This window comes from Diplotaxodon limnothrissa, linkage group LG10, assembly GCF_057381915.1.
Source record: "Diplotaxodon limnothrissa isolate DT_005_m linkage group LG10, D_limnothrissa_male_GT1.1, whole genome shotgun sequence".
In the NCBI taxonomy this organism is placed as follows: domain Eukaryota; kingdom Metazoa; phylum Chordata; class Actinopteri; order Cichliformes; family Cichlidae; genus Diplotaxodon; species Diplotaxodon limnothrissa.
The window spans coordinates 35,351,204-35,423,292 of NC_140605.1; the positions used below are offsets into that span (position 1 = coordinate 35,351,204).

General features: G+C 45.0%; 4 protein-coding genes across 4 annotated transcripts in view; 3 read left to right on the forward strand and 1 right to left on the reverse strand.

Annotated features, from left to right (window-relative positions):
* Nucleotides 1–4,899: 4,899 nt before the first annotated feature.
* On the reverse strand, nt 4,900–5,850 carry LOC146624850 (odorant receptor 131-2-like). Its single transcript, XM_085363483.1, has one exon. The coding sequence runs from the start codon at nt 5,848–5,850 to the stop codon at nt 4,900–4,902; it is 951 nt and encodes a 316-aa protein (XP_085219609.1).
* Nucleotides 5,851–23,884: 18,034 nt separating this feature from the next.
* Nucleotides 23,885–24,868, forward strand: LOC146624851 (odorant receptor 131-2-like). The gene has a single exon (XM_085363484.1). It carries the CDS (start codon nt 23,885–23,887, stop codon nt 24,866–24,868), a length of 984 nt encoding a protein of 327 aa, XP_085219610.1.
* Nucleotides 24,869–36,879: 12,011 nt separating this feature from the next.
* Nucleotides 36,880–37,863, forward strand: LOC146624852 (odorant receptor 131-2-like). Its single transcript, XM_085363485.1, has one exon. It carries the CDS (start codon nt 36,880–36,882, stop codon nt 37,861–37,863), a length of 984 nt encoding a protein of 327 aa, XP_085219611.1.
* Nucleotides 37,864–68,420: 30,557 nt separating this feature from the next.
* Nucleotides 68,421–72,089, forward strand: part of LOC146624853 (odorant receptor 131-2-like) — a 13,009-nt gene continuing 9,340 nt past the window's right edge. The window contains exon 1 of the mRNA XM_085363486.1: nt 68,421–68,571. Within this exon, the coding sequence (XP_085219612.1) occupies nt 68,421–68,571 (151 nt within the window). The remainder of the gene's footprint in view (nt 68,572–72,089) is intronic.

A 72,089-nucleotide genomic window follows, 5' to 3' on the forward strand; every position in this document is an offset into this window, starting at 1 on the left:
AGCAAACAACAAAGAGCAACATAATAAAAAAGCAGCACCATCACAATAAACTAGCTAGCAGTAGATATCAGTAGATACTAAATAATAAACGATATTGTGCAGCACGCAAGATAGACAGCGCACAGTGTGCTTTGAGGCAGCAGCCAAGAAAGCTGTAGTCCGCGTCTGTGAATACCCGTGCATACCTGTGTGGATCAGCATGCTTGCATTCCAAAGGTTTCTCCATGTAATGATCTGCTAGGGAGTGTGGGGAGCCATCGCCGGGTCTCTCAGGGTATGAAGCAGGTATGGAGGAGATCCAGGCCCCAGATATCCTGCTGAGTAACATTACAGACACTGAGATTCATCCTATAGCTGTCAGCGATCATGCTCCTGTGCCTTTAACACTAATAAAGATGAATAATACTACACCAAGAAAAAACTGGAGATTTAATACATCGCTGCTCAAAGACGAAGAGTTTATCAAATACTTTAAAAAAAGAATGGACTCTATATTTAGGCTTTAATGACATTGCTGGAACATCAGCATCTGTCCTCTGGGAAGCAGGGAAAGCCATGATGAGAGGTAAAATAATTTGTTTCTCATCACATAACAAGAAAGAAGAAAACAAAAAAATTCAGAAACTAGAGAAAAACATCAAATCCTTAGAAAAAGTGTGTCACACCAAGATCAAGAAATATTAAACAAAATACGCAAGACAAAACTAGAATTAAATGAAATTATTAATAAAAAGACTAAATTCTTAGTACAAAGACTTCGCCTGCAAAATTATGAACATGGTAACAAATCCGGACAATTTCTTGCAAACCAGCTAAAAATCAATAAAGACAAAACAACTATATGTGCTGTTAAAGATTTATCTGGGAATACAATATATGATCCTAAAAAAATAAACAAAATTTTTAGGGATTTCTATGAAACTTTATATACACCACAAATAAACCCATCTAAAAACGAAATTGATCAATTTCTCGATAACATAACTCTTCCAAAATTATTAGACACCCAAGCAATGGCACTGGATTCGCCACTGACGCCAGGTGAACTCCAGGAAGCTCTGATAAGTATGCTCAATAATAAGGCTCCAGGTCCAGACGGCTTTCCTGCAGAATTTTACAAAGAATTCTGGACGATTCTGGCACCAGTTTTTCACAGAATGTTGGCGGAAATCAAAGAAATTGGCAGACTACCACCAAATATGAACTCTGCAAATATCAGTATCTTACAAAAACCAGGCAAAGACCCTCTATTTCCTTCAAGCTATCGTCCAATATCCCTTATAAATGTAGACCTTAAAATAATCTGCAAAGCTCTCTCAAAGAGATTAGAGAAAATAACCCCCCTCTTAATTCATCCTGACCAAACTGGTTTTATAAAAGGTCGGCACTCATCAACAAACACACACAGATTACTTAATTTAATAGACTACTCATGCAGTAAAAACACTGAAACCATAATATTATCTCTAGATGCAGAAAAAGCATTTGACAGAGTAAACTGGAAATTTCTATTTGCAACTTTACATAAATTTGGTTTTGGACCCTCTTTCATAAACTGGTTAAAAATATTATATAACTCCCCAACAGCTTGTGTCAGAACAAATGACCAAACATCCTCCAGCTTCTCTCTTCTGAGGGGCACCAGACAGGGATGCCCACTCTCCCCTTCACTGTTTGCAATTTTTATTGAGCCACTAGCAGCAGAAATTAGACAGGCTACAGCAATTAAGGGCATAAAATGTAAGAATATAGAACAGAAAATCAGCCTTTATGCAGATGATGTGTTACTTTTTCTCCAAAACTCACAAACCAATATCTCTGGGGTAATTGCATTGATAAATTCCTTCTCAGATTATTCAATTAACTGGTCGAAATCAACAGTTCTTCCGATTAATTGCTCCTTCCATAATTCTTCTCCTTCCCCACTGCAATGTGGAAATATAAAATATTTAGGTATTAATGTCTCTCCTAAACTTTCAGAATTAACTAAATTAAACCACATCCCACTAGAGATGAACTGAAGCCTGTTGGCTAAAAAATAGTGATTAAAGTTAGGCAGATCTAATCCTCCTTTATCCTTGGTCCTTTGTAGTGTTTTTAAGCTGATACGTGGGGGTTTATCTTTCCAAAGGAATTTAGAAATATACGAGTCTAGAGATCGGAACCAATCTTGTGATGGCTTATTTGGGATCATTGAAAATAAATAGTTTATTTTTGGCAAGACCATCATTTTTATAGTGGCGACCCTTCCCATGAGTGATATGGGTAAAGATTTCCATCTAGCCAGGTCGCCTTCTACTGTATTTAGTCAGCCACCGATTGTACAAGTTCCCCCACTTAAAATGATGACAGAGGTCAGTAATTTGCACCAGAGGTACACTTCAACTGTGAGAGACAGAATGTGAAAAAATAATCCATGAATTCACATGGTAGGATTTGTAAAGAATTTATTCGTAAATTAGGGTGGAAAATAAGTATTTGGTCACCTCAAACAAGGAAAATCTCTGGCTCTCACAGACCTGTAACGTCTTCTGTAAGAAGCTTTTCTGTCCCCCACTCGTTACCTGTATGAATGGCACCTGTTTGAACTCATCATCTGTATAAAAGACACCTGTCCACAGCCTCAAACAGTCAGACTCCAAACTCCGCCATGGCCAAGACCAAAGAGCTTTCGAAGGACACCAGGAAAAGTATTGTAGACCTGCACCAGACTGGGAAGAGTGAATCTACAATAGGCAAGCAGCTTGGTGTGAAAAAATCAACTGTGGGAGCAATCATCAGAAAATGGAAGACATACAAGACCACTGATAATCTCCCTCGATCTGGGGCTCCACGCAAGATCTCATCCCGTGGGGTCAAAATGATCATGAGAACGGTGAGCAAAGATCCCAGAACCACACGGGGGGACCTGGTGAATGACCTGCAGAGAGCTGGGACCAAAGTAACAAAGGTCACCATCAGTAACACACTACAACGGCAGGGAATCAAATCCCGCAGTGCCAGACGTGTTCCGCTGCTGAAGCCAGTGCATGTCCAGGCCCGTCTGAAGTTTGCCAGAGAGCACATGGATGATACAGCAGAGGATTGGGAGAATGTCATGTGGTCAGATGAAACCAAAGTAGAACTTTTTGGTATAAACTCAACTCGTCGTGTTTGGAGGAAGAAGAATACTGAGTTGCATCCCAAGAACACCATACCTACTGTGAAGCATGGGGGTGGAAACATCATGCTATGGGGCTGTTTTTCTGCCAAGGGGACAGGACGACTGATCCGTGTTAAGGACAGAATGAATGGGGCCATGTATTGTGAGATTTTGAGCCAAAACCTCCTTCCATCAGTGAGAACTTTGAAGATGAAACGAGGCTGGGTCTTCCAACATGACAATGATCCAAAACACACCGCCCGGGCAACAAAGGAGTGGCTCCGTAAGAAGCATTTGAAAGTACCATACCTGCTTGATACCATAGAGGACAGGGCTGTGGCTCCCCACACTCCCTAGCAGATCTTTACATGGAGAAACCTTTGGAATGCAAGCATGCTGATCCACACAGGTGTACACATGGGTATTCACAGACGCGGACTACAGCTTTCTTGGCTGCTGCCTCAAAGCACATTGTGCGCTGTCTATCTTGCGTGTTGCACAATATCGTTTATTATTTAGTAACTATTGATATCTATGGCTAGCTAGTTTATTGTGATGGTGCTTTTTTTTTTCTATTATTATGTTGCTCTTTGTTGTTTGCTGTCTCCTCTGTTTGTTTGTTTTTCTCCATACAGGTGACCCAGGAGTTTTGTTTTTTGTTTTTTTTTTTTTTTTTTTTTTTTTTTTTGTTTGTTTTTCTCTCTTCCCCCCCTTCTCACCGTCTCTTCTCCCCTTTGGTTTTCTTTCTTTCTCTCCCCCTCTTTCTTTCATTCTTTCCCCCTGTCCTATCCCACAGTTATGTCTGTCCCGTTTGTAGCAACTGAAAATAAATTAAATTCATAATTATAATAAAGGTCAATCAAATGGACCAATATGGCAAGGCCATGATGATCCACTTGGTAAAATAAATCCGCTTGACATCTTTCTTGGCCTCAAGACAACAATTCTGATGGCTATAGATCCAAACGGAACAAAAAGAAAACAGAAAAAAAAAAGAAGCATTTGAAAGTCCTGGAGTGGCCTAGCCAGTCTCCAGACCTCAACCCCATAGAAAATCTGTGGCGGGAGTTGAAAGTCCGTGTTGCTCGGCAACAGCCCCAAAACATCACTGCTCTCGAGAAGATCTGCATGGAGGAATGGGCCAAAATACCAGCTACTGTGTGTGCAAACCTGGTAAAGACCTATAGTAAACGTTTGACCTCTGTTATTGCCAACAAAGGTTATGTTACAAAGTATTGGGTTGTATTTTTGTTATTGACCAAATACTTATTTTCCCCCCTGATTTACGAATAAATTCTTTACAAATCCTACCATGTGGATTCATGGATTTTTTTTTTCACATTCTGTCTCTCACAGTTGAAGTGTACCTCTGGTGCAAATTACTGACCTCTGTCATCATTTTAGGTGGGGGAACTTGCACAATCGGTGGCTGACTAAATACTTTTTTGCCCCACTGTATATGCATGTATATATGGTGCTATTCTTAGTTGTGTATTGTCTGTCTTTTTTTACTGTTTGTTTATAATGGAGCACTGTAATGATAAAGAATTTCCCCTAGGGATCAATAAAGTATTCTGATTCGGTAAGCGCCTCAAGCAGACTTGGAAAATGTGGTAAAAAATGGCTACAGCTATCTATGCTTCGTTGAACAATAATACCTATCGGTCATTTGTTGTTTGAAAAAATGAAAACTGTTGCTTTAAATCACGAGACTAAAATATGCAGACCAACAAAGGCCTCCATGCAAACTAAACATGTCATCCCTTGTCTTCTGCCACTGGGCATTTCAATCGACAGCACAGATGATATATGAGGACAGGTCTGATAGTCTGATCTCTTAGTCCATAAATGAGAGAAGTCAGACACCTGGGTACGATAATAAAGAGAAGATAAAAAACATTCTGAATGCGAACAAGTACTATCCTTGTAACAATCATTAAAAGAGGCACGAGTAATGGGTAGTAAATAGTTGAGGAGAGGCTGAGGAACAGCTGCATCAGATTCAAGAGCAGTGTGTTACGAGCTTTAAAGGCCAAGGCTTTGTCTGTGGAGGCTGACCTGGCTGCTACAATCACACCAATGTAAGAGAAAATGACTGCCACACCAGCAGCCACAACCACAATACAAGTGAAAGCTTTGTCAAAACGATCAGACTTTGTCCCGAGCAGAATAGCGATGTCACCACAAAAGCCTTTCACCTCTAAATCACCCAACTCTTCAAATAGTGATAAAAACAACAGAGTGCGAATAATAATGTTTAAAAAACTGATGGCCCAAATCACAGTGATAGCTGCCCCTGTGTTTCTGATGGTGATGATGGTTGCATGTCTCAGTGGGTAGCACACAGCAACATATCTCTCAAGAGGCGTCACAACCAGCGTGAGAGGAGATATCACAGATGTGAGATGAGTGAAGTTGACAAGAAAAGTACATACAGGATATGACACTGTTATTCTAAGAACTGCAAGAAGAAAATGAATCTGACTCTGTGCCAGCTGCACAGTGTCCGCAAAAAGCAGGTTATACAGAAGAATATAACGGCAGGTCTCACGAAACACAGGTTTACTCCTCAGAGTGAACAACATGATGCCATTGATGAAAAGAAACACACAGGTCGGAAGTGTTGTCAGAGTAGAAATCATGACTCGTTCTGCTAACCCTGGAGACTGGACTGTGATGTTAGTGAGAGTCTGTGATGTGCTTGTCATTGAAGAGAAAATGTAAGACCTGAAATATTAAGCTGTTAAAATCACTGAAATACAAAAGTATAATGCCCAATATTTACAAGAAACACAAAACAAAATGCAAGTACAGTAAACAAGTACTATCCTTGTAACAATCATTAAAAGAGGCACGAGTAATGGGTAGTAAATAGTTGAGAAGAGGCTGAGGAACAGCTGCATCAGATTCAAGAGCAGTGTGTTACGAGCTTTAAAGGCCAAGGCTTTGTCTGTGGAGGCTGACCTGGCAGCTACAATCACACCAATGTAAGAGAAAATGACTGCAGAATGCAAGTACAGTAAATCTGTGCAGTGTTAGCATCCTATTGTTAGTATTTGTTGTGATGTGGGCAGAGCTGTTCTGCAGTGTTTTCTTGAATTCACTTACAATTTATAATGTTTGTCCTTGAAGCCTCTTCACAAGATGCAACACGTCAGCAAATTTACCAGCTCATTAAGCGCTGATGTAATCCTTCTTCTCACATGTAGTGTAAGGTAATAATGCATACGGCTTTAAATTTTTGTTAGGGTGGTTCTGAATTACCTAACTACCACTTTTCAAAACCCCAGATCCTAAAATTTTGGAGTTAATTGCTGATAAGTTTGGTTGTTTGTGGTGATTTGATGTTTGCTGTGTATTGTGTTTGGGAGGCCACATTGTTTAGGAAGATTAAGTGGAGGCAGTCATATTTAACAGTCATGTTTTTCTATAAAATTCTGTTTGTAAGTTTATTGGAGCTAGTATTGATGAGCTGTGTTGTGTAAACTTTGGAGAGCATGAGCAGGCTTGATTATTGAATATGCTTAAGCTACATGAAAAGTGGCTGCGCAGAAGACGGCGGCGACTCACAGACGAGGCAGGACCAGACGAGGCAGGACCAGACGGAGGCGCCTCGGACCCTCCAGCAGAGACGAGGAACAGCTGGAGTGGTTCTCCTGAACCCCCATATACAGGGTGTGAAGCAGCCAGAGACGTAGTACACACAGGGTCTAGGACAACTGGCTGAAAAGCATGGAACACAGAGTTAAACTGACATGACTGGGGGACAGAAAAGTTAACCTGTGCAACCAGCTCTGCAGTGCTCAAACCAAATTCTTTTGCCAGTTTATGTATAGCAGACAAAACCTTGTTGCTCCTAACTTTAGCAGGCATCAAATGCACAGTTTGAAAGAGTCCACGAGGAAAAACAGAAACAGTTTCTGAACAGACAGACTCTGGGCTTGTACTCTTCAACCCATGCATGGTTATGGAAGCTGGAGTCTTAACACAGGCAGCCTCAGCATATACTGGCTGGGGGGCTGCACCATCCACAGGTACAGCAACATCAACAATACTCTCCAGTGGTGTGAGCTGAACAACTTTAATAGGATCTGACTGGGAAATTAAACAGTTCATGGGAACAGGATGCTAGCAGGCTTGGACCCAGGAGCTACATAGTCCACAGATGTAAAAACATGAAAGTCACTTCGAAAATCAGAAGTGATAATTTCGCTAGCTTGTTGGTCAGCTTCACACACACCAAAATCATAGACATCTGTATAGTGCTCAGAAACATTTAGGTCACAGAAAACACTGGGTTCAGCGACAATATCCTGACTCACGCTGTCTAGCTCGGAAATGCAATGTTTCTGAATATTCCCGTTTGACATGGAAACAAAACTGTCCTTAGAAGGAAAGCACAGTATCTGCCAGCAGGGAAATACTAACTGGCTCAGTGTTAACTGGCTCAAGCAAAACGCTAGGTGTATACTAGTGATGGGTCCAACACTGACACACCAACGCATGTATCAAGCTTCTGGCAGTCCTGAATTTTATAATAAAGGACTGTCAACCCCTTAGTATTGTGGAGAGAAACATTCCAAGACCAGAGGATCCTTTCACGTACTGGGGGAATAGGAAGACATCTTATCCAAACCTTTTCCACCTGGCTTTACAGCTTTTGTGTTCCCCAGCTTCATCTGTGCCTCTGAGTTCTCCAAAGCTGGGGAAATGGTGTAAAAAAAAAAACGCAGTAGACCTAATGCAAAAACATTGAATAAACTTATTTTTCTGAATAGAAATTTATAAACTCTAAATCAATTACATTTAAATGGGTAATATTATATTCACAATACATTTCACTTAATGTCATTCACAATATTTGCAGATATAAAAGATATAAAATGATTCCATAGAAAGTACAATACCTTACAGTGTACAAGTATGACCAGGTCATTGAATCCGTGTCTGTTGTGAGTCTCAAGTAAGTTGCCTGCAATGATATTTAAGGTCCAGCAGGTGTCAGTATGGAGCAAAACAGCAAAACGGTGTCGACAAAGTATCGGTACAGTTTGGGGAATGTTTTGGGAATGTTTCCTAATCTTGGTGGGACGCGTAGGCTTCTTCTAGTGATTCGATGTTTTTTCTAATTCCTGAATATTTTTGTTTTCTTCTTTCTTTTTATGTGATGAGAAAGAAATTATTTTACCTCTCATCACAGCTTTCCCTGCTTCCCATAGAACAGAAGCTGATGTTTCGGGAGTGTCATTATAGTCCAAATATGAAGTCCACTCTTTTTTAAAATATTTAATAAAGTCTTCATCTTTAAGTAGTGATATATTAAATCTCCAGTTTTTTCTTGGCGTAGTATTATTCTTGTGCATTAGTGTTAAAGATACAGGAGCATGATCGCTGACAGCTATAGGGTGAATCTCAGTGTCTGAAATGTCGCTCAGCAGTGAGCTGCTGACCAGAAAATAATTCAGACGAGAGTAGAAGTGATGAACATGTGAGAAAAAAGTATATTCCTTACTGGTGGGGTGAAGGGAGCGCCATGCATTGCAAAGGCCAAAGTCGCTCATATACTGTTTGATTATATTTGTGGACTGCCAATTGCGCTGAGTTCCCGCTGTATTGAGCCTATCCATGTCTTCATTTAGTCCAAGGTTGAGGTCGCCGCCAAGAATGAGTGTGCCATCTAAGTGTTCAGAGAGTGCACTGAAAAAACCGTGAAAGAATGAGGGATCATCAACATCTGGACCATATACACTTGCAATACATAGCTTTTTATCAAGTATAGATAGTTTAATGATTAAGAATCTGCCCTCTGGATCTATAACTTTATCGAGTACTGTGAAATTAATATTTTTATGTATTAAAATTGCTACTCCCCTTTGTCTAGAATTATAACAAGCTGAGAACACATTAGGAAACTCAGGTGTTTTAAGTTCATTCGAACCTCTAAGAGGTCTGTGGGTCTCTTGTAAAAGGACAACATCTGCCTGTAGTTATTTGAGTTGGTTAAATATTTTTAACCTCTTTTCTCTGGAGCCAGCTCCATTTATATTCCATGTAACAAACCTTAGTGCGCCCATAGATGTGTGTGTATAACTAGGGGTGTACGCTGTGTGTGTCGCTTATACAGGTGGAGAGAATACATCACTTGTTTGTGAATAAAGAGAAGGAGAGAGAGAGAAACAGACTGTGAGAGAGTGTTCCAGGGAAAAGCAATACAAAAAACACGAGACTAGACAAGGACATAAGAGGCTAAGCGCTAAGGGAGAGGAGGAGAGGAGAAAAGTGCGACCGCCTTCGTCAAGAGCAAGAGCAGAAAAAAAAAACAAAAAAACTTTGGAATTTTAAGAGGCTGAATTAAACACTTAGAACATATATTGGAGGGAACAGAATTTATCCCATTTGACATACTAGTTGCACAATATGGGATCAACAAGAAAAGGTTTTTAGAATATCAACAAATTAAATCCATAATAAAAAAGAAATTTAACCTCAGTCAAGTTGAATTACAAACACCACCAAGTGCGGCACATTTTCTTACTCTTAAATCCCCCTTAAATCCCTTCCTTCCCTCCCCATCTCCAGCTGCCTCCCTCTTCCCGCTCCACCACAACCACCCACACATGCAGGGCCTTGGAGTAGGGGTATGTCACCAGGGTGCAGAAGAGGCTACCCCCCCCCCTCTGTCCCCTTCTGGCTGCCTCTGCCTCAATTTTATCCCACAACTTAGACATTCACATTACTCACACTCTCATTACACATACATATAGGATCTTGGGGGTGGGCACGATACACGGAGTCCAAAGTACCATCAGGGTGTACACCCCACCCCTGGCATCGTTGCCCACCTCTCAATTTTAAATACACGTAGACATTGAGGGCTAGCAGGAGGGACCATGCGCTTACCTGCTGCTCTCTGGCAGGTAGCTCCATGCCCTCCTGGGTTTTAAATGCACCTTAGAACACATATGCATCAACACTACAATGAGCGGGTGGAGGGAGGTTCGGAGTCTTCTCTCACCCCCGTTCTCTGCGACCTGCTGGAGCAGGGGGGCTAGGACTAGGAGGAGGAGTTGGCCGTCCGACTGCGGTCTGGAGTGTGGAGCCTTCCTGCTGCTGCGGAGTCGGGGCGGTCTGCCTCCCCCCACCGCAGGGAAAAGGGAAACACCACCTGGGTCTGGGTGCAGTTCCCCCCTCCAGGGGCGGGGGCACCTAGACCCGGTTTGTAGAGTACGCTTGGGGAGTGTGATCGTGTGTACAACGTCTCTTTATGTCTGTCTCCACGTTGGTTGAGTGTGGAGTAAGTGCATATGAGAGCATGAGGGTGGGAATGGATGTTTGTATCTGTGTGTGCCTGTATGTCTGTGTCTATATGTCAGGTTGGGTGTCAGGCGCCACCTCTCTGGGGACATCTCAGGCCCTCCAAGGTTTGGAGGCCTATCTCCCCCTACCACCACTTCCCCTGCCAGTGGCGGACCCCCTCAGACATCGGTGCGTTGGTGGTTCTTTGTGTCCGGGGATGGGCGTCCAGGTACACACCGGCTCACTCCTTGGCGGCCGCTTATCGGGGCCTGGAGCCTGGGGCTCGCTCGGGCCACTTCGGAGGGGGGGTGCCCCCGGCCTCTCGGCCTGGGGCTCGGTCATTCAGGCGCAGCTGGCTGCCGGCGGAGCTCACGGGCGCGTCACTGCAACTCCCCCTGGCTTCTGCTCCGCGGCTGCTGAGTGAGCCCTCATCTGGGACTCTCCTCAGCTCTTTCCGGGACAGTGGCGCAGCTGCCCCTCTGTTGGTCTTCCTTGGTCTCTTGTGTTCTGGGGGCCTCTGGATGTCTGGAGTTTTGATCTCCTCCACACCTGCTTCACGCCCTGGAGGACGGGGCTGTGGCCCCCCCACACCCTCTAGCAGATTATTACATGAAGGAACCTTTTAAAAAAACAAAAAACAAGCGCGTCCATGCTCACAGGTGTACACACGGGTGATCACACCCACAAACTACACCCTTTTTGGCTCCTACCTCAAAGCACACTGTGTTCTGTTGATCTTATGTGCTGCACAATAATGTTTAACATTTAGTATTTACTGTCATATTCCCATATATCATTGTGATGTTGTTTATTCTATTACTCTTGTTCTCTTCTGCTTGCTTTCTTTTTTCTTTCTCAGCAGGTGATCCAGGTGATTGATATATGCATTTTTTTTTCTCTGCCCGTTCTGTTGGTTTTTGGTTTTTGCCCTTCTCCCCCGTCCCTCTTCTCAGCTGTTTCTCTTTCCCTCTTTCTTTCTCCCCTTCTTTCCCCCAGTCAAGTCTGTCCCGTATTCAGTAAGTGAAAATAAAATAAACAATAAAAGGTGAATCAAATGGACCATTACGGCAAGGCTGGGATGGTCAGTTTGGTAAAGTAAATCCGTTGGGCATCTTTCTTTGCCTTTAGACAACAATTCTGATGGCAAAAGAGCCAAACGGGACAGGCCAAAAAAAAAAAAAAAAAAAAAAAAAAAAAAATCCCCCAAATTATTATCTAAAATATACAGAACACTTTCTAAATTAGATGAATCAATATCCCTTCCTATTGCAAAGTGGGAAGCAGATTTATCAGTCAGTTTAGACCAAAACTTCTGGTCTCAGATTTGCTTAAAAACTTTTAAATTGATTAAAAATCCCAGTCTGCAATTAATACAATACAAAATATTACATAGAGTGCACTATACAGGTCATCGGCTGTTCAAGATGGGCTTTACATCTTCCAACAACTGCTCACACTGTCAAAGCAATACACCAGACAATTACATTCACGCTCTTTGGTTCTGTCCACCAGTGCAGAAGTTTTGGCACGAGATATGTGAAGACTTATCAAAGTGTCTGAAATGTAACGTTCCAACTTCCCCCTTAGTGTGTTTGTTGGGCAGCTTAGATAATGTCACTTCAGAAAAGAAAATAGCCCATATGGTTTTCACTGCCCTATGCATAGCCAAGAAAACAGTCCTCATGAACTGGAAAAATAAAAATAATCTTAATTCTAACCAATATAGAAATTATCTATTAGATTACATTAGTCTCGATACAGCCTCTGCCACCACATCAGATCAATTGCTCTGGGCTCCTTTGATCGGCTCCATCACCTAGTGGGGGTGGGGGGTCATAGTTTGGTCCCGCCTTCAATGTTGTGATTGGTGTGGGGGCAGGGACAAGCTTAGGGCGTCGGGGGGTTCCCCGGAGGCATCTTCCTTGGGGGGCTCAACCCGGGGTAGCGGTCATGTCCGGTTGGGGGCTCTTTTCTGACTATTTCCTCGTGGCTGCGTGCAGCGGGGCTAGGGGAGGGTCTGTGATGATGGACGTGGGTTACTGACCTGGTAGCCTGTCTGCCCCTGGGTGGGTCCGGGATGGGCGTGAGGGTCTGGGGGCGCTCCATCTCTGGGCCGGGGCCCTGGCTGGGCCTCGGGGCCTTGGGTCCTGGTTTGTGTGTTGCCGGGGTTGTGGGCGGGTGGGTGCATGGGGGCCCATCCCTGGCGCAGGGTGCCACCGGTGCGTCGAGCCGCCTGTGGGGCTCTTCAACCGGTGGGGGAGATTGTCACACCTTGCAGGAGCTTTCCTCCCCTCAGGAACTCTCTGCAGGAGGGGGAGATACAGGAGAGGTGGAGGAAGATCTCAGCCTGGGTGTCTATTGTCTCATGTAGTCTGGAAGACGAGTGGATGGTGGGGTGGGTGCAGTTTTCTCTGTGGTGGGGTTGGGTGGACTGTCCCGGGCTCTGTGGGGCCGGGGGGCGCTGCTGCGCTGGGCCCCGGTCTGGATGGGCCTGGGCCCCCTTTTCCCTGGCGGGTCGCGGAGTATGGGAGTGCCTACTGGGGTCAGCGGGGGAGCTGGCCCCAGGGAGGGGTCACCTGCCCCTCCCTTCCTTCCCTCCCCATCTCCAGCTGCCTCCCTCCTCCCACTCCACCACAACCACCCACACATGCAGGGCCTTGGAGTAAGGGTATGTCACCAGGGTGCAGAGGAGGCTACCCCCCCCCCCCCCCCCCTGTCCCCTTCTGGCTGCCTCTGCCTCAATTTTATCCCACAACTTAGACATTCACATTACTCACACTCTCATTACACATACATATAGGATCTTGGGGGTGGGCACAATACACGGAGTCCAAGTTACCATCAGGGTGTACACTTCACCCCTGGCATCGTTGCCCACCTCTCAATTTTAAATACACGTAGACATTGAGGGCTAACAGGAGGGACCATGCGCTTACCTGCTGCTCTCTGGCAGGTAGCTCCATGCCCTCCTGGGTTTTAATTGCACCTTAGAACACACATACATCAACACTACTATGAGCGGGTGGAGGGAGGTTTGGAGTCTTCTCCCACCCCCATTCTCTGCGGCCTGCTGGAGCGGGGGGGCTAGGAGGAGTTGGCCGTCCGGCTGCGGTCTGGGGTGTGGGGCCTCCCTGCTGCTGCGGAGTCGGGGCGGTCTGCCTCTCCCCACCGCAGGGAAAAGGGTAACACCACCTGGGTCTGGGTGCGGTTGCCCCCTCCAGGGGCGGAGGTACCTAGACCCGGTTTGTAGAGTACGCTTGGGGAGTGTGATCGTGTATACAGCGTCTCTTTATGTCTGTCTCCACGTTGGTTGAGTGTGAAGTGCACATGAGAGCATGAGGGTGGGAATGGATGTTTGTGTCTGTGTGTGCCTGTATGTCTGTGTCTATATGTCAGGTTGGGTATCAGACACCACCTCTCTGGGGACACCTCAGGCCCTCCAAGGTTTGGAGGCCTATCTCCACCCACCACCACTTCCCCTGCCAGTGGCGGACTCCCTCAGGTGTCGGTGCGTTGGTGGTTCTTTGTGTCTGGGGGTGGGCGTCCGGGTACACACCGGCTCACTCCTTCGCAGCCGCTTATTGGGGCTCGCTCGGGCCATTTCGGAGGTGGGGTGCCCCAGGCCGAGAGGCCGGGGGCTCGGTCACTCAGGCACAGCTGGCTGCCGGCGGAGCTCGCGGGCGCGTCACTGCAACTCCCCCTGGCTTCTGCTCCGCGGCTGCTGAATGAGCCCTCATCTGGGACTCTCCTCAGCTCTTTCTGGGACAGTGGCGCGGCTGCCCCTCTGTTGGTCTTCCTTGGTCTCTTGTGTTCTGGGGGCCTCTGGATGTCTGGAGTTTTGATCTCCTCCATACCTGCTTGATACCATAAAGGACGGGGCTGTGGCTCCCCACACTCCCTAGCAGATCTTTACATGGAGAAACCTTTGGAATGCAAGCATGCTGATCCACACAGGTGTACACATATTCACAGACGCGGACTACAGCTTTCTTGGCTGCTGCCTCAAAGCACACTGTGCACTGTCTATCTTGAGTGTTGCACAATATCGTTTATTATTTAGTAACTATTGATATCTATGGCTAGCTAGTTTATTGTGATGGTGCTTTTTTTTTTCTATTATTATGTTGCTCTTTGTTGTTTGCTGTCTCCTCTGTTTTTTTTTTCTCCATACAGGTGACCCAGGAGTTTTTTTTTGTTTTTTGTTTTTTCTCTCTTCCCCCCCTTCTCACCGTCTCTTCTCCCCTTTGGTTTTCTTTCATTCTTTCCCCCTGTCCTATCCCACAGTTTTGTCTGTCCCGTTTGCAACTGAAAATAAAATAAATTCATAATTATAAAAAAAAAAGAAAAAAAAAAGAAGGGTTTAAAGAAGGGCGGACAAAAAACACAGAGTGGAAGAGAGCCAGAGATGAATAATAACTAATGATTAAATGCAGAGGGGTGTGTAAATACATGAGTGAAGAAGAAACGATCATGGGAAGCCTCATGCAGCCTAGGCTTATTAAAAAGAAAAGAAGAAAGAAAAAAGAAAAGGAAAAAAAAAAAAGAAAAAAAAAAGAGGCTGAAGCATGTCGTGAGAAACCTGAAGCTTATCTTTTTCCCACCTTCTCTCAGCACGCCAACACACGCGACGTAGAGCGCGCGTAGTGTCGTTAAGCCAACACCAAGAGTAGGTTCTGGGGCGCTTCATCTTAATGGGGGCAACAGTATCAAGGATAGAAGAAAATAACGATAACAAGGTATTAGCACAGTCATCAACTGAGCGCAAAGAACAACAGTCGGGAGTGACAGATGCAGAATCCAAGAAAGACATAGAGAAGTTTGACATCGCTTCAACATTAATTACACGTAGCGGGCGAAAGGGAGCCACAGGATGTAGTTCATTAGTGCATAAGCCAGTATCAAAAATAACTGGGCAATGATCCGAGATCCCAGCAGCACTTATATCCTTGATACAAATGTCCAGACCACATGAGAAAACCAAGTCCAAAGTATGTCCTTTAACATGGGTTGGGTCATTAACCCACTGAGCCAGGTTAAAAGAGTCCGTTAAGGCAAGGAAGTCTTTAGCAAATGGGTCATCCTTACAGCAAGTGTGTATGTTAAAATCAACAACAATGAGAACACAACCATACTTAAAAAGAACGGCGTGAGAGAGAGGGAGGGGGGGTGAAACGAGACAGAGAACCGCTCTCGGTGTAAGCCAGGCCCAGTCGCTTGGCGGCTGCCTCGCATCTCTCTTTTTCCCCATCTCCTTTCTGTCATACACCGGTGGCTAGCTGCCCTCTGTTGTAGCTCCGCCGTAGCCACCACCTAACAACTGAGTTACTTTTTCCACATCGAACAGCATCTGGACAATCCACCACCTTTCACTGTTTTTACCGTTACTAAAATGAATAAATGAATCACCAGCCCATATAAATGAAAAATAAATCCAGCACCCAACCAAGAGTCATCACGAAAGACTAGGGGGTGAAATGAGAGCGTGAGCCGGCCTGGGTGTCAGCCAGCCCGGCCTGGGCGTCAGACAAGTGTGTATGTGATCATACACAGGCTACCCAGCTAGCGCTGCATGGCAGCTAGCTGGGTAGCGCGGCTTTGGGGCAAGTTACACGCAAGTTACATACAAGTTAAGCGCCGAAATTTAGGCGGAAGATGAAGAATAATAATAAGAATAATAAATCCGAGGAATAGTAATAAGTGTGCCTCTTGGCATAGGCACACTTAACAAGCACAAACAAGTACGAATGGAGAAAACTTTAGTCTTCACTGCTTTTCCTGAAGACTTTCCCTACATCTTAAAGATCTGAACTTGTTAACAATAATAAATAATTTGAAGTAAATAAATAAATGTTAAAGATCTTAATTTATAATACAGTTTGCAAAAAAATGAAAAGCTTGGATACTTACAGTATATTTTATTATTAAGTAATGTATAGCAGCGGTCCCCAACCCTCGGGCCTCAGACCGGTACCGGTCCGCGAGTCGTTTGGTACCGGGGCGCGAGAGTTGAGGCTCAGGTGTGAAATGTATAGTTTTCAGGGTTTTTATCGGTTTTCAGCGTTATAACTCAATGGGGATGTGGCGCACAACACTAGAGGCCCATAGCACAAGTCACCATCAAGTGCGGGATCTACCAAGGAGATGCTCTGTCCCCACTGCTGTTCTGCATAGGCCTGAACACCCTCAGTGAGATCATTAACAAGACTGGCTACGGATACCGACTATGGAACGGAGCAGTTGTCAGCCACCTCCTGTACATGGATGACATCAAGCTGTATGCCAAGAGTGAACGAGACATCGATTCACTGATCCACACTACCAGGCTATACAGCAAGGACATTGACAATCCAGCACATAACAGCAGGGTGCAAGATGCTAGCAGGCAAGGCATACATGGAACGCCATAACCAAGTGGCCGGCATAGTGTACAGGAACATCTGTGCCAAGTATAACCTGGAAGTCCCGAGGTCAAAATGGGAGATGCCCCCAAGGGTGGTGGAGAATGACCGAGCTAAGATCCTGTGGGACTTCCAGATACAGACGGACAAAATGGTGGTGGCTAACCAACCGGACATAGTGGTGGTAGACAAACAGAAGAAGACGGCCGTAGTGATCGATGTAGCGGTTCCGAATGACAGCAATATCAGGAAGAAGGAACACGAGAAGCTGGAGAAATACCAAGGGCTCAGAGAAGAGCTCGAGAGGATGTGGAGGGTGAAGGTAACGGTGGTCCCCGTGGTAATCGGAGCACTAGGTGCGGTGACTCCCAAGCTAGGCGAGTGGCTCCAGCAGATCCCGGGAACAACATCGGAGATCTCTGTCCAGAAGAGCGCAGTCCTGGGAACAGCTAAGATACTGCGCAGGACCCTCAAGCTCCCAGGCCTCTGGTAGAGGACCCGAGCTTGAAGGATAAACCGCCCGCAGGGGCGTGCTGGGTGTTTTTATATGTATATGTATATGTGTGTGCGTATATATGTGTGTGTGTGTGTGTGTGTGTGTGTGTGTGTGTGTGTGTGTGTGTGTGTGTGTGTGTTAATAATGTCTGTTTAAACACTTTCCTGTGATTATTTCTATGTTGGCTTGAAAATTAGTTTCTCCCTCTGTTGGTATTGCAGCTTACTGTAGCTTCCACATGTGTTTACTTTTCATGTTTTGTAGAGGTAAAGCATGAAATGGACATGGTGGACAGGCGTGTCAATTACATGCTTTGTCATGATATCTGGTTGCATATCAGCTCAAGTGTGTGAATGAAGTTGTTAATTAATGATAGTACCCTTGAGTTAACTTACAACACAAAGACACCCCCACCCCCCACCAAAAACACAGAAGTCTCCCAATCATCATGTCCACAGATGATCCTGTCACTTGAAAAAATTCAAAACAAAAGTGACGAAAAGGAAAGTGTAAGTTTTAATATGTGCATGGATCCAAACCGAAAACTGCACGTCATATGTTACAATGTGTGTCACAGTGCTTGACAGTGTTGTGTTTTTAGTCTTTTTTGGCTGTGGGTGGCTTTACTTTTTTGGTATTAATGATAAATAGACAATGGCAAAGACGCAAGAGTTGGTTGTACCTTTACATTTTTTAACTGTAGAAAATATATTAGAAGAAAAATATAAATCAGTTTTTGTCTGTATCCATTAGTTTTTCCTCTCTTGGATTTCATCATCAACATCAGCATTTTCTTTTTTTTACTGTGTCTTTGCTCCTGTTTTCTTAATTAACCACTGCCATTTTCCTAATGTGCTAAGTCTAAATGTTGTTGTTGTGGCATTGTTGTTTTTCAGTGGCTGAAACCACTCAGAGGTACCACAGAGAGAAAGCTCCCATCTAACAAAGTCTCCTGATAACTCATTTAATTACATTAAATATTCAGAACCTAACTAATTAATGCTTTTAGTAAATATTGACATGATTAATGAATCCCATGGGTATTGATTAGCAGTCTTCGTGGGGAGCAGATGATGTGCATCCCAGCAGAGACAAATTATGGGAAAGTTAACAAGAAGTCAAAGGCAAATCGAGAAAAGTTCACTTCAGTGTCCTTAATGGATCCCATGGGCGTTGATTTACTAGTGCGTCAAATCTGAGTGATCCAACTAGTTGACTACTACTGGGCCTTTTAAGTATGCTCAATAGAAAAAACTCATAAACAGTTACATTGAAATTTGAAACCGTATAAAAACAAGAGGAAAACCCTTATTCTCAGATTTATTTGACAGGTAAACTGCACAACTACTTATATCTCATATTAGATATATAAAAATAGCTCCATGCTGAAGTATATTAACATGTAACAGCTAACATCTGAGAGATTTGGTGCATATGTGTTGATTATTTGTTGAACAGTGCCAACCAAAAATGCTTCAATACACTCTAAAAAGTAATTCACCAGGCCTTTTACCTTCACTTGATTAAATCCATGGCTACAACATAAAAATTCTAAGTTGCAAACTTTCTTTTTTGGGGTTGTGTTGAATTAATAATGTTGGTAATTACATTAAATTCATTTTATATGTAATTTCAAATTAAATCCCAATGTCAGTGGGCTCAAAATAAAATTCAAGTTGTAATTACTTAAAGAAATTGAATAGATAATGTATTTTATTTCCACTGTAACTTCTGATTTCAAGTTCCCACTTCACTAACCCAGGCAAATTCACATATGGTGCGTTGCATGGTGGACTTGCAAGCTTTTGTAAAAGACATTTCGAGGTAAATAACATTTCATTTACAATAACAATTCTAACAAAGCAAAGCATTTGTGCTAGTCACTTGTACTGGATGATGTGATGCTCATTTTGCACTACCACATGTAGCTAATGCTAGCCATTCTAAACTTTAGCACAGGAGAGGATAAGACTTATAAAGTTTAAGGAGCTTGCAAAGAAAAGCGTCTGGACTTCTTTAAGTTGCTTGAAGACGTTTCACCTCTCATCCGAGAAGCTTCTTCAGTTCTAAGGTCAAATGGTGGAGAGTCCCAGATATAAACCTAGTGGGAGTGACCCCCCACAGAGGGACAGAGGGACCCCCTGATGATCCTCTAATCGCCTAAGACAAGGTGTGAAACTGGGTGTGGGTCCCAATCAGCCAGAGTTTCAGGTGAGCTCATTGTGAAACCTGGCCCCACCTTATCATGCGAATTCCTGAGGTCAGATGGTCCAGGATGTGAGTGGGCATTAACGCGTCTGGGGAGGGATCTCAAAACTGGATTATAGATGGCAGAGAGTTGGTGTCATAAGCCCCGCCTCTGTTCAAAGATGGTCGCTCACAGTGGACATAGATGGCTTCTTTCACTCCTCTTTCAAACCATCTGTCCTCTCTGTCCAAAATGTGAACATTGGCATCCTCGAAAGAGTGTCCTTTATCCTTAAGTTGCAGATGGACTGCTGAGTCTTGTCCTGTGGAGGTGGCTCTTCTGTGTTCCTGTGGGAACATCTGTGCCGAGTATAACCTGGAAGTCCCGAGGTCAAAATGGGAGATGCCCCCAAGGGTGGTGGAGAATGACCGAGCTAAGATCCTGTGGGACTTCCAGATACAGACGGACAAAATGGTGGTGGCTAACCAACCGGACATAGTGGTGGTAGACAAACAGAAGAAGACGGCCGTAGTGATCGATGTAGCGGTTCCGAATGACAGCAACATCAGGAAGAAGGAACACGAGAAGAGAAATACCAAGGGCTCAGAGAAGAGCTCGAGAGGATGTGGAGGGTGAAGGTAACGGTGGTCCCCGTGGTAATCGGAGCACTAGGTGCGGTGACTCCCAAGCTAGGCGAGTGGCTCCAGCAGATCCCGGGAATAACATCGGAGATCTCTGTCCAGAAGAGCGCAGTCCTGGGAACAGCTAAGATACTGCGCAGGACCCTCAAGCTCCCAGCCCTCTGGTAGAGGACCCGAGCTTGAAGGATAAACCGCCCGCAGGGGTGTGCTGGGTGTTTTTTTTGTTTTTTTTAATATAAATTTTCAGTAACACTGGTGCAGCATAAAGAAACAAACAAACCAACAGAGACACACAAGAGGGAAAAAAAGAAGGCCACATATATGGGGAGAGTTCCAGAAAGGAACGGGGAAAAAGAATAGGGTAAATATGGCATATATGAGAGCATATGTGTGTGTGTGTGTGTGTGTGTATATATAAACAAACACCCAGCACGCCCCTGCGGGCGGTTTATCCTTCAAGCTCGGGTCCTCTACCAGAGGCCTGGGAGCTTGAGGGTCCTGCGCAGTATCTTAGCTGTTCCCAGGACTGCGCTCTTCTGGACAGAGATCTCCGATGTTGTTCCTGGGATCTGCTGGAGCCACTCGCCTAGCTTGGGAGTCACCGCACCTAGTGCTCCGATTACCACGGGGACCACCGTTACCTTCACCCTCCACATCCTCTCGAGCTCTTCTCTGAGCCCTTGGTATTTCTCCAGCTTCTCGTGTTCCTTCTTCCTGATATTGCTGTCATTCGGAACCGCTACGTCGATCACTACGGCCGTCTTCTTCTGTTTGTCTACCACCACTATGTCCGGTTGGTTAGCCACCACCATTTTGTCCGTCTGTATCTGGAAGTCCCACAGGATCTTAGCTCGGTCATTCTCCACCACCCTTGGGGGCATCTCCCATTTTGACCTCGGGACTTCCAGGTTATACTCGGCACAGATGTTCCTGTACACTATGCCGGCCACTTGGTTATGGCGTTCCATGTATGCCTTGCCATGCCATGTATGTATCTTGCACCCTGCTGTTATGTGCTGGATTGTCTCTGGGGCATCTTTACACAGCCTGCACCTGGGGTCTTGCCTGGTGTGATAGACCCCAGCCTCTATGGATCTTGTGCTCAGAGCTTGTTCTTGTGCTGCCATGATTAGTGCCTCTGTGCTGTCTTTCAGTCCAGCTTTGTCCAGCCACTGGTAGGATTTCTGGATATCAGCCACCTCCTCTATCTGCCGGTGGTACATACCGTGCAGGGGCCTGTCCTTCCATGATGGTTCCTCATCTCCCTCCTCTTTCTTGGGTTTCTGCTGCCTGAGGTATTCACTGAGCACTCGGTCAGTTGGGGCCATCTTCCCAATGTATTCTTGGATGTTTGTTGTCTCATCCTGGACTGTGGTGCTGACACTCACCAGTCCCCGGCCCCCTTCCTTCCGCTTAGCGTACAGCCTCAGGGTGCTGGACTTGGGGTGAAACCCTCCATGCATGGTAAGGAGCTTTCTTGTCTTTATGTCAGTGGCTTCTATCTCCTCCTTTGGCCAGCCTATTACCCCAGCAGGGTACCTGATCACGGGCAGGGCGTACGTGTTGATGGCCCGGATCTTGTTCTTACCATTCAGCTGACTCCTCTGGACTTGCCTGACCCTCTGCAGGTACTTGGTGGTTGCAGCCTTTCTAGCGGCCTCTTCATGGTTCCCATTTGCCTGCGGGATCCCCAGGTACTTGTAACTGTCCTCTATGTCTGCAATGTTGCCTTCTGGTAGTTCAATCCCCTCAGTTCTGACTACCTTCCCTCTCTTTGTTACCATCCGACTACACTTCTCCAGTCCGAACGACATTCCAATGTCATTGCTGTATAGCCTGGTAGTGTGGATCAGTGAATCGATGTCTCGTTCACTCTTGGCATACAGCTTGATGTCATCCATGTACAGGAGGTGGCTGACAACTGCTCCGTTCCGTAGTCGGTATCCGTAGCCAGTCTTGTTAATGATCTCACTGAGGGGGTTCAGGCCTATGCAGAACAGCAGTGGGGACAGAGCATCTCCTTGGTAGATCACGCACTTGATGGTGACTTGTGCTATAGGCTTGGAGTTGGCCTCTAGTGTTGTACGCCACATCCCCATTGAGTTCCTGATGAAGGCTCTTAGGGTCCCATTGATCTTGTACAATTCTAGGCATTCCAGTATCCAGCTGTGGGGCATTGAGTCATAGGCCTTCTTGTAATCAATCCAGGCAGTGCACAGGTTGGTCAGTCTGGTCTTGCAGTCTCGGCTGACTGTTCTGTCTACCAGTAGCTGGTGTTTTGCGCCTCTGGTATTCTTGCCAATCCCTTTCTGTGCCCCACTCATGTATTGACCCATGTGCCTGTTCATCTTAACCGATATGATGCCTGACAGGAGCTTCCATGTAGTACTGAGGCAGGTTATTGGTCGGTAGTTGGAGGGGACCGGTCCCTTCTTGGGGTCCTTGGGGATCAGGACCGTCCGACCTTCGGTTAGCCATTCCGGGTGTCTCTCGTTAACTAGCAGCTGGTTCATTTGTGCTGCCAGACGCTCGTGGAGTGCAGTCAGCTTCTTTAGCCAGTAGGCGTGAACCATGTCGGGCCCTGGTGCTGTCCAACTCTTCATACTGGAGACCCTTTCTTGGATATCTGCCACTGTGATGGTTACTGGACCCTGTTCAGGGAGGTCGCTGTGGTCTGCCCTCAGATCCACTAGCCACTGAGCATTGCCGTTATGGGTTACGTCCTTCTCCCATATGCTCTTCCAGTATTGCTCCGTCTCCAGCCTGGGTGGTGCTGTTCTCTTATTGTTCCCTTGCCACTGAGAGTACACCTTTGCTGGTTCTGTGGAGAACAGCTGGTTTATTCTCCTGCCTTCTATCTCTCTGGTGTACCTCCTCAAGCGGCTGGCCAAGGCTGTGAGCCTTTGCTTGGCAGTTTCCAAGGCCTCAGGTATGGACAGCTTGCTGTATTTCTTATGCACCTTCTTTGTCGCACCTTTCTGCAACTCCGTTAGTTGGCTAACCTCCCTCCGTGCTACTTTGATCTTGCCCTCTAGCCTCCTTCTCCATGGAGGGTACTGCCCCTTGTGGCTGTTCAACTTGTAGCCAAGCATCTCACTGATCACTGCTGCCGTATTGTATATCAGCTTGTTAGTGTCGGTAATCGTGGTTGTAGGTATCGTCCGTAGTGCTGCATTAACATCATCTAGCAGACCTTCTGAGGGTACTTCACGTAATCTTGGTAACCGGCTACGGGGGATCCAGGTTTCAAGCTTGGCCATGATCCTATTTTTCAGGTCAGTTCCTCTCGCACTCAACGATCCTTCTCCTATCGCACTTGGCTATGTACCCAATCTCGGGTGGGGGTGAAGAAAATGCTTTAAACAATATGGAATCAACTTAACAGGCTATTAATATATTACTACTATACTATAATCTTCACGTCATCATGTCCCTGGCGCGAGGAGGGGGGTTGTAAGGAAACTGGAAAAAAATAATGCAGACATGTGATAGTCACATGAAAAGGTGTGACTACAGAGCGTATATACACAATGTGTGGGTAAGAAAATCTTGCTGTCCAGTGCCGTTTAGCTGAAAGCAGCCACAGCCCTCTAACCTATTAATTTCCTGCAGGAGGAGGATGACCTGAAAAGAGCTCTGTGGATCTTTCTGTTTTAAATGTTGGAATACTTTTTTGTGTTTTATTTCCACTGAAGATGTTAAAAACTGAATTTCTTTATTGAAATGTTACTTGCAAATCTGTCTCTGACCAATGTTACTGCTAACCAGCAGTATCAAGGGGTTTTGGAAAGAGTTTTATTTTCCACTCTGACTACACTGCCATGTTGTTTATTTCTCTGCATTAATGGAATCATGCTTTTTACTTTAAGGAGCAAAGCTTTGTTCTGTGAGACGTCGCGATACATTCTCCTGTATAACCTTCTGTTTGCAGACACAGTACAGATGGCACTGAGTCAGTTATTGTATATTATTGCCGCTTGTAGGATAACACTAACATATCCTGTATGTGGTTTTCTCACCATGCTTGCCAATCTTACAACTGTGGTCTCTCCTGTCACGCTGGTGGTGATGTCTCTGGAGAGATATGTTGCTGTGTGCTACCCACTGAGGCATGCTAGCATCATCACTATCACCAACACAGGTGTGGCCATCATTGTGATCTGGGCCATCGGTTCACTAAATATCTTGACTCGAGTTCTTCTGCTGTTAGAGTTTCCTTTTGGAGCCCTTGATAGTCTGCAGATGAAAGACTTTTGCTCTAAAATAGCAATGTCTGGTGGGTCTATGTCTGATGATTACGACAAAGCCTTCACATGTGCTCTGTTTATTTCAGCAAGTGTGGCAATCACATGCTCTTATATCGGTGTTATAGTAGCAGCCAGGTCGGCCTCCACAGATAAAGCTTCAGCCCGTAAGGCTTGTAACACACTGCTGCTACATCTGGTGCAGCTGGGTCTCAGTCTTTCTTCAACCATTTGTAACCCACTACTCACAGCACTTGCAAGAGTTTTAACAAGGATAGTGTTTGTGCGCATCCAGATTGTTTTTTATGTTTGTATTTTCCTTTTCCCCAGATGTCTGAGTTCACTGATTTATGGTATCAGAGATCAAAGCATCAGACCTGTGTTCATATATTATCTTTGCTGTCGACTGAAATACTCAGTCATACAGCCAAGACTGAAGGCTGCGATCGAAGTAGAGTGTTAGTCAGAGTATACACCACGCTTACAAGCATACAAACCTCAAAGTACCGTACTGCAATTCTGGATAACTCCTGTTTCTGACTTGACTTTTGAATTTTTATTTAAAACCATACCGTTGTCAAATGACACACGTGAGGAATTGTTTGCTGCAGTTTACTAAAGGAACATAATTCTTTATAATTCTCTCAAATGATTACATGCTTTGGTAAAACAGGAAAGAGCGTCACATTTGTGTAACCCCGTAATCTGTGTACAGCCACTCTATCTCAAGCACTGCTCAGGCAAAGAAATTGCAGCAATTTTTAATTAGATGTAATTGGCCTACATCTGTCCTACTTCTAAACCTGCAGTTTAGCCTTGGAATTACTGCAGGTGTCCTAGAGGGTTTTCTTTCAGTTCCAAGTTCTGCAAATAAATTCAGCACTTTGGAAAACTAAAGGTGCTTTGTGTTGGTAAAGTTGTTCTCTGCTATCAGTCTTAAATAATTTGGTGAATTTTCAATCAACAAAACGTCTTAAATAGTTTGATCACAGACTTTTTGTATATAGTATGGTATTCACCCCATTACATAAATCGCCTTGAGGTGACTTTTGTGACTTTGTGATATATATATAGCTGTACTTTGCTTATTTACAGCTGCCAAAATGGCATAGATTATAGCGGCAACATGAGAGCATACCTTAAATAACCCAGCCTTACAGGTCTGCAGTTGAAAGCTTTTATTCAGGCAGCAGTGTGAGGTGAAGGATTCTCTGCAAGATACATGTAGATGTCACCAAACAGGGGCTGTGGGACAGTTGCTGGGGGAGAATATGGATCACGAGTCCCCAAAATGTGTAGTTTCTCCTTGTATCGTAGCTTTTTTTCCATGAACAGATGATCTGAGTGGTCTTGATTTGGGACAGGTGAGATTTTTATTCTACTGGACAGTCCATGTGTGAGTCAGTCATGTGACTGAAAACTATGGATTCAAAATTGAAAAACAAAACAAAAACAAAAAAACAATGAGAGAAAGGTTGCTGCCATTGGATGAGGTGGGAAATTAAGTTATAATGTGCTAACTTTGCTTAACATATGTTCACATTAAATAATGATGCTTTGTCAATGCATGAGATGACTGTTGCTGTGGTTTGGTGCTATATAAAAAAAACTTTATTTAGGGCTGGGCGATATGGCCTAAAATCAATATCACGATAAATAGAGCAGTTAACCTCGATAACGATAAATGGACGATAACCCCCCCAAGTGCCAAAAAAAACAAACTTTTTTTTTATTTTTTTTCATTTGATGGGGCTGTGGCAGGCAGCATAATTCCTCCAGTTATTTTGATAATATTATTCCCCCTAGACCTATTCATTGCAATTATATTATTACCACTTTAAAGGACTGTAAAATGTCACTGAAAATAAATGAAGACAATAGTAGTAAGTACTTTTAGTGGTTAAGATTTATTAACTGAACAAAATAAAAAGTGTAGGATACAATATGTAACCATGCTCTCTAAAAAATGTATATCCCTTGTAAACAAAATAGTTTAATAATAAATATGTTTCACATTGGCTATTCAGAAAGTAAACAATGATTGTGCAAATGTAATGCCATCATGGACAAAGGCCTATCTCTGCTAAGGCCTTGAGGTACTAGAACTTGTAAACAAATAATGTCACAAACACAAATGTCAATTGAACACAGAAAAAACTATAATAAATACTAAGCACTGCCATGTGACTCGTGAAAACTATAAACTCTTAAACAAAAACTTGTGCTGCAGGTGGTGGAAGAGGTTGGTTGTGTTACCTTGACTTGACGCAACAGTCTTTTTGCAGAGTTTACATTTAACAATTTTTTGATCAATATCATCCTTGTTGAATCCAAAATGTTGCCAAACGATTGATGATGCATTTTTTTTGTTAACAAGCGTCTCCTCTTCCTCCTCCACCATCTCTACCTCCGTCGCTGCTGCTTCAACATTTAAATCGTCCTCCATTTGTTCACCCGTGTCTCGTCTTGTTATGCTGGGCTCACACTGTGCGATTTTTGGCCCATTTTGAGCCGATTTTTGAGTCGTGCGACCGTTTTGGCGATCGGCCCGATTTTGGCCTTCATCTGCGTCATGCATCGTATAGTATACGTGGGGTAACGAGAAGCGATTGACACCTCACGACGAGCTCCCGATCATCAATCGCTTGGTCGCGAGGATTCACGACCGTCGTGAGGGTGTCACCGCAGTTTGTCACACTGCGCACGCGCAAACACAAATGTCAGCGAAAAAGACGGAGCAGCACGACAGTGCAGCGTGTGATCTGGACACAAGCGACGGAGGCACAACTTGTAGAACTTTGGAAAGCTCATCCGAGCCTTTTCGATGTGGCCTCACAAAATTATCACGACCACAACAACCGTGAAAATAGTTGGATTTACATGCTGCTCAATCACAGCTGACTGATCATGTTTTTCATTAGCAATTTAGCAAAGTTGATGGTGGTGGTGTGTCTGTGTGAGTGAAAGACAGAGAGGGAGCGAGCGACAGAATTTCTGTTATAACCTTCATTTTATGGACGCACAGTGTGACTCAGGTCGCATCAGAGCATCGGGCCGTATAGTGTGAGACCTGCATCGTGACCTATGAACTTCTAACCCCTGCGAGTCAACCATGCAGTTTGAGCAGGAGCTGAATAACGTGACTGAAAAAATCGCACAGTGTCTGCCCAGCTTAACAGGTAGTAGAGTCATGTGACTCCACCCCGTCAAGTCTGTAACGTAGCACAGCGTCTTAAAGGGACATGAACATCGCCAACCTGCACATGCCTTTTCTTTTTTTAAAATACCGAATTTACCGACATGGGCAAAATGACGTCGATGAGAGTCATAAATTTCGGTAACGATAAATTTTTGATATATCGCCCAGCCCTAACTTTATTACATTTACAACATTACAATAATGTTACCTATTAGATTTCAATAATGTATCCACCATCTGAGTTACAGCACAGTCCTTTTCTAAAGTTTTCTACAGTTTCCATATCTTCTCTCTCTGCTTATATAAGCTTATATTATGAAATATGTGATGAATAGGACAGAAAATAGAAATTATGATACTCATTACATGAGTTTTAAAACAATCATTTGTCATTCTTATTTCTTTTTAAGTTCTCCCTGTTACCAAAGAACTTGCTCAAAGGGGGTCATACAGCTGTTGGTCTCTTTACGTTTTCTTTTCTTTTTTCTTTTCTTTTCTTTTTGCCTGTCCCGTTTGGCTCTTTTGCCATCAGAATTGTTGTCTAAAGGCAAAGAAAGATGCCCACTTTACCAAACTGACCATCCCAGCCTTGCCGTAATGGTCTATTTGATTCACCTTTTATTGTTTATTTTATTTTCATTTGCTGAACACGGGACAGACTTGACTGGGGGAAAGAAGGGGAGAAAGAAAGAGGGAAAGAAAAACAGCTGAGAAGAGGGACGGGGGAGAAGGGCAAAAGACATAAACCAACAGAACGGGCAGGAAAAAAAATGCATATATCAATCACCTGGATCACCTGTTGAGAAAGAAAAAAGAAAACAAGCAGAAGAGAACGAGAGTAATAGAATAAACAACATCACAATATAACAGTAAATACTAAATATTAAACATTATTGTGCAGCACATAAGATCGACAGAACACAGTGTGCTTTGAGGTAGGAGCCAAAAAGGGTGTAGTTTGTGGGTGTGATCACCCGTGTGCACACCTGTGAGCATGGATGCGCTTGTTTTTTTAAAAGGTTCCTTCATGTAATGATCTGCTAGAGGGTGTGGGGGGGCCACAGCCCCGTCCTCCAGGGCATGAAGCAGGTGTGGAGGAGATCAAAACTCCAGACATCCAGAGGCCCCCAGAACACAAGAGACCAAGGAAGACCAACAGAGGGGCAGCCACGCCACTGTCCCAGAAAGAGCTGAGGAGAGTCCCGTCTTTTTACGTTTTCACTGTATCATTGTCAGGCCTTTACCTTACAATATGAATTGCCTTGAGCCAACTGTTGTTGTCATTTGGTACTGCCTAAATAAAACTGAGTGGGGGTGTCCAATCCCAGGCCTCGAGAGCTACAATTCTGCAGCTTTAAGATGCATCCCTACTCCAACACAGCTGAATCAAATTATCTCTTCAGCATGCCATCAAGTTTGGCAAAGGCCTGATAACAAGCCATTCATTTGATTCAGGTGAGTTGGAACAAGGATACATCTAAAAGCTGCAGGAAGGTAGCTCTTGAGGACTGGGATTGGACAACCCTGTCCTATAGAAACTCATTCCCATCACAAAGTACACACTCTACTCTTTTTCAAATGAGAACCATGGCCTCAGACCCAGAGGTGCCAATTCCTATTCCAGCTGCTTTACATTGGCTTAAAATTGCCCTAGATAAAACTGGAGGTCATGCTTAAGAAAGTCAACAACCCCTGCAAAAAGCAGAGACAAAATCCTGAGGTCGCAAAGCTAAACACCATTTACCCCTGGGCCAGATTCTAGACAAGGAAATAATTAACAGAATGACAATCACAATGGGACAGCACTGGCAGATACCCACCAGGAATGAATCTGACTTATTGCCAGCAATGCAAACTAAGGTCTCATTGTGGTTCTCTAGGGAGGTAATAACCTAAAACAGCTTTAATACCCAATATTTCCAAAAGACACGCCAAAGGATCCCCTGAGGGATGCAGTAAAATGCTTTCTCTGAATCTAAAAAACTCAGAGAGAAACTCTCTGGTCTCAGCATCTAGACCCAAGACAAAAACCGCATTGTTCCTCCTGAATCTAAGTTTGACAAACAAACAGTGGTGTGGTGGCAATTTTTCACACCAGCCTAATAAGCAACCAAAGACCCAGACAGACTTTTTTCCTCTTTCTCTCTCTCTCTCTCTCCTGCATTGCTCCACCTGGGTGGAGCACACTGCAGGCTCGCGCCTTTGGCCCATGCACCTAAAACTAATCATGTATCTGTGACTCATCATCCTGTTTTCCCACCCACTACTTCAGGCAGGGGCTCTGAGCTTCTCGTTGCTGGACTGTTGAGTAAAACATGTTAGAGTAAATCCTGGTGTTACGTTCCTCTGCAGCCCCTAATCTCTTCAGTGGGTTCAGCTATTGCAAATTGACCACACCTAGTCGGGTGTGCATAAAAGGATACCTGAGGCAGGCTTTTAGGGAGACTCACTAGCCCTTGCTTTACCAGCCATTTTAACCAACTTGCAATGAATTTTAAGATTAAAATCTCTTCTCACCTAAATTCTGGTGTTCGTCTCCTTATTTATGATGAGGCTTTCGAGCCCGGTGGCAATATAAGTGGGGACTCGTCCAGGATCATTTGGATATTTTTGTGAAGACTGAATATCAGTTTTTGTTTTACTTTTAAGTGGGTGAGTGATGGTGTTCACTGTAATTGGGCAAACTCCCTTTTGTCATGAACCGAAGTTCAGTACACAAGCTGGACCCAGAAGCAGAGACAACACGCACAGGAGTACGAAAAATAAACTTTATTTCAACTAAAGGTGTCCCGGAAGGGTCAAAGGAAAACACGCGAGAAACTAGAAAAACCAAGGGACCGGGGGATGAGTTACGCAGGAAGGCAGTAATCGGGACTGTGGGAGGAGTCAAAGCGGGGCCGTGGGAGCCGGAGGGAGGGGTGAGGGTCCGCGGGGGAGCTCCAGGAAAGTAGAGGTGATTGGTACCGGAGGCAATCCAAGCTCCAGACGGGCAGGTGGCTCAAAAACACGCCGAGCTGTTACCACTGTGAGACGACTAACGGACTGGCGTGGAGCAGCTGGCTGGGCTGGATCAAATAGTCCACCTGATAATCGCCTGAGATGGGATGCAGAGCGCATTGGGCTTGATATTCCGTGACCCTGGACGGTAGGAGAGAGTGAAGTTAAAGCGAGTGAAGAATAGAGACCAGCGGGCTTGGCGTGGATTTAACCTTTTGGCAGTTCTGAGGTACATTAGATTTTTATGGTCTGTCCATATGAGGAAAGGCTCTCCAGCCCCCTCCAGCCAGTGGCGCCATTCTTCTAAGGCAAGCTTAATAGCCAGGAGCTCCCTGTCGCCAATGTCGTAGTTCCTCTCCGTGGGGGTGAGTCGGCGCGAGAAGTAGGCGCATGGTCAGAGTTTACCTTGAGGCCCGGATCGCTGGGAGAGAACTGCTCCAGCTCCAGCATCAGACGCATCAATCTCTACGATAAACTGCTTAGAAGTGTCAGGATGGGTTAGAACGGGTGCGGATGTGAATAATTGCTTTAATTTAACGAAGGCTGCGTGGGCCTCTGGGGGCCAGGTGAAAGGTACCTTAGATGAGGTGAGCTGGGTGAGAGGCGTGGCCACTTGGCTGTAGTTCCGAACGAAGCGGCGATAAAAATTTGCGAACCCGAGGAAGCTTTGGAACTTCTTCCGTGACTCCGGGACCGGCCTTTCCAGCACCGCCTTGACCTTCACTGGGTCGGTCTTCACCTGTCCACCTGCTAGGATGTAGCCCAAGAAGGAAACAGATGAAGCATGGAACTCACATTTCTCTGCCTTGACGTACAGTCTGTTCTCGAGCAGCCGCTGTAATAAACTCCTCACATGGACGTGATGCTCTTCGAGAGTCCTGGAGAAAACCAGAATATCATCCAGGTACACAAAAACAAACACGTTCAGGAAGTCCCGTAACACGTCATTGACTAGGGCCTGAAAAACCGCCGGGGCGTTAGTTAAACCAAACGGCATCACCAAATTTTCAAAGTGCCCTAATGGAGTATTGAAGGCCGTCTTCCATTCATCACCCTCTTGTATCCGAACCAGATGATAGGCATTCCGCAGGACCAGCTTGGTGAAAACTGTGGCTTCCTGGAGTGGTTCGAAACGGAGATGATTAGTGGGAGGGGATATTTATTCTTGACAGTGATGTCGTTCAAACCTCGGCAATCGATGCACGGTCGGAGCGACCCGCCCTTTCTTCCCCACAAAGAAAAAGCCCGCACCGACAGGGGAGGACGACAGCCTGATTATTCCTGCTGTCAGCGACTCTTGGATGTAACTCACCATAGTGTCTCTTTCAGGACGAGACAGGTTGTACAATCTGCTAGAGGGCAGCGGAGCTCCCGGGAGTAAATCAATGGCGCAGTCATATGGTCGGTGAGGTGGCAGTGAGAGCGCCTTATCCTTACTAAACACCTGCTGTAAATCATGATATTCTGGGGGAATGGAAGAGAGGTCTGGTGCTTGTGGCGGGACTGGAATCTGTTCCACTGAGGCGGGTGGAACGGCTGACCTCAAGCAGTTTGCCAGGCAAAACAGACTCCAGCTGGTGATTCTTCTTCCGGCCCAATCAATGTGAGGATTATGTCTCTGTAGCCAGGGGTAGCCTAAGATAAGCGGGGTGTCAGGGGAGGGGAAAGTGAAAAAGGAAAGTAGCTCATTGTGGTTTTCTGATGTGACTAACTGTACTGGCGCGGTTTGGTGAGTGATAAAAGCAAACACCTGATTATTCAACGTAGACGCGGGGATGGGAGGTTCAAGCGGAGTAAGTGATAACTCTAACTTCTTAGCCAGTTTCTCATCCATGAGGTTCTGTTCCACCCCGGAGTCCACCAGCGCGGGGCATGTGAAAGTCTCGTTGTTAGTCACGATGGTAACAGACAGTAACAATTGGGGTCTAGTTGTGCTTAAAGTGCTGCCCACCCGTATCCCCGGATTTACCGGTGGGCCGGTTCGTTTGGGCGGACCGGGCAAGCAGCGATGCGATGACCGGGCTTCCCACAGTACGGGCAGTCCCCAGCCCGAAAACAGCGTTCCCTTTTCTCTGGTGAAAGCCGGGAGCGTCCGATTTGCATGGGTTTGGGCGGGGGAGGCGATGGAGAACGCGTGCACGCAGCCGTGGGTGGGGACGATGAAACTCGAAACTCGGTGCGCAATATGGGTCCTAAAGGCTTAAGCCGCTGCTCGGCATCCCTCTCCCGCAGGCGTCTATCGATCCTGCGGGCGAGGAGCCAGTTCTTCGAAGGATTTTGTTGCCTCGTGGAACGCTAGTTGGTCTTTCATCTGATCATTTAGCGAGCGTAAAAAGACCCCACGGAGGGCCGAATCGGGCCAACCCACGGCAACTGCCCTGGTACGAAACTCGACTATATACTCGGCAACACTGCGCCGCCCCTGACGGAGCGCCAGCAATTTCTGTGCGGCGTCGTCCTCCGAGACTGGAGGAGAGAACGTCGCCTTGAACTCCTCCAGAAAATCATCATAGTCGCAACCACGAATGGGGTGAGAGGTTAAATAAGCCTCAGCCCATGCTAGAGCTCGTCCCCGTAACAGCCCCACAAAGTGGGAAATTTTAGCAGCATCCGTGGGGAAGGCGTGCGGCTGAAGAATAAGGAGCATTGGAAAAGGAACCCTCCACACAGGTCTAACTCCCCGTGGAAGGGTTCCAGCGGCGGAGGTGAAACGCTGTGGAGTAAATGCAATTGACACCCCTTTCTCAACGAGAAGTCTGGGCTCGGGTGAGCCTGAGTGCTGAAGATATCTACCTATTCAGAACACTGGTGCAGCATAAAGAAACAAACAAACCAACAGAGACACACAAGAGGGAAAAAAAGAAGGCCACATATATGGGGAGAGTTCCAGAAAGGAACGGGGAAAAAGAATAGGGTAAATATGGCATATATGAGAGCATATGTGTGTGTGTGTGTGTGTGTGTGTATATATAAACAAACACCCAGCACGCCCCTGCGGGCGGTTTATCCTTCAAGCTCGGGTCCTCTACCAGAGGCCTGGGAGCTTGAGGGTCCTGCGCAGTATCTTAGCTGTTCCCAGGACTGCGCTCTTCTGGACAGAGATCTCCGATGTTGTTCCTGGGATCTGCTGGAGCCACTCGCCTAGCTTGGGAGTCACCGCACCTAGTGCTCCGATTACCACGGGGACCACCGTTACCTTCACCCTCCACATCCTCTCGAGCTCTTCTCTGAGCCCTTGGTATTTCTCCAGCTTCTCGTGTTCCTTCTTCCTGATATTGCTGTCATTCGGAACCGCTACATCGATCACTACGGCCGTCTTCTTCTGTTTGTCTACCACCACTATGTCCGGTTGGTTAGCCACCACCATTTTGTCCGTCTGTATCTGGAAGTCCCACAGGATCTTAGCTCGGTCATTCTCCACCACCCTTGGGGGCATCTCCCATTTTGACCTCGGGACTTCCAGGTTATACTCGGCACAGATGTTCCTGTACACTATGCCGGCCACTTGGTTATGGCGTTCCATGTATGCCTTGCCATGCCATGTATGTATCTTGCACCCTGCTGTTATGTGCTGGATTGTCTCTGGGGCATCTTTACACAGCCTGCACCTGGGGTCTTGCCTGGTGTGATAGACCCCAGCCTCTATGGATCTTGTGCTCAGAGCTTGTTCTTGTGCTGCCATGATTAGTGCCTCTGTGCTGTCTTTCAGTCCAGCTTTGTCCAGCCACTGGTAGGATTTCTGGATATCAGCCACCTCCTCTATCTGCCGGTGGTACATACCGTGCAGGGGCCTGTCCTTCCATGATGGTTCCTCATCTCCCTCCTCTTTCTTGGGTTTCTGCTGCCTGAGGTATTCACTGAGCACTCGGTCAGTTGGGGCCATCTTCCCAATGTATTCTTGGATGTTTGTTGTCTCATCCTGGACTGTGGTGCTGACACTCACCAGTCCCCGGCCCCCTTCCTTCCGCTTAGCGTACAGCCTCAGGGTGCTGGACTTGGGGTGAAACCCTCCATGCATGGTAAGGAGCTTTCTTGTCTTTATGTCAGTGGCTTCTATCTCCTCCTTTGGCCAGCCTATTACCCCAGCAGGGTACCTGATCACGGGCAGGGCGTACGTGTTGATGGCCCGGATCTTGTTCTTACCATTCAGCTGACTCCTCTGGACTTGCCTGACCCTCTGCAGGTACTTGGTGGTTGCAGCCTTTCTAGCGGCCTCTTCATGGTTCCCATTTGCCTGCGGGATCCCCAGGTACTTGTAACTGTCCTCTATGTCTGCAATGTTGCCTTCTGGTAGTTCAATCCCCTCAGTTCTGACTACCTTCCCTCTCTTTGTTACCATCCGACTACACTTCTCCAGTCCGAACGACATTCCAATGTCATTGCTGTATAGCCTGGTAGTGTGGATCAGTGAATCGATGTCTCGTTCACTCTTGGCATACAGCTTGATGTCATCCATGTACAGGAGGTGGCTGACAACTGCTCCGTTCCGTAGTCGGTATCCGTAGCCAGTCTTGTTAATGATCTCACTGAGGGGGTTCAGGCCTATGCAGAACAGCAGTGGGGACAGAGCATCTCCTTGGTAGATCACGCACTTGATGGTGACTTGTGCTATGGGCTTGGAGTTGGCCTCTAGTGTTGTACGCCACATCCCCATTGAGTTCCTGATGAAGGCTCTTAGGGTCCCATTGATCTTGTACAATTCTAGGCATTCCAGTATCCAGCTGTGGGGCATTGAGTCATAGGCCTTCTTGTAATCAATCCAGGCAGTGCACAGGTTGGTCAGTCTGGTCTTGCAGTCTCGGCTGACTGTTCTGTCTACCAGTAGCTGGTGTTTTGCGCCTCTGGTATTCTTGCCAATCCCTTTCTGTGCCCCACTCATGTATTGACCCATGTGCCTGTTCATCTTAACCGATATGATGCCTGACAGGAGCTTCCATGTAGTACTGAGGCAGGTTATTGGTCGGTAGTTGGAGGGGACCGGTCCCTTCTTGGGGTCCTTGGGGATCAGGACCGTCCGACCTTCGGTTAGCCATTCCGGGTGTCTCTCGTTAACTAGCAGCTGGTTCATTTGTGCTGCCAGACGCTCGTGGAGTGCAGTCAGCTTCTTTAGCCAGTAGGCGTGAACCATGTCGGGCCCTGGTGCTGTCCAACTCTTCATACTGGAGACCCTTTCTTGGATATCTGCCACTGTGATGGTTATGGGACCCTGTTCAGGGAGGTCGCTGTGGTCTGAACTCAGATCCACTAGCCACTGAGCATTGCCGTTATGGGTTACGTCCTTCTCCCATATGCTCTTCCAGTATTGCTCCGTCTCCAGCCTGGGTGGTGCTGTTCTCTTATTGTTCCCTTGCCACTGAGAGTACACCTTTGCTGGTTCTGTGGAGAACAGCTGGTTTATTCTCCTGCCTTCTATCTCTCTGGTGTACCTCCTCAAGCGGCTGGCCAAGGCTGTGAGCCTTTGCTTGGCAGTTTCCAAGGCCTCAGGTATGGACAGCTTGCTGTATTTCTTATGCACCTTCTTTGTCGCACCTTTCTGCAACTCCGTTAGTTGGCTAACCTCCCTCCGTGCTACTTTGATCTTGCCCTCTAGCCTCCTTCTCCATGGAGGGTACTGCCCCTTGTGGCTGTTCAACTTGTAGCCAAGCATCTCACTGATCACTGCTGCCGTATTGTATATCAGCTTGTTAGTGTCGGTAATCGTGGTTGTAGGTATCGTCCGTAGTGCTGCATTAACATCATCTAGCAGACCTTCTGAGGGTACTTCACGTAATCTTGGTAACCGGCTACGGGGGATCCAGGTTTCAAGCTTGGCCATGATCCTATTTTTCAGGTCAGTTCCTCTCGCACTCAACGATCCTTCTCCTATCGCACTTGGCTATGTACCCAATCTCGGGTGGGGGTGAAGAAAATGCTTTAAACAATATGGAATCAACTTAACAGGCTATTAATATATTACTACTATACTATAATCTTCACGTCATCATGTCCCTGGCGCGAGGAGGGGGGTTGTAAGGAAACTGGAAAAAAATAATGCAGACATGTGATAGTCACATGAAAAGGTGTGACTACAGAGCGTATATACACAATGTGTGGGTAAGAAAATCTTGCTGTCCAGTGCCGTTTAGCTGAAAGCAGCCACAGCCCTCTAACCTATTAATTTCCTGCAGGAGGAGGATGACCTGAAAAGAGCTCTGTGGATCTTTCTGTTTTAAATGTTGGAATACTTTTTTGTGTTTTATTTCCACTGAAGATGTTAAAAACTGAATTTCTTTATTGAAATGTTACTTGCAAATCTGTCTCTGACCAATGTTACTGCTAACCAGCAGTATCAAGGGGTTTTGGAAAGAGTTTTATTTTCCACTCTGACTACACTGCCATGTTGTTTATTTCTCTGCATTAATGGAATCATGCTTTTTACTTTAAGGAGCAAAGCTTTGTTCTGTGAGACGTCGCGATACATTCTCCTGTATAACCTTCTGTTTGCAGACACAGTACAGATGGCACTGAGTCAGTTATTGTATATTATTGCCGCTTGTAGGATAACACTAACATATCCTGTATGTGGTTTTCTCACCATGCTTGCCAATCTTACAACTGTGGTCTCTCCTGTCACGCTGGTGGTGATGTCTCTGGAGAGATATGTTGCTGTGTGCTACCCACTGAGGCATGCTAGCATCATCACTATCACCAACACAGGTGTGGCCATCATTGTGATCTGGGCCATCGGTTCACTAAATATCTTGACTCGAGTTCTTCTGCTGTTAGAGTTTCCTTTTGGAGCCCTTGATAGTCTGCAGATGAAAGACTTTTGCTCTGAAATAGCAATGTCTGGTGGGTCTATGTCTGATGATTACGACAAAGCCTTCACATGTGCTCTGTTTATTTCAGCAAGTGTGGCAATCACATGCTCTTATATCGGTGTTATAGTAGCAGCCAGGTCGGCCTCCACAGATAAAGCTTCAGCCCGTAAGGCTTGTAACACACTGCTGCTACATCTGGTGCAGCTGGGTCTCAGTCTTTCTTCAACCATTTGTAACCCACTACTCACAGCACTTGCAAGAGTTTTAACAAGGATAGTGTTTGTGCGCATCCAGATTGTTTTTTATGTTTGTATTTTCCTTTTCCCCAGATGTCTGAGTTCACTGATTTATGGTATCAGAGATCAAAGCATCAGACCTGTGTTCATATATTATCTTTGCTGTCGACTGAAATACTCAGTCATACAGCCAAGACTGAAGGCTGCGATCGAAGTAGAGTGTTAGTCAGAGTATACACCACGCTTACAAGCATACAAACCTCAAAGTACCGTACTGCAATTCTGGATAACTCCTGTTTCTGACTTGACTTTTGAATTTTTATTTAAAACCATACCGTTGTCAAATGACACACGTGAGGAATTGTTTGCTGCAGTTTACTAAAGGAACATAATTCTTTATAATTCTCTCAAATGATTACATGCTTTGGTAAAACAGGAAAGAGCGTCACATTTGTGTAACCCCGTAATCTGTGTACAGCCACTCTATCTCAAGCACTGCTCAGGCAAAGAAATTGCAGCAATTTTTAATTAGATGTAATTGGCCTACATCTGTCCTACTTCTAAACCTGCAGTTTAGCCTTGGAATTACTGCAGGTGTCCTAGAGGGTTTTCTTTCAGTTCCAAGTTCTGCAAATAAATTCAGCACTTTGGAAAACTAAAGGTGCTTTGTGTTGGTAAAGTTGTTCTCTGCTATCAGTCTTAAATAATTTGGTGAATTTTCAATCAACAAAACGTCTTAAATAGTTTGATCACAGACTTTTTGTATATAGTATGGTATTCACCCCATTACATAAATCGCCTTGAGGTGACTTTTGTGACTTTGTGATATATATATAGCTGTACTTTGCTTATTTACAGCTGCCAAAATGGCATAGATTATAGCGGCAACATGAGAGCATACCTTAAATAACCCAGCCTTACAGGTCTGCAGTTGAAAGCTTTTATTCAGGCAGCAGTGTGAGGTGAAGGATTCTCTGCAAGATACATGTAGATGTCACCAAACAGGGGCTGTGGGACAGTTGCTGGGGGAGAATATGGATCACGAGTCCCCAAAATGTGTAGTTTCTCCTTGTATCGTAGCTTTTTTTCCATGAACAGATGATCTGAGTGGTCTTGATTTGGGACAGGTGAGATTTTTATTCTACTGGACAGTCCATGTGTGAGTCAGTCATGTGACTGAAAACTATGGATTCAAAATTGAAAAACAAAACAAAAACAAAAAAACAATGAGAGAAAGGTTGCTGCCATTGGATGAGGTGGGAAATTAAGTTATAATGTGCTAACTTTGCTTAACATATGTTCACATTAAATAATGATGCTTTGTCAATGCATGAGATGACTGTTGCTGTGGTTTGGTGCTATATAAAAAAAACTTTATTTAGGGCTGGGCGATATGGCCTAAAATCAATATCACGATAAATAGAGCAGTTAACCTCGATAACGATAAATGGACGATAACCCCCCCAAGTGCCAAAAAAAACACGTTTTTTTTTTTTTTTTCATTTGATGGGGCTGTGGCAGGCAGCATAATTCCTCCAGTTATTTTGATAATATTATTCCCCCTAGACCTATTCATTGCAATTATATTATTACCACTTTAAAGGACTGTAAAATGTCACTGAAAATAAATGAAGACAATAGTAGTAAGTACTTTTAGTGGTTAAGATTTATTAACTGAACAAAATAAAAAGTGTAGGATACAATATGTAACCATGCTCTCTAAAAAATGTGTATCCCTTGTAAACAAAATAGTTTAATAATAAATATGTTTCACATTGGCTATTCACAAAGTAAACAATGATTGTGCAAATGTAATGCCATCATGGACAAAGGCCTATCTCTGCTAAGGCCTTGAGGTACTAGAACTTGTAAACAAATAATGTCACAAACACAAATGTCAATTGAACACAGAAAAAACTATAATAAATACTAAGCACTGCCATGTGACTAGTGAAAACTATAAACTCTTAAACAAAAACTTGTGCTGCAGGTGGTGGAAGAGGTTGGTTGTGTTACCTTGACTTGACGCAACAGTCTTTTTGCAGAGTTTACATTTAACAATTTTTTGATCAATATCATCCTTGTTGAATCCAAAATGTTGCCAAACGATTGATGATGCATTTTTTTTGTTAACAAGCGTCTCCTCTTCCTCCTCCACCATCTCTACCTCCGTCGCTGCTGCTTCAACATTTAAATCGTCCTCCATTTGTTCACCCGTGTCTCGTCTTGTTATGCTGGGCTCACACTGTGCGATTTTTGGCCCATTTTGAGCCGATTTTTGAGTCGTGCGACCGTTTTGGCGATCGGCCCGATTTTGGCCTTCATCTGCGTCATGCATCGTATAGTATACGTGGGGTAACGAGAAGCGATTGACACCTCACGACGAGCTCCCGATCATCAATCGCTTGGTCGCGAGGATTCACGACCGTCGTGAGGGTGTCACCGCAGTTTGTCACACTGCGCACGCGCAAACACAAATGTCAGCGAAAAAGACGGAGCAGCACGACAGTGCAGCGTGTGATCTGGACACAAGCGACGGAGGCACAACTTGTAGAACTTTGGAAAGCTCATCCGAGCCTTTTCGATGTGGCCTCACAAAATTATCACGACCACAACAACCGTGAAAATAGTTGGATTTACATGCTGCTCAATCACAGCTGACTGATCAATGTTTTTCATTAGCAATTTAGCAAAGTTGATGGTGGTGGTGTGTCTGTGTGAGTGAAAGACAGAGAGGGAGCGAGCGACAGAATTTCTGTTATAACCTTCATTTTATGGACGCACAGTGTGACTCAGGTCGCATCAGAGCATCGGGCCGTATAGTGTGAGACCTGCATCGTGACCTATGAACTTCTAACCCCTGCGAGTCAACCATGCAGTTTGAGCAGGAGCTGAATAACGTGACTGAAAAAATCGCACAGTGTCTGCCCAGCTTAACAGGTAGTAGAGTCATGTGACTCCACCCCGTCAAGTCTGTAACGTAGCACAGCGTCTTAAAGGGACATGAACATCGCCAACCTGCACATGCCTTTTCTTTTTTTAAAATACCGAATTTACCGACATGGGCAAAATGACGTCGATGAGAGTCATAAATTTCGGTAACGATAAATTTTTGATATATCGCCCAGCCCTAACTTTATTACATTTACAACATTACAATAATGTTACCTATTAGATTTCAATAATGTATCCACCATCTGAGTTACAGCACAGTCCTTTTCTAAAGTTTTCTACAGTTTCCATATCTTCTCTCTCTGCTTATATAAGCTTATATTATGAAATATGTGATGAATAGGACAGAAAATAGAAATTATGATACTCATTACATGAGTTTTAAAACAATCATTTGTCATTCTTATTTCTTTTTAAGTTCTCCCTGTTACCAAAGAACTTGCTCAAAGGGGGTCATACAGCTGTTGGTCTCTTTACGTTTTCTTTTCTTTTTTCTTTTCTTTTCTTTTTGCCTGTCCCGTTTGGCTCTTTTGCCATCAGAATTGTTGTCTAAAGGCAAAGAAAGATGCCCACTTTACCAAACTGACCATCCCAGCCTTGCCGTAATGGTCTATTTGATTCACCTTTTATTGTTTATTTTATTTTCATTTGCTGAACACGGGACAGACTTGACTGGGGGAAAGAAGGGGAGAAAGAAAGAGGGAAAGAAAAACAGCTGAGAAGAGGGCCGGGGGAGAAGGGCAAAAAACAAAAACCAACAGAACGGGCAGAAAAAAAAATGCATATATCAATCACCTGGATCACCTGTTGAGAAAGAAAAAAGAAAACAAGCAGAAGAGAACGAGAGTAATAGAATAAACAACATCACAATATAACAGTAAATACTAAATATTAAACATTATTGTGCAGCACATAAGATCGACAGAACACAGTGTGCTTTGAGGTAGGAGCCAAAAAGGGTGTAGTTTGTGGGTGTGATCACCCGTGTGCACACCTGTGAGCATGGATGCGCTTGTTTTTTTAAAAGGTTCCTTCATGTAATGATCTGCTAGAGGGTGTGGGGGGGCCACAGCCCCGTCCTCCAGGGCATGAAGCAGGTGTGGAGGAGATCAAAACTCCAGACATCCAGAGGCCCCCAGAACACAAGAGACCAAGGAAGACCAACAGAGGGGCAGCCACGCCACTGTCCCAGAAAGAGCTGAGGAGAGTCCCATCTTTTTACGTTTTCACTGTATCATTGTCAGGCCTTTACCTTACAATATGAATTGCCTTGAGCCAACTGTTGTTGTCATTTGGTACTGCCTAAATAAAACTGAGTGGGGGTGTCCAATCCCAGGCCTCGAGAGCTACAATTCTGCAGCTTTAAGATGCATCCCTACTCCAACACAGCTGAATCAAATTATCTCTTCAGCATGCCATCAAGTTTGGCAAAGGCCTGATAACAAGCCATTCATTTGATTCAGGTGAGTTGGAACAAGGATACATCTAAAAGCTGCAGGAAGGTAGCTCTTGAGGACTGGGATTGGACAACCCTGTCCTATAGAAACTCATTCCCATCACAAAGTACACACTCTACTCTTTTTCAAATGAGAACCATGGCCTCAGACCCAGAGGTGCCAATTCCTATTCCAGCTGCTTTACATTGGCTTAAAATTGCCCTAGATAAAACTGGAGGTCATGCTTAAGAAAGTCAACAACCCCTGCAAAAAGCAGAGACAAAATCCTGAGGTCGCAAAGCTAAACACCATTTACCCCTGGGCCAGATTCTAGACAAGGAAATAATTAACAGAATGACAATCACAATGGGACAGCACTGGCAGATACCCACCAGGAATGAATCTGACTTATTGCCAGCAATGCAAACTAAGGTCTCATTGTGGTTCTCTAGGGAGCTAATAACCTAAAACAGCTTTAATACCCAATATTTCCAAAAGACACGCCAAAGGATCCCCTGAGGGATGCAGTAAAATGCTTTCTCTGAATCTAAAAAACTCAGAGAGAAACTCTCTGGTCTCAGCATCTAGACCCAAGACAAAAACCGCATTGTTCCTCCTGAATCTAAGTTTGACAAACAAACAGTGGTGTGGTGGCAATTTTTCACACCAGCCTAATAAGCAACCAAAGACCCAGACAGACTTTTTTCCTCTTTCTCTCTCTCTCTCTCTCTCCTGCATTGCTCCACCTGGGTGGAGCACACTGCAGGCTCGCGCCTTTGGCCCATGCACCTAAAACTAATCATGTATCTGTGACTCATCATCCTGTTTTCCCACCCACTACTTCAGGCAGGGGCTCTGAGCTTCTCGTTGCTGGACTGTTGAGTAAAACATGTTAGAGTAAATCCTGGTGTTACGTTCCTCTGCAGCCCCTAATCTCTTCAGTGGGTTCAGCTATTGCAAATTGACCACACCTAGTCGGGTGTGCATAAAAGGATACCTGAGGCAGGCTTTTAGGGAGACTCACTAGCCCTTGCTTTACCAGCCATTTTAACCAACTTGCAATGAATTTTAAGATTAAAATCTCTTCTCACCTAAATTCTGGTGTTCGTCTCCTTATTTATGATGAGGCTTTCGAGCCCGGTGGCAATATAAGTGGGGACTCGTCCAGGATCATTTGGATATTTTTGTGAAGACTGAATATCAGTTTTTGTTTTACTTTTAAGTGGGTGAGTGATGGTGTTCACTGTAATTGGGCAAACTCCCTTTTGTCATGAACCGAAGTTCAGTACACAAGCTGGACCCAGAAGCAGAGACAACACGCACAGGAGTACGAAAAATAAACTTTATTTCAACTAAAGGTGTCCCGGAAGGGTCAAAGGAAAACACGCGAGAAACTAGAAAAACCAAGGGACCGGGGGATGAGTTACGCAGGAAGGCAGTAATCGGGACTGTGGGAGGAGTCAAAGCGGGGCCGTGGGAGCCGGAGGGAGGGGTGAGGGTCCGCGGGGGAGCTCCAGGAAAGTAGAGGTGATTGGTACCGGAGGCAATCCAAGCTCCAGACGGGCAGGTGGCTCAAAAACACGCCGAGCTGTTACCACTGTGAGACGACTAACGGACTGGCGTGGAGCAGCTGGCTGGGCTGGATCAAATAGTCCACCTGATAATCGCCTGAGATGGGATGCAGAGCGCATTGGGCTTGATATTCCGTGACCCTGGACGGTAGGAGAGAGTGAAGTTAAAGCGAGTGAAGAATAGAGACCAGCGGGCTTGGCGTGGATTTAACCTTTTGGCAGTTCTGAGGTACATTAGATTTTTATGGTCTGTCCATATGAGGAAAGGCTCTCCAGCCCCCTCCAGCCAGTGGCGCCATTCTTCTAAGGCAAGCTTAATAGCCAGGAGCTCCCTGTCGCCAATGTCGTAGTTCCTCTCCGTGGGGGTGAGTCGGCGCGAGAAGTAGGCGCATGGTCGGAGTTTACCTTGAGGCCCGGATCGCTGGGAGAGAACTGCTCCAGCTCCAGCATCAGACGCATCAATCTCTACGATAAACTGCTTAGAAGTGTCAGGATGGGTTAGAACGGGTGCGGATGTGAATAATTGCTTTAATTTAACGAAGGCTGCGTGGGCCTCTGGGGGCCAGGTGAAAGGTACCTTAGATGAGGTGAGCTGGGTGAGAGGCGTGGCCACTTGGCTGTAGTTCCGAACGAAGCGGCGATAAAAATTTGCGAACCCGAGGAAGCTTTGGAACTTCTTCCGTGACTCCGGGACCGGCCTTTCCAGCACCGCCTTGACCTTCACTGGGTCGGTCTTCACCTGTCCACCTGCTAGGATGTAGCCCAAGAAGGAAACAGATGAAGCATGGAACTCACATTTCTCTGCCTTGACGTACAGTCTGTTCTCGAGCAGCCGCTGTAATAAACTCCTCACATGGACGTGATGCTCTTCGAGAGTCCTGGAGAAAACCAGAATATCATCCAGGTACACAAAAACAAACACGTTCAGGAAGTCCCGTAACACGTCATTGACTAGGGCCTGAAAAACCGCCGGGGCGTTAGTTAAACCAAACGGCATCACCAAATTTTCAAAGTGCCCTAATGGAGTATTGAAGGCCGTCTTCCATTCATCACCCTCTTGTATCCGAACCAGATGATAGGCATTCCGCAGGACCAGCTTGGTGAAAACTGTGGCTTCCTGGAGTGGTTCGAAACGGAGATGATTAGTGGGAGGGGATATTTATTCTTGACAGTGATGTCGTTCAAACCTCGGCAATCGATGCACGGTCGGAGCGACCCGCCCTTTCTTCCCCACAAAGAAAAAGCCCGCACCGACGGGGGAGGACGACAGCCTGATTATTCCTGCTGCCAGCGACTCTTGGATGTAACTCACCATAGTGTCTCTTTCAGGACGAGACAGGTTGTACAATCTGCTAGAGGGCAGCGGAGCTCCCGGGAGTAAATCAATGGCGCAGTCATATGGTCGGTGAGGTGGCAGTGAGAGCGCCTTATCCTTACTAAACACCTGCTGTAAATCATGATATTCTGGGGGAATGGAAGAGAGGTCTGGTGCTTGTGGCGGGACTGGAATCTGTTCCACTGAGGCGGGTGGAACGGCTGACCTCAAGCAGTTTGCCAGGCAAAACAGACTCCAGCTGGTGATTCTTCTTCCGGCCCAATCAATGTGAGGATTATGTCTCTGTAGCCAGGGGTAGCCTAAGATAAGCGGGGTGTCAGGGGAGGGGAAAGTGAAAAAGGAAAGTAGCTCATTGTGGTTTTCTGATGTGACTAACTGTACTGGCGCGGTTTGGTGAGTGATAAAAGCAAACACCTGATTATTCAACGTAGACGCGGGGATGGGAGGTTCAAGCGGAGTAAGTGATAACTCTAACTTCTTAGCCAGTTTCTCATCCATGAGGTTCTGTTCCACCCCGGAGTCCACCAGCGCGGGGCATGTGAAAGTCTCGTTGTTAGTCACGATGGTAACAGACAGTAACAATTGGGGTCTAGTTGTGCTTAAAGTGCTGCCCACCCGTATCCCCGGATTTACCGGTGGGCCGGTTCGTTTGGGCGGACCGGGCAAGCAGCGATGCGATGACCGGGCTTCCCACAGTACGGGCAGTCCCCAGCCCGAAAACAGCGTTCCCTTTTCTCTGGTGAAAGCCGGGAGCGTCCGATTTGCATGGGTTTGGGCGGGGGAGGCGATGGAGAACGCGTGCACGCAGCCGTGGGTGGGGACGATGAAACTCGAAACTCGGTGCGCAATATGGGTCCTAAAGGCTTAAGCCGCCGCTCGGCATCCCTCTCCCGCAGGCGTCTATCGATCCTGCGGGCGAGGAGCCAGTTCTTCGAAGGATTTTGTTGCCTCGTGGAACGCTAGTTGGTCTTTCATCTGATCGTTTAGCGAGCGTAAAAAGACCCCACGGAGGGCCGAATCGGGCCAACCCACGGCAACTGCCCTGGTACGAAACTCAACTATATACTCGGCAACACTGCGCCGCCCCTGACGGAGCGCCAGCAATTTCTGTGCGGCGTCATCCTCCGAGACTGGAGGAGAGAACGTCGCCTTGAACTCCTCCAGAAAATCATCATAGTCGCAACCACGAATGGGGTGAGAGGTTAAATAAGCCTCAGCCCATGCTAGAGCTCGTCCCCGTAACAGCCCCACAAAGTGGGAAATTTTAGCAGCATCCGTGGGGAAGGCGTGCGGCGTGCGGCTGAAGAATAAGGAGCATTGGAAAAGGAACCCTCCACACAGGTCTAACTCCCCGTGGAAGGGTTCCAGCGGCGGAGGTGAAACGCTGTGGTGCACAGGGTCGGGCTGCTTGGCCCGCAGCTGATCCTGAGTGTCACTAAGCTCCTGGTATTGGTCCTGGAGTGATTGGAGCAGCTGATCGTGACGACCGAGAATAGCGCCCTGTTTATTGATGGCGGAACGTATTGGATCTGCTGGGTCCTGGCCAGTCCGTACTGTCATGAACCAAAGTTCAGTACACAAGCTGGACCCAGAAGCAGAGACAACACGCACAGGAGTACGAAAAATAAACTTTATTTCAACTAAAGGTGTCCCGGAAGGGTCAAAGGAAAACACGCGAGAAACTAGAAAAACCAAGAGACCGGGGAATGAGTTACGCAGGAAGGCAGTAATCGGGACTGTGGGAGGAGTCAAAGCGGGGCCGTGGGAGCCGGAGGGAGGGGTGAGGGTCCGCGGGGGAGCTCCAGGAAAGTAGAGGTGATTGGTACCGGAGGCAATCCAAACTCCAGACAGGCAGGTGGACAGGCAGGTGGCTCAAAAACACGCCAAGCTGTTACCGCTGTGAGACGACTAACGGACTGGCGTGGAGCAGCTGGCTGGGCTGGATCAAATAGTCCACCTGATAATCGCCTGAGATGGGATGCAGGTGTGGAGTTAACAGCCACACCCGTGGACGTGGGCATCCCATCAGCTCCTCGGACACCGGGCCGCGGACCATGACACCTTTAGTAAGTGTGTTTCAGCTGGGTGGCTGTGCTGCCCTTCCTTCGAAGCACTTGTTTGTTGCTTTGCTTTGTTGTTTAAATTTGTTGCGTTTGGTGGTTATCCTGGGTGGGGGTACGCTTCAGAGTGTGATAGGAGACTGTATTTCTGGTCTGCTGTGTACTCTTGATTTGGCGTTTAAAGGTGCCTCGAGCCTGGCACGCCACCCAAAAGTAGGTAGGTAAAGTTTAATTGCATACCAGTAAATCAGTGGCACCACACTTGACAGGAGGTTTGAGGCCATTTGTGAATTATGGTCTTATGGCTGAGGCAGGAAGGCCTTTTTAAGTTGGTGTCAAAAGAATATTGTTTTTATATAATGTGATCAGCTTCATGAAATGTATTCTTTTATTTAATCACTAGGCAAACGTCTACGTGACTTTTGACATGTACTTTTGTGTGATAAACAACTGTTAGCTTCCTCTTTTTGTAAGAGCATACAGAATTAGAAAAAGGGGAACCTCAGCTCAGTTCTTAGAATAAGAAGCTATTTACACACACACACACACAGACATACAGACATGTATAAATAAAGAGCGCAGAGCGATGAGACGCAGGTCTCAGAGTGACTGCCCACGCATGTAAAGGCAACTGCAGTGTTTGTTTTCTAACTCAGGTGTCTTAGCTGAAGAACTACGAGTTGATTTAAAGAAATCCCTTGACAGTTGGCATAGGGTGTACACCATATGTGCACTGTTAAAATATCAATGATAGTGGATGCCAAATGCGGCCCTCATGTGGTGAATGTTTTGTGCTGTGACCTTTAGTGCTGTGGAGGATTTGGCTACTTTGGTTAGGTCACTTGTGAGTGTTGTTGGCCAGGTGATGGCAATAACACTGTGGGGTGCTGAGCAATGTTCCCTCTAAGCTGCGCGCGTGCGCAATTGCGCACTGCTGGCACGGTCACTGCGCACAGAAAATCTGTGTTGCGCCCAAAAAAAAAATCTACCCTGAATTGAAATTAAAATTAAAACTTTAACAATTCTGTTTTGCAGTGTTAGTCAGTGACTGGCTGCTCCCATATGGGATCAGAACGATGCCACCTTATCCCATAGTCCAGCCAATGATGCGATTCACATTCATATATACGCAGCTAATCAACGTCGTTGTCAGGCTATGAAGCTTCCTTATGTGCCGACGCCGGTGTTTTAGCAAGCAAAGCGGCGTGACTGATGTGGAGTGAAGCCACGTTAATGACAACGTGTACAACCATTGGAGATGTGAGCAGGACAGACGGAACAACTGACGCAAAAAGTGTGGACTTTATACCAGTTTTTAAATTGTGTTGATCGGCCGCGTAAAACCAGAATTATGATAAAAATATCTGCAATGTTTGGTTTTCTTCCTGAATAAATTCAAATTCAAATTTTTATTTGTCACGTACACAGTCATACACAGTACGATATGTAGTGAAATGCTTGGACAACTGCTCGTGACCTAAAGAAAACAAAAAAGGAAAAGGCTATGAATAAGATAGGAAATAAATATGAAAAATTAAAAAGGGTAAATTTAACTAGGAAGGAATAAAATATAAATTAAGGTTAAAAATGAAATAACTGTACAACACACTGGGAAAGAATAAGATAAAATATATAAATTAAATTGAAAATAAAATAACTGTACAACAAAATACACAATACACAATACTGTCGTTGTTCATATTTACTGCAGGAAGAAACGGTAAAAAGGAAGGAAAACGCTCGAGAGCACTCTCCACCTGTGAGCAAAAAAACCCCCAAAAACCTGTGGGTGGTCACTGGTACGCTTGCTTTACTGAATTTTGTATATTAAAGTAACTTGTTGTGGTATGAGGCCACTTGTATGTGACCGTTTGTGTGGTGGAGACTAGGGGTGGGTTTTGATGATTGATTCATCAATTAAAATCGATTCTAGCTTGGATAACGTAATATTGATTCATTACAATCCTGAATCGTTTTTTAAATATACATTTATTTTGCCCGAAAAACCAGAATCTCAGGTTAAACCTCAAAAAATTTCAACAACCACCAAACAGCTAAAATAGTAAATGAGAGCAGGTCCACGGATTCTGCATAAAGACGTAAACACAAAGCGCGGACCCGACGGATCAGAATCAGTGAGATGTCGTTTTTCTCACCCGTCTGAAAACCCACAGGTTCAGCAATGTTCACAACAATATATTTATGGTAAATGGCCTGTATTTATATAGCGCTTTACTAGTCCCTAAGGACCCCAAAGCGCTTTACATATCCAGTCATTCACCCATTCACACACACTGGTGATGAACCCTGGGGCGCACTGACAGAGGCGAGGCTGCCGGACACTGGCGCCACCGGGCCCTCTGACCACCACCAGTAGGCAACGGGTGAAGTGTCTTGCCCAAGGACACAACGACCGAGACTGTCCAAGCCGGGGCTCGAACCGGCAACCTTCCGATTACAAGGCGAACTCCCAACTCTTGAGCCACGATCACCCATGATTACAGAATCACCAATGATTAAAAGGATTTCACAACATGCACACTTTCATTTCAACACACACTCTCAGCATCCTTTCAGCCTTTAAATCACTGTTAAATTGCAAAGTCTTTAAATGTAAAAATGTTTCTTTGTACTTGTTCAACTGTTGCTAATAGACCACACCAATAAGACTTTTGGCTCTCAGCGAAGGCAGTCACACTTTTCTCCACTCCTGCCCTTATCTTCCCTCCTTAGCTTCTTATGTCCTTGTCTTGTCTTGTGTTTTTACTTTTCCCTGGAACACTCTCTCACAGTCTGTTCTCTAAAACCTAAAAGAGGAATTATGGATTGGATCAACTGGTCCCTAAATGCAATTGACACCCCTTTCTCAACGAGAAATCTGGGCTTGGGTGAGCCTGAGTGCTGAAGATATCTACCTATTCAGAACCATGGTAACAGGGTTCTTGCTGATCGGAGCTGGCTTGGCCCTGACTTATCGAAGAATTAAGAAAGCGGAACCAGCTGTTGAAACCCCCACAAGGCTGCCCGCTGGGATTGAAACGATGGGAGAGGCGTGAGTTTCTCAAAATGGGCTCATTGAGTGCAGCACGGAGAAGATCTTGGAGAGGCTACGGCTGCTGTGAATACTCAGAATAAGATCTCTGACTGCAGACTGGATACATCTCGGAAGGGCTCACTTGGAATAACATCTCTGGGCGCAAATTGGATGACATCTCGGGGAGGCACACTGCCGTGAGTTCTCAGAAATCGGCTCCTTGAGCACAAGAAATGACAACATCACAGAACGCAAGTATGGCGAAGCTCGCGGCTCTCCAACGGGAGACTGAGAGACCAGTGTTGGACTGTAGAACTGCTTTGAAATTCATATGAGCTGTTCGCACTTAAGTAAAAACCACCATCACTTATGTGGAGACCCCTTTGGCGCCAGCGGCAAGGCTGGAGCTGAACAACACACCCTGATAACGACTGTGTTGAGTCTGTTCCCCCCATTCCATGCAAGGCCACCTGGGTTGGCTGGTAGACTGTTTACTTAGCCTGGCAGGGCGAAGGACACTGTCTCAGCTGAACTCTGGACACACACACACACACACATACACTGATATGCACACACTGATCCCCCCTCCCTTTCCAAACGCCTTCGATGCTTGTGCCCTACCGGGGAAGATGGCAGTCGACTGGACCAGCGCAGACATGCTGCAGGACCGGATGCGCTGTCTACACCGGCTCTCTCTTACCCTTTACCCGCCCCCGTTGCTTGTCTTGTGTTTCTATGGTGTATTGATAGTCATGTGCTTTTTGTGCTGAGGTGTTTTTTCTGTTATCAAACTGTTCTCCCACTAGGAGCTCAGTCTGAGTGGAGTTTTTTTTCTCCTCCTCTTACCTCATGTAGTGTATTTTCGTTGTTTTTTTCCTATCAGCCTACCTTTCTGACGTGTCTCCCCAATGTGATGTTTGTGTAAAGTTGGTCAGAAGGTTCCTTTGTAAGTGCGCATGCAGCGTGCTGCCTGCTGTAACCCTAATTTCCTTTGGGATTAATAAAGTATTCTGATTCTGATTCTAGTCAGGTGTGGATAAAAGGATACCTGAGGCAGGTTTTCAGGGAGGCTTGCTAGCCCTTGCTTTGGTAATACCAGCTATTTTACCCAACTTGCAATGCATTTTAAGATTAAAACCTCTTCTCAAATAAATTCTGGTGTTCGTCTCCTTATTTATGTTGCGGCTTTTGAGCCAGGTTAGAACGCTGGCTTCATAATCTCCTGAGTTTATTCATTGTGATAATCTCATCTGCTTGTACATAGATTCCCTGGACTAGTCCTGTAACCCTTGTTACCCTGGATATCTGAGCATGAGTGTTTGACAGTTTAGAGTGGATCCTCCGAGCGGAACAAGTGAGCTGAGAGCAGAGCGAGAGGACTGTTGATCAGTGTATGAGGGTGGAGAACCTGTTTTCCGTAACCCTACCTGTGGATCCCTACAACCCCTGGCCACTCCCCCCACCTTGTATATATTGCACGGGGTGTTGCAAATAAAGAACTGTTTAATTATAATTTACAGTTTGCGCTTGAGTCCAACCTGCCTGTCTCGACACACTCAGATAAAATAATTATTGTGGGTGATTTTAACATCCATGTAGATGCTAAAAATGACAGCCTCAACACCGCATTTAATCTTTAATTAAACTCGAATGGCTTCTCTCAAAATGTGAAAGAGCCCAACCACCACTTTAATCACAATTTAGATCTTGTTTTGACAAATGGCATAGAAACTGAACATTTCACAGTGTTTTCTGAAAACCCTCTCTTGTCTGATCATTTCCTGATAATTCTTTGAATTGAATTAAATTTATTTACACAACGCCAAATCACAACAAAGAAAGTCATCTCAAGACACTTTATATCGTAAGGTACAGCCTACAATAATAGATACAGAGAAAAACCCAACAATCATATGACCCCCTATGAGCAAGCACTTTGGCAACAGCGGGAAGGAAAAACTCCCTTTTAACAGGAAGAAACCTCCGGCAGAACCAGGCTCAGGGAGGGGTGGGGCCATCTGCTGTGATTGGTTGGGGTGAGAGAAGGAAGACAGGACATTAATAACAGATATGATCCAGTGCAGAGTCAATGATTAGAGTGATAATTGTGGGCGATTGTGGCTCAAGAGTTGAGAGTTCGCCTTGTAATCGGAAGGTTGCCGGTTCGAGCCCCGGCTTGGACAATCTCCGTCGTTGTGTCCTTGGGCAAGACATTTCACCCGTTGCCTACTGGTGGTGGTCAGAGGGCCCGGTGGCGCCAGTGTCCGGCAGCCTCGCCTCTGTCAGTGCGCCCCAGGGTGGCTGTGGCTACAATGTAGCTGCCATCACCAGTGTGTGTGTGTGTGAATGGGTGGATGTCTGGATGTGTAAAGCGGGGTCCTTAGGGGCTAATAAAAGCGCTATATAAATACAGGCCATTTACCATAATTGCCAGCGTACTGCAGTTATTACTAAAGGAGGCCAAGGAGTAACTAAAATCTTACACACAAAGCAGGAAAGTGAACAAGTGAAGAGGCCATGCTTCTATTGAGTCGGCTACAAGGTGAGCTAAGCTAGTGAATCCCAAAAGACACAGTGAGTGACTTCTGTAAATATAATTAGCAAGTGAATCAACAGAGAATACTTTGGGTAAAGAACGTGAAGAATATCCATGAACTAATACATTATCTAAACGTTTTAATTGAATTGGCTACACAAATATGCTACACAAAAACACCACTGTGCATTTTAACAGGAACTGGAAGGGATACTCTACTGCAGAGAGCCAAAGCAAAGGCACAAAAGATCTCAAACAAGTGTGAATTTCTGTGATCCTCATCTAAATGTCTAAGTCAAGTTTTTTGGAAATGTTGTAAATGTGATAACTCAAGAAGAAACGACGTGTGTCAAATTGATACTCAATAGGTGCATCAACTGCAAATCTTGGACAAGATAGAATTGCTCACATTTTGTGAGGCTGGTCCTGCCGTAATTTATTCCCTCGGTTCAAATCACTGACAAACAGTGTCCCACAGTTGTTTATGTTTTTGAACCCATTTTGCACAGAGAAGCATTTTTTGAAAAATGTACTGACAGCAATGTTGAATATTATTACACAGGAAAAAAATAACTACACGTAAAATAATCACACCGTGACGCCTCTGCCTTTGTAAATGGAGGGACAGTAACTGCGTGTGTGTATGTAAGTATGCAAAAACTGAAGATAGCAAGATTAACAGTAATAGTATTTCGTCTCTATCTGCCATTCTGCAATTCATCTCATATGAACAATAACATGGCACACAGCGTGACATGAAAAAAGGCACATACCTTTGATGTTGCGTGACGAACTCTGTATTCCTCGTCCACACGTAAATGCAAAAACTGAGTTTTAAAAAGTCTCTGTTTTCAGTGATTCGAAACGCCGTTTACGTGTGGATGAAATGTTCAACAGCTGTGTTTTCCGCAATGGAGTTTGAAGTTTGGGAACCACTGATATATATTGTGTTTTTGGATCTAAAATCCCCTGTGCATTTGAGTGTATATATTTGGGAGATGTAAACACGCAAAATTGGAAGAAGTCTGATATGAGACTGTGGGCAATTTTATTGATTGCTAGCAAAAACGCCATTACAAGGAAATGGTCAAAGGTTGAACCACCATCACAGGAGGACTGGATCAATATAGTCAACGAAATCTACATTATGGAAAAACTATGATTTACTTTAAGGATTCAAAGTGACAAGTTTTATGAGCAATGGTCAAAATGGACCGAATATGTTAAACCAATAAGATCTGACTTTTTGTAAGGTTCTGGAAGTACGAGTGATACATGGATTTTGGGGGGACCTCTAGGCCCGGTGGCTCTGGTGCAGCTGACTTTTCTGTTGACCCAAATTAATTTAACTATATATGTAAAAGTATATATTTTAATAACAAAGGATAAATGGATAATAATAATAACAAGAATAATTATAAAAAATATTATTATTATAATAAATAATTAGTCAAGTAAAGTGGCAAATAAGGATCCTCAGAAGAGTCTGGCAGCTCAGCGTTGCTGAAAAACTGTACTCAGTTGCATTTGTCTAAATCTGGGGTCCACTTGGGTACTTCCAGATCCGGTCCTTTTTGGACCCATGACATACTCATATATGCCATATTTACCCTATTCTTTTTCCCCGTTCCTTTCTGGAACTCTCCCCATATATGTGGCCTTTTTTTTTCCTCTTGTGTGTCTCTGTTGGTTTGTTTGTTTCTTTATGCTGCACCAGTGTTACTGAAAATTAATATTAAAAAAAACCACCCAGCTCACCCCAGCGGGCGGTTTATCCTTCAAGCTCGGGTCCTCTACCAGAGGGCTGGGAGCTTGAGGGTCCTGCAGTATCTTAGCTGTTCCCAGGACTGCGCTCTTCTGGACAGAGATCTCCGATGTTGTTCCCGGGATCTGCTGGAGCCACTCGCCTAGCTTGGGAGTCACCGCACCTAGTGCTCCGATTACCACGGGGACCACCGTTACCTTCACCCTCCACATCTTCTCGAGCTCTTCTCGAGCTTCTCGTGTTCCTTCTTCCTGATGTTGCTGTCATTCGGAACCGCTACATCGATCACTACGGCCGTCTTCTTCTGTTTGTCTACCACCACTATGTCCGGTTGGTTAGCCACCACCATTTTGTCCGTCTGTATCTGGAAGTCCCACAGGATCTTAGCTCGGTCATTCTCCACCACCCTTGGGGGCATCTCCCATTTTGACCTCGGGACTTCCAGGTTATACTCGGCACAGATGTTCCTGTACACTATGCTGGCCACTTGGTTATGGCGTTCCATGTATGCCCTATTGTTCTCATATATAAAGGAATAAATAGAATACTCATGCCTGCTTGCAGTGGCGTGTCTAGAAAATTTTTGTTGGGGGGGCCAGGTAGGGGCACAGATTTGGAGAAGGGTGGCAGATGTAATTGGCAGATAATGTTTAAAAAAAAATTCTACCAACCGTTAACCATAATTCAATAATCCTATAAACCTAATAACCGAATGCGCTTTTAACTCTTATTAGAATGAGATTTTAACCACTATGGTGCAAAGTTTTTAGATACTGCGTTGATAAAGTACAAGAGATACAATCAGTGCTTTGTCAGTGTTTACTCAGCATTCAAGGACAGCAATATTTGCATAGTATTTTTACTGACATGTAGTGCACATATGTTTTGGGCAAAAACATTTTTGAATATTAAAATATGAACATTTGTAACAAACAATTGACAAATTAGCCAGTTCCAATGTAAAACTTTATCTGCCTGTTAAAAAAAGAAGATAATCTTCTCACAAACTGGTGTTTGATTTTGAAACAGGAAAAAGTGGGGAAACAACTGAAAAGACTAACATTTGAATAAAACCTGAAAGCAAGTAAATACTTTCTATGCTGCCTTATGGTAAACTTTGGTAATATTGATAAAGAACAACACTGGCTGATGATGAAATACAGTCAGCTGGCATGGTGACACTGCCAGTATCCGATTGTTCAGTCTGACGTCACTAGCCGTGTCTGGGTCTAAACTCTGCTGCAGGTCCATATATCAAACGATCACTATGGCATTACTGAGAGTTGAAAAACTGTCTAAAGTCTTTCATCTTTAATAAAATGATCAGCGTTCTGCTCTACCAGGTGTAACAATTGAGTTTAACATCCAGGCATCCATGAAAACGGAATTTATGACAATTAACGGAGTTAGAAGTTAGCAGGGAGTTAGCTCGCTAGCTTCTATCTAAATACAATATAGCATGTCCTGACTGCGGGGTTTTGGAAACAAATTAAAACGTACAGCTCTGCTGTCACTTCCAGCATAAATGAAGACAGAAAACTAAACAGCAGTGACGTTTGTAGGGTTACTGAAGTTGGGCTAGCTGGTATATAATGATGTGCTACGTGACCGCTAGCGACACAGCTATGTTAGCATAATATAAACAAGCTAACTGTTTTTCCACTCGATAAAAGTTAACGTGAGTGTTCTCGGTGGTCAGGAACAAATGTAATCGCATGGCAGGATGCTGTAAAAGGACCAAACTTCAGCCAGGAGAACAACTGAGATAATCCATCCACAATACCAGGTTAGTCATTCATATACTGCTGCATGGGCTGGGCTGTAGTTACATCCTAAGGTTTTAAAAACTGAGCTTAAATAAATGATTAGTGGTAATAAAAGCCGAGGGAGGTCAACAGTGATCACTGACTGTTTTAGGAGCTTTTTGAGATCAAATAGAAGAAAATACATAACATTAAACATGTTAACAACACAAAAGCCATATTAAACGCAGACTACTTTAGGCCCGGAAGTAGGATTCGTCACGTCATCACTGAACAACCGGATTAACCTGCAGGGCTGGACTGGGACAGAAAATCGGGCATTTTGACTACAGACCGGCCCACCAGGTATTAAAGCCATAAAGACTTTGAATGAAAACAAACCCTGTTGTGACAGTGATGTACAGTCTTGTTGGTATATGTATGATTTCTATACATTTTACGTCAGATAAAAACTTTGGTTGTAAGATTCAGATAATTATTTAATAAAAGCTAGATATTTTGAATGAGAATAAGAAAGAAAAGTATGTCTTTGTGCCCCACCTTTCCCTGTTAATGCCCTACCTGCCCCCTGGCAACACTTTGCTAGACCCGCCCCTGCACAGTTACCAGCTGTCAGCTACTTAGAAAAGGATCCTGGTGTTATTTGTCTCTCAGAAACAGTTCATAACTTCCCTTCAACTCATTCATGTCACCTAAAAGGTAAACCTGTTTCTCCATCACCTGTTCAGCTCTGATGGTTCAGTAAGGACATCTCCTGGTTTCATCTTCATGTTTCCCTCTCACCACATATCCAAACCGACATCATGACCAGCAGCTTTACAGCTTTACAGCTGTGGCTCCAGCAAACATTCTAACTAAATAAATTCTAACAACAGCTGATCAAGCTTAAACGTGCTGTTGTTGTTTAGCGCGACATCTGCTGGTTTCCTCTTTCTGGCGCAAAGTGGGCGATAAATAAACAAGAGAGAAAAGCCGATCAGCTGATCATTGATCAGTTTCATGATTGAAGTAGAAACAGGAGAGAGAGGGGAGAGAATGAGAGAAGAAGAGGCAGCTGTGCAGCGTAACGACAGAATAACTCCAGCATTGTGTCTTTTTCCATTCTAGCTAAAGTTCGGGACAAACTGCGTCTCTTCTCAGCTCAATACGAAACGTGTAATATTTTCTCTGATTGAGGGACCATTCCATTTTTTTAAGGAGCCGTTGGCAACTCTACTAACTAACCTTATGAATAAAATAAAGTTCACTATCAGTAACATCATAGCACCCAGCTGTATAAAAACTCCGTCAAGCTGGCTAGAACCCAGTATGAGTTATTGCAACTGACGGTAAAAAGTCAGCACAACGAAAATAAACTCCACCTAAACTTAGTTCATATCTGACCCAGATAGACTGCAGCTCATAACTTCTTAAGGGGTGATAGAGCTTTTGCTACTGTGGCCGCCAGACTGTGGAATTCCCTTCCTCAGGACTTACGATCCGCTGATTCATTGATTACTTTTAAAAAACAGCTAAAAACACATCTTTTTAAAACTGCCTTTTGCTAACTTTGTTTGTATTTTGTCTTTTTAATCTGTTATATCTTGTAAAGCACTTTGTGATCTCTATCTAGAAATGTGCTATATAAATAAAATTTTACTTACTTACTTACTTACCTGAAGTTCAGTTCACCTGACACTCGGACTGGTGGCTGCCTCGGGGCTCTCCTCCTGCCCCCCCTTCCCTCATCCACCTGCTGGCCTCTGTGGAAGCTCCACCATAGCCACCACCAAACAACGGAGTTTATTTCTACACATCGACCTGCATCTGGCCAATCCACCACCTCTCATTGTTCATGCCATTACAAAAAAAATAAGTCACCGGGCAGATGCCCGGTATGCCCGATGGCCAGTCCAGCTATGTTAACCTGCAACCAAATCTGCAGCTCCATACAGCAATGTTACGGCTGCAATAATTCTTTAAGTGTTATTTTTTTCCTTGGTATTCTAATTTCACCGAAGTTTACTAAACTCAACAAACTTAATATTACTTACCGGGACATTTATTCTGTCCTCATTTTCTTTCACCGAAAAATTGTTTCCTGCAGTGCCGTCTTTCGCGCTTGGCTCTCCTACCTTTGCTAACGTGATGCACATAGCGCAGAAGCCGATGCTGCATTCACTTACACTCGGATATCTGAGCTTCACCGTGAAAACATAATCGGACATTTGATATTTGATTGAATTTTATTGTTTTGCCTTTGGGGTGGCACCTGGGGTCGCCAGTCTGGTTGGAGGGTGGCCTGTGCCCCCCCAGGCCACCCCACTGGACACGCCACTGCCTACTTGGCATGTGCCAAGGGGTGTGGGGACGGAGCTCATTTACACAGTGTGACGGTAAGGTTGAAAGAACCATATAACTCTACCTGTCTACCGGTACTTGTACATATACGTAAAAAGTTATGCAAATATGTACCGGTAACTTGTTTTTCAAAATATTAATAAAAGAGATGTGTTCCCAAACAGCCATCTCTTTCCTGACAATCCCCTTTGTGCATATTCTCTTGCATATGGTAAATAAACATTGAAACACCTGCGGCTTTTAGTCAGGTGCGGCTAATGTATGTACAAAACAGGATTTTTCCCTGATTTTAGCTTCTGCATCTAATATTCAGGTGTGCTGTGTAGTCTGGAAAATACGGTATCTAAAGCTGCTCACCCTCTCGACTTCAAGCCCCTGGATAAACAGTCACTGGTGAGGCCTCCTCATCTTCCTCGTTTCCACTGTCATGCCTTTAGTCTTATCAGTGTTGAGGGTGAGGTTGTTTTCCTCACACCATCACACCAGACCGGCCACCTCTCTTCTATAAGCCGCTTCGTCCCCCTAGTGATGTGACTGATCACTGAAGTGTCGTCCATGAACTTCAGTATGGTGTTATCCCATTTTTTTTTTTTTTTTGCCTGTCCCATTTGGTTCTTTAGCCATCAGAATTGTTGTCTGAAGACCAACAAGGATACCCAATGGATTTACTTTGCCAAATGGATCATCGTGGCATTGCCGTATTGGTCCATTTGATCGACCTTTGTTTTTATTATTTATTATATTTTATTTTCAGATGTTACAGACGGGTGTGGATGTTACACATGAGTGGGGGATAGGAAAGGGAGAACGAAAGAGGAAGGAAAAGAAAAACAGAAGGGGAGAGGGACAGTGAGAAAGGGGGGGGACAAAAAAAATCTCCTGGATCACCTGTTGAGAGAAGAAGAAGAATAGAAAACAAGCAAAAAAAACCAAAGCAACATACTAAATTCAATTCAATTCAATTTTATTTATATAGCGCCAAATCACAACATAAGTCGCCTCAAGGCGCTTCATAGATACAGAGAAAAACCCAACAATCATATGACCCCCTATGAACAAGCACTTTGGCAACAGTGGGAAGGAAAAACTCCCTTTTAACAGGAAGAAACCTCCGGCAGAACCAGGCTCAGGGAGGGGCGGGGCCATCTGCTGCGACCGGTTGGGGTGAGAGAAGGAAGACAGGATAAAAGACATGCTGTGGAAGCGAGACAGAGGTTAATAACAGATATGATTCAATGCAGAGAGGTCTGTTAATACATAGTGAGCGAGAAAGGTGACTGGAAAGGAAAAACTCAATGCATCATGGGAATCCCCGGCAGCCTACGTCTATTGCAGCATAACTAAGGGAGGATTCAGGGTCACCTGATCCAGCCCTAACTATATGCTTTAGCAAAAAGGAAAGTTTGAAGCCTAATCTTGAAAGTAGAGATAGTGTCTGTCTCCTGAATCCAAACTGGAAGCTGGTTCCACAGAAGAGGGGCCTGAAAACTGAAGGCTCTGCCTCCCATTCTACTTTTAAATACTCTAGGAACAACAAGTAGGCCTGCAGAGCGAGAGCGAAGTGCTCTAATAGGGTGATATGGTACTACAAGGTCATTAAGATAAGATGGGGCCTGATTATTTAAGACCTTGTATGTGAGGAGCAGGATTTTGAATTCAATTCTGGATTTAACAGGAAGCCAATGAAGGGAAGCCAAAACAGGAGAAATATGCTCTCTCTTTCTAGTCCCTGTCAGGACTCTTGCTGCAGCATTTTGGATTAGCTGAAGGCTTTTCAGCGAGTTTTTTGGACATCCTGATAATAATGAATTACAGTCGTCCAGCCTGGAAGTAATAAATGCATGAACTAGTTTTTCAGCGTCACTCTGAGACAGGATATTTCTAATTTTAGAGATGTTGCGCAAATGGAAGAACGCAGTCTTACATATTTGTTTAATATGTGCATTGAAGGACATGTCCTGGTCAAAAATGACTCCAAGGTTCCTCACAGCGTTACTGGAGGCCAAGGTAATGCCATCCAGAGTAAGAATCTGGTTAGATACCATATTTCTAGGCTTTTCAGGGCCGAGTACAATAACCTCAGTTTGATCTGAATTAAGAAGCAGAAAGTTAGCGGCCATCCAGGTCTTTATGTCTTTAAGACATTCCTGCAGTTTAACTAATTGGTGTGTGTTATCTGGCTTCATGGACAGATAGAGCTGGGTGTCATCTGCATAGCAGTGAAAATGTATGCTATGTTTTCTAATGATGCTGCCTAAGGGAAGCATGTATAATGTAAACAGAATTGGTCCTAGCACTGAACCCTGTGGAACTCCATAATTAACCTCAGTGTGTGAAGAGGACTCTCCATTTACATGAACAAACTGGAGTCTATTAGATAGATATGATACAAACCACTGCAGTGCAGTACCTGTAATACCTACAGCATGTTCTAATCGCTCTAATAGGATATTATGGTCGACAGTATCGAACGCTGCACTGAGGTCTAGCAGGACAAGCACAGAGATGAGTCCACTGTCAGAGGCCATAAGAAGATCATTTGTAACCTTCACTAAAGCTGTTTCTGTGCTGTGATGAGCTCTGAAACCTGACTGAAACTCTTCAAATAAACCATTCCTCTGCAGATGATCAGTTAGCTGTTTGACAACTACTCTTTCAAGGATTTTTGATATGAAAGGAAGGTTGGAGATTGGCCTATAATTAGCTAAGACTGCTGGGTCTAGAGATGCTTTTTGAGTAAAGGTTTAACTACAGCTAGCTTGAAGGCCTGTGGTACATAGCCGATCATTAGAGATAGGTTGATCATATTTAAGATTGAAGCATTAATTAATGGCAGGACTTCTTTGAGCAGTTTTGTAGGAATGGGGTCTAAAAGACACGTTGATGGTTTGGAGGAAGTAATTATTGAAGTTAACTCAGAAAGATCAATTAGAGAAAAAGAGTCTAACTTAACATCAATGGTACTAAGAGTAGCTGTAGATAATATTACATCTGTGGGATGATTACTGGTAATTTTTTCTCTAATAATTAAAATTTTATTTGTGAAGAAGTTCATGAAGTCATTACTAGTTAACGTTAAAGGGATTGTTGGCTCACAAGAGCTCTGACTTTTTGTCAGCCTGGCTACAGAGCTGAAGAGAAACCTGGGGTTGTTCTTATTTTCTTCAATCAGTCTTATAAAGCAGCAAACTATTTCTCCAGGCTAAATGATGATCCTCTAAATTTGTGACACGCCATTTCCTCTCCAGATTACGAGTCATCTGCTTTAGGCTACGTGTTTGAGAATTATACCACGGAGTCAGGTACTTCTGATTAGAGACCTTAGTTTTCACAGGAGCTACAGTATCCAGAGTCGTACGTAGTGAGGAGGTGAAATTATTAACAAGATGATCGACCTCTGTTGGAGCAGCGTTCAGATAGCTGCTCTGCTCTATGTTGGTACAGGGCATTGAAGATGATAACAGTGGGTGGATTATATTCTTAAACTTAGTTACAGCACTTTCAGAAAGACATCTACTGTGATAAAGTCTACTCTCCACTGCTGTGTAATCAATTATTGTAAATGTAAATGTTATCAGGAAATGATCAGACAGGAGAGGGTTTTCAGGAAACACTGTTAAATGTTCAGTTTCTATGCCATATGTTAAAACAAGATCTAGAGTGTGATTAAAGTGGTGGGTGGGTTCTTTTACATTTTGAGAGAAACCAATTGAGCCTAATAACAGACTAAATGCCATGTTGAGGCTGTCATTTTTAGCATCTACATGGATGTTAAAATCACCCACAATAATTATTTTATCTGAGCTCAGAACTAAATTAGATATAAAGTCTGAGAAATCAGACAGAAACTCTGTGTAAGGCCCAGGTGGACGATAGATGATAACAAATAAGACTGGTTTCTGAGTTTCACAGCTGGGGTGGACAATGTTAAGCATCAGGCTTTCAAATGAATTAAAAGTCTGTCTTGGTCTTTCATTAATTAATAGGCTGGTGTGAAACATTGCTGCCACACCTCCCCCTCGGCCTGTGCTTCGAGATTTCTGGTAGTTAGAATGACTCGGGGGTGTTGATTCATTTAAACTAACATAATCACCCGGCTGCAACCAGGTTTCTGTAAGGCAGAGTAAATCAATTTTTTGATCAATTATTAAGTCATGTACTAACAGAGACTTGGAGGAGAGAGACCTAATATTTAATAATCCACATTTCACTGTTTTACTCTTTTGTTCAGATGTGGATACTGTATTGTTCTTTCTTTGTAATTGTTTATGTTTAAGTTGTTTGTTGCTGGTTTTTAGTTTGTTTTTTGTCTGTTTGGGAGCTGACACAGTCTCTATGGAGATGGGTTTTTGGGGGGGTAGCAGGAGGAGAGAAGCTGCAGAGAGGCGTGTAAGACTGTGACTCTGCTTCCTGGTCCCAACTCTGGATAGTCATATTTTGGGGGTTTAATAAATTTGTCCATATTTCTAGAAATGAGAGCTGCTCCATCCAAAGTGGGATGGATGCCGTCTCTCCTAACAAGACCAGGTTTCCTCCAGAAGGTTTGCCAATTATCTATGAAGCCCACATCGTTTCTGGGACACCACTCAGACAAACAGCAATTTAAGCAGAACATGCGGCTAAACATGTCACTCCTGGTCTGATTGGGGAGGGGACCAGAGAAAACTACAGAGTCCGACATTGTTTTGGCAAAGTTGCACACCGATTCAATATTGATTTTAGTGACCTCCGATTGGCGTAACCGGGTGTCATTACTGCCGACGTGAATTATGATCTTACTGAATTTACGTTTACCCTTAGCCAGCAGTTTTAAATTTCCTTCAATGTCGCCTGCTCTGGCCCCTGGAAGACAATTGACTATGGTTGCCGGTGTCTCTAGCTTCACATGTCTGAGAACAGAATCACCAATTACCAGAGTTTGACCCCCGGCGGGTGTGTCGCCGAGTGGGGAAAAACGGTTAGACACATGAACGGGTTGGTGGTGTACCTGGGGCTTCTGTTTAGGACTATGCTTCTTCCTCACCGTGACCCAGCCGCCCTCTTTCCCCAGCTGCTTGGGGTCTGCCGGGGAACAGCTAGCGGGGCCTACGCTATCTTCGGCTGCACCAGCTACAGGGGCCTGGCTAGCTATGGGTGAATGAAGGGTGCAAAACCGAGTCTCCAATTCAGTAATCCTGGCCTCCAGAGCTGCAAATATGCTACATTTGTTACAGATATCATTACTGCTAAAGGAGACCGAAGAGTAACTAAACATCTGACACAATGAGCAAGAAAGTGCAGGAGGGACAGGTGAAGTAGCCATGGTGCTAACGAGTCGGCTACGAGCTAAGCTAAGCTAGCAAAACAGTACAGAGACAGTGAGTGAATACTTTGGCTATAAATTAGGTAGTGAGTACACAGAAAGTGTGCTTCGGATGAAGCACGTGAAGATTATACTATGAAAAAGAATGTATTTAAAAGTTGTTAATTAAATTGCTAAGCAAATAAGCTACTCAGAAACACCACTGTGTTTGAGCAGGAACAGGAAGTGATACTCTACCGCAGAGCGAGCGAACACCAAGTGACAGTGCAAACACAACACCATCGCATTAATCTAGCTAAGTGTAAACAGCAGTAAATACTAAATATTCAATGTTGTTGTGCAGCAAGCAGGACAGACAGCGCACAATGTGCTTTGAAGTAGCAGCCAAGAAAGGTGTAATTTAAGTCTACGAGCAGTGAACATCTGTGTGCATACCTGTGTGGATCAGCGCGCTTGTATTCAAATGGTTTCCACATGTAATGGTCTGCAAGAGGATGTAGCGAGCCATAGCCTCGTCCCCCAGGGTATGAAGCAGGCATGGAGGAGATCCAGGCCCCAGACATCCAGATGCCCCAGAGTGCGAGAGCCCAAGGAGGACCACCGGAGGGGCATCCATGCCACCCTCATGGGAAGGGCTGAGGATCCCCAGACGAGGCTTCACCCAGTAGCCACCGAGCAGAAGCCAGAGGGGGCTGCACCGGCGTGCCCGCCGGCACTGCTGGCAGCCAGCTGTGCCAGAGTGAACCGAGCCGCAGGCCCAGAGGCCCCCCACACCCCGGAGGAGGTGTGGGGGGCCCAACAGGCGCCAGGCCCCGCCAGGTAGCCACCGGGAGTAAGCCGGTACATACCTGAGTGCCCAGCCCCGGACACCAAGAACCACCAATGCACCGACCCCTGAGGGCATCAGTCACCGACAGGGAGTGTGGTGAGGGGAGATAGGCCTTGGAGGGCCTGGGAGTTCCCAGAGAGGTGGAGTCTAAGACCCGACCTGACATATAGACACAGACAAACAGGCACACACAGACACAAACGTGCATTCCCACCCTCATGCACACATATACAAACACTCAGCACTCACCCAACGTAAGGATTGACATAAATGGACATGTACACACAATCACACTCCCCAAACATACTCTATACCCAGGTAGCCTCGCCCCCAGAGGGAGAAACAGAACCCAGACCCAAGAGATGTTACCCTTCCCCCCGGGGTGGAGGCAAGCAGACCGTCCCAGGCTCCGCAGCAGCAGGGAGGCCAATCGGACAGCCAACATCTCCTCCCAGCCCCCCCGCCCCAATGGCTAGCAGAGAACGGGGGTGTGTGAAGACCCCATACCTCCCTCCTCCCACTCATGTGTAGTGTTGCTGCATGTTGTTCTAAAGTGCATTTAAAACAAGGGAGAGCATGGTGCTGCTGCCAGAGAGCAGCAGGTGTTAGCACGGCCCCTCCCAAGAACCCTCAATGTCTACATGGATTTAAAATTGAGATAAACAGTCACTGGTGAGGCCTCCTCATCTTCCTCGTTTCCACTGTCATGCCTTTAGTCTTATCAGTGTTGAGGGTGAGGTTGCTGTCCTCACACCATGACACCAGACCGGCCACCTCTCTTCTATAAGCCGATTCGTCCCCCCCAGTGATGTGACTGATCACTGAAGTGTCGTCCGTGAACTTCAGTATGGTGTTATCCCTATTGGAGGCTCTCTTTGTTGGAAGCGACACAGTCGTGGGTGTACAGGGTGTAGAGGTTGGGACTGGGGACACAACCCTGTGGAACACCAGTGTTAGTAATAATGCTGGTTGAAGTCCTGTTACCAAACCTGACAGTGGCCTGCCAGTCAAAAAGCCAGTCTTGTAGCCAGTCACAGAGGGTGCGGTGCAGGCCGAGTGTGGCCAGCTTGTGAGTGAGTTTGTGTGGGATGAGAGTATTGAAAGCAGAGCTGTAATCAACAAAAAGTACCCTGATGTATGAGTCCATAAGTTGCACGTATTAAAGTCACCGGCAACGATAAAAACAGCATCTCAATGAGTTGTCTCTAATGCAGTGATGATGTCATGAAGTTTGCTGAGCGCTGCCGCGGAGTCAGCACACAGCTGGATGTAAACGATGGTCAAAAACACAACTGAGAACTCTCGCTGCAAGTAGTAAGGGCAGCATTGTCTAGCGAACATTGCTTCTGGACAGTCTGCACTTCTCCACACTACGACTTGTTAATGTACGCACACACACCTCTCCCAATAGCCTTACCAGAGGCAGCAGTTCGGTCTCCTCGGTGTACGGAATGAGTCTGGAGCTGAATGGTGCACTCTGGGACTTTGTCTGAGAGCCAGGTCTTGGTGAAAATAAGAGCGCAGCATCCTCTAATTTCCCACTGTGTTGTGATGCTGGCTCATAGTTCGTCCAGTTTGTTTTCCAGGGACCTCACATTGCCCAGTAGGAGGCTGGGTAGCGGTGGTTGGCTAGCCTGAGCTTTTAGCCTGGCATGGAGCCCCCGCTGTTGCCTCGCTTAGGTTGCCATCACCAAGTGCACCTGGGGTTGGCTGACTAACTAGGGCTCGGTGCTTCGGGGCCTTTTTGGGGGTGGTGGTGGCGGTGTCTACTGGGGCGAACAATGACTTGAAGCTCCGGTGGAAGGGTAAAGTCCAGAAGATTGTGCAAGTTACCAATGTCCAGTATTAGTAACTAGTGTACAGTCACCCACAGTTTGTTATTTAGGTAACAATGGACAGTCTGAGCTGGAACAATGGAGTCAGTGTGTAGCCGCTAAACTGGTGGAACTAAATCTTCACCACCACGTCTATACAAGCCGAAAGGGGAGTGAGTGGGTCAGCGCTCAGAGCACAGAAATTTAGCTGGCTTCAAACACACCATTTATTTTCAGGATAAAACACAGTCAGAACCCCAAATACAAGCTAAAATCCCAGTATACAATAAAAATAGTGTTTACAACCCGCTAAAAACCCTGCCGGCAGGAATGATTAAACGCTAAAAACACAAAGCTAAATGAATGTTTTTCCCGATACTAAAAACTCCCCCCAGGGTCCTAATTCTCCCAGTCCAGCAACACACGGGCAAATTCTCCTAAGCTGAAAGAGACAGGAGAGAAACTCCTCTTCCGGGATGGGGACTCTCGCCAGCAGAAGACCAGGGAGGAGGCTCCTATCTCCACCTGACTGTGCGCAATCGTGCAGTCCAGCCACTCTCCACCTCCGCGCACGGCCTCCCTCGTAGCTCCGCCCTGAAACAACAGACACGGGCCAGCAACGTTGTCAGCGCAGCCGCTGTTACCCTTCCCCGGCAAAGCTACTCCTAGCGCCCAACAGTGGGAGAGCGATACTCACAGATGCAGGCAGAGGCGTACCCCTGCCCTACTGTGGATTTCACGCGTCGCCTCCCACGGTCGCTATTCTGTCTGTCGGGACTGGATCGCCGGGTTATGCTGGCCGATCGCCGAATGTCTCGTGGCGCCCCACAGTCAGGCCGGAGGTCCTTCTTCTCATATGCTGGCTTGCACACGTTTTGTTTTCCAGCTCTTCACTTTTCGTGTGTCTCTCTTTTTTCAGTCTTTGCGCTCACTATCTCCCTTAAGTCCGTTTGGTGGCTGATAGGCCACCTCGGGGAACGCCCCCACCTCACAGGTGCCTACAATTGTCCGCTTAATCCACAGTGGAATAATAAAAAGCATATTGTTCAATCAACACTAAACACACACTATAAATATGGAGATAAAATCATGCAATAGGAATATCAATAAACAAACATGCAATATCACTATTACAATAAAATCATGCAAATAAAATCGACACCCTGTACCAACACAGTCTGATCCAAAACAAAATAGAAAAACACAATTTTCCACTGTGTGACATCTGCAGAAAGTTATGTAGTCAGTGTACACTCAGTAAGCCCATTGATGTCCTCACTGTGAGGCTCACAGAGTGTCTGGCAGTCAGGGCCTTGTAGCCCTAATGCTTCTTCTCACAGTCAGCACATATTGGGGGGTGTGAGGTGAATCAGGTTGTGATCTGACCTACATAGTGGGAGGAGGGAGAAGGAGCTGTATTGTTCCTTGACGTCCATGAGAACAACAACTCTCTCAACCGACATGGCTGAAGGAAAGTTATTAAAACAGACCAAAGTCCAGGTAAAGAAAAAAAGAATAAATAAGAAAAAAAGCAAAGCTAAAGAGAAAAAGCAGGAGCAACTGTAACAGGCTACACGCTGGTTGACACATGCACATGTTTGGAAATCATAGCATTCTGTTTTTATTTACATTTTACACAGCATTCAAACTAATGGGCATGAAGTGCTTCATAACCAGAGTAACAGTAATGGAAAACAGTACAACACATATATTAATACCTCAACCTACAAGAGGGAAAGAAGGATTACATCACCAGTTAATGATCTGGTAAACATGTTCGTGACTACGAAAAACATTATAAATTGTTTGTGAGCTTAAGAAAACCCTGCAGAACAGCTCTGCCCACACGAGAACAAGAACCTAACCTCTGCTGCTAACTCTTCACAGGTTAACTGTACTTGTGTGCTGTTTAGTTTTTTCTTGTAAATGTTTGGTATTGTGCTTTTTTTTACTCTGTAATATTTGCCTAATTTTCTTCAATGTCTAGTATATCTCAGACTTTCACTAACATCACTGTTGGATATCAGGCATTAGCAGAACGAGTCATGATTTCTACTCTGACAACACTTCCGACCTGTGTGTTTCTTTTCATCAATGGCATCATGTTGTTCACTCTGAGGAGTAAACCTGTGTTTCGTGAGACCTGCCGTTATATTCTTCTGTATAACCTGCTTTTTGCGGACACTGTGCAGCTGTGTACACACTGGAGTAATTTAAGTTCTCTATTTGCACATGTCATTATGGAAATGAGTTGTGGAAGGAGAGACTTTACACGAGGTTTAGGGAGACGTTCAGGAAAGAGCTTTATTCGAATGGATTATTATTGCATATTACACTGTGAATTAGGGCATCATAAATAGAAAAATTATCATCACAGGTCCAATATTTAGGCTGTTATTAATAAATATTTGTTGTTTTGTCACATTTTCCAGTTTGCTGTTATTTTTTACGTTGATGTATATTAATTATACAATTTTTCTCAAGACAAATATTTTGAGGAAATATCGCCATGTAGTTCCCCGCCTCCCAAAAAACAAACCACCTGTATTGTGAGTTTCATGGCAAAATTTCTGTTTGAGTATTCAGAGGGTTTGGCTAACAACATGGTGATTTAAATGATTCATACCAATTTTAAACATTTTGAACAACAGTAATATAAACATTTTTTGATATTTGATGATTAAAAACCTTAAAATCCTCGTATCCGTACAACTTTAAAATATTTTTGCATCTCTGTGTGTGGAGTGAAGCTGTGGAACAGACTAAGTAAAGATATGAAGCAACGTCCGAGCACGGCACAGTTTAAACAGCAGTTTAAGGAGATGGTTTTTACAGGGTACAGGGAGGAGATGGAGATTTGATCAGGTCCAATATTTTCATGTGTGTGCGGGTGCACGGGTATGTTGGTGTGGGTATATATATCTGTAGGTTGTGTGGGTTATTGAAAATGTGTATATGTGTATATATATATCTATTGTCAAGAGATTTTTGTTTTTATATAATTTGATCAGCTTCATGAAATGTGTTTTTCTGTTGTTTAAGCAATCTAAATGTCTATGTGACTTTTCACCTAATAACATGGCAATCGTGTTAATCCCTGAACAGCAACCACAGCAAAATGTATTAACTTAGAACTACAAGAAAGAGAAGCACTCTCCCTCATGCCTATCAGATTACAAACTGCATACTATAAGCAACAGTGGCTGAGGTTTTTGCACCAGTGAAAAGGTATTCATTCATCTTGCTCCCTAAACTTTGTTTACTACCATCTAACACAACCAGGTTAATCAGCAAGCATCCAGTGAGTTTTCTGTTTGATGTTTGTACAGCATTTAATTTTCAGATGTGTGAAAATTAATATACAACTTTTATGTTCCCCTCTGGGGTTCAAGGTATAATTGGCCATTTTTGACTACTTTTGATTTTACCTATGTAGCTCACATTTAAAAACTATTTACCTTGCCTTGTTTGGTATCATTCTCTTCTTCACAACCTCACCATATTAGCACAATTGATCTAAATTCAGACAAAAAAACATAAAATCAGAGTAGAAAAAAGTTCAATTTTTTACTGTAAAAACCACGAACATAACTTGAAACGTAAATGGAATTTGTAAGTTTAAAAAATGCACCAGTTTTGCAAACAACAAAGTTATAAACTGTTTACCTAAAAATGCAGCCAAGGAGGTTTTTTATACAACCATTTCAAACTATTTCAAATTCAAATTTTATTTGTCACGTACACAGTCATACACAGTACGATATGTAGTGAAATGCTTGGAAAAAAAAAAAAAAATTGTCTCCACGGTATCATCCGCTAGTTTCCCGATGAATCCCACAACCGCTTCCGTAAACACGTTGACGTCATCGTCGGAGCTGTTTCTGAACATGCCCCAGTCTGCGTCATCGAGTGCGTCCTGTAACGCGGCCACCGATTGATCCGTCCAGCGCGCGACCTTCCTCTGAACCGGAACTTCCTGTTTCAGCCTTTGTTTGTATTTTGGCATGAGGAAGATGGCGGCGTGATCAGATTTGCCAAACGGGGGGCGGGATTGTGCCTTGTAGCCGTCCTTGACCGTAGTGTAGCAGTGGTCCAGTGTCCTTTCACCTCTGGTGGGGCAGGTGATGTGTTGATAAAAGTTCGGCGCTGCGCGTTTGAGGTTGGCGCTATTAAAGTCCCCCGTCACAATAAGCGCAGCGTCCCGGTGTTGTGTCTGGTGCTGTGTGAGTGCCTCATGCAGCTCGCATAAGGCGGTGACCGTGTCCGCTTGTGGTGGAATATAAACGGCACTTACAATGACCGATGTAAATTCCCGAGGTAGATAAAAAGGACGACACATGATGGACAGTAGTTCCAGATTTGGTGTGCAGGAGCGTGTGAGAGGAACAACGTTCGCACTGTTGCACCAGTTGTTGTTCACCATTAAACACACGCCGCCTCCCCTTGACTTCCCCGAGTCCCGTGTCCTGTCCATGCGGTGAACCGAGAAGAACTCGGCCGGCTGGATGGCGTGGTCCGGCACCGCTGGGTTCAGCCATGTCTCGGTGAAGCAGAGGAGATTGCAGTCCCGAATGTCTCTCTGGAACTTTATCCTGGCCCTGAGGTCGTCAAGCTTGTTCTCCAGTGACTGGACGTTGGCGAGCAGGATGCTAGGCAGAGGTGTGCGGTGTGCACGAGCTCTCAGCCTGTTCCTGACGCCGGCTCGCTTCCCTCTAGGCCGCCGCCGCTTCCCTTTGTTCTCCCTCGAGATCTCACTCGGCCAGCTCGGATCCCGAGTTAAAAACTTCGAATTGTGAGTACATTGTATACCAATAGAAACAAGAGTGTCACTGTCATACCTAATGTACCCAATGGTGATGATTTTGCCGATTTAGAAACGCTGAAAACTAACTTAAAAAACAAAGACAAAGAAAAAGTGGTCGGAGCAGTCGTGACGGCAGCCGACCTCACCGGCGCCATCTTTATTATTTACAGAACAATTGCGTGTTCTGCATCAGATAAGAAGGCACACAAATTATTTGTGCCACTCCAAAAAAAAAAAAAAAAGAGTTTCTGTTCCCTATAAGACAGAGGAAGACATCACAGGCCTGAACCCTGCAGGTCTACACAACAGGAGGTGTATCACTTCTCCTGTTTTCCACCTGGAGACAGTCCGTTCTCACTCCTGAGGTATAACACCCTTACGATTTGTCATGTCCTGCGGCATTAACGAGGAACGCAAAAGGTGACCTTCGGCATTCTTATGGTAGGCGCTGGGTTATGTGTGAAATACAGTAAAATGACGGTGCCACAGTAAACACGTTCAAGCCATGTATTCCAGCCCTAACCATATCCCTGACCTTATTATATTACATTACATAGTGTTTTCCAAAGCAATTTAAGGAAAATGAACAACATGTGTGGGTTGATTCCAAACGGTTCTCATGTTTCCTCATTTTTCCGATCTCATCATTTAGGAACATGTTGGGTGCCTGGAAGCGTAACATGTTGACGATTTGTCACCTAGCGCAAAATATTACGTCTCAGGAGTGAGAATGTGTTGTATTTACAGTGCAGTCAATCAGAATCAGCATACTTTCTAAATCATAATATGTTCCAGATTTAAGAAATAGCACTAATATATACAAATCGCTCAATAATAAATATCAAGGATTAATATAGGTGATTATAAATAAATATCAAGAATGTTGACAGGAATATTACAAAGTAGAAAA

What these genes read in the sequence shown, in the direction of transcription:
- LOC146624852 (XM_085363485.1), top strand. Translation starts at nt 36,880, where the DNA reads ATGTTACTTGCAAATCTGTCTCTGACCAATGTTACTGCTAACCAGCAG.
- LOC146624851 (XM_085363484.1), top strand. Translation starts at nt 23,885, where the DNA reads ATGTTACTTGCAAATCTGTCTCTGACCAATGTTACTGCTAACCAGCAG.
- LOC146624850 (XM_085363483.1), bottom strand. Translation starts at nt 5,850, where the DNA reads ATGACAAGCACATCACAGACTCTCACTAACATCACAGTCCAGTCTCCA.